Source organism: Triticum aestivum, chromosome 2A, assembly GCF_018294505.1.
Source record: "Triticum aestivum cultivar Chinese Spring chromosome 2A, IWGSC CS RefSeq v2.1, whole genome shotgun sequence".
NCBI lineage: Eukaryota > Viridiplantae > Streptophyta > Magnoliopsida > Poales > Poaceae > Triticum > Triticum aestivum.
The window spans coordinates 694,633,614-694,694,561 of NC_057797.1; the positions used below are offsets into that span (position 1 = coordinate 694,633,614).

Consider the following 60,948-nt stretch of genomic DNA (forward strand, 5'->3'; position numbering starts at 1 on the left):
AGGCACTCGAGTCGACTACGCATCGGTCGCCCATCCCCAGTCGAATGGACAAGCTGAAAGAGCAAATGGTTTGATTCTCAAAGGACTAAAGCCTCGACTGATGCGTGATCTCAAGCACGCGGCAGGTGCTTGGGTCGACGAGCTTTCGTCAGTTTTGTGGGGATTGAGGACCACTCCTAACCGGTCGACTGGAAGAACTCCATTCTTTCTGGTTTATGGAGCCGAAGCAGTTCTGCCAAGTGATCTTCTTCACAACGCGCCCCGAGTCGAGCTTTACACCGAAGATGAAGCAGAACAGGCCCGGCAAGACGCAGTCGACCTCCTAGAAGAAGAGAGGGAGATGGCCATGATCAGATCGACCATTTATCAGCAAGACTTGCGTCGATTCCACGCCCGGAATGTGAAGAGTCGAGCCTTCCAAGAAGGAGATTTGGTCCTCCGAGTGGATCAACAGAAACCACACAAGCTTGCTCCTACTTGGCAAGGCCCCTTCATCGTCACCAAAGTCCTCCACAATGGAGCGTATCACCTCTATAATGTTGATCGCCATATCGATGAGCCACGAGCTTGGAATGCGGAACTACTCCGCCCCTTTTACACTTGAGTTCTCCCTTGGACGAGATGTAATAAGAAAAATTTCTGCAGTTTATTTTTATCAAAGACAAGAGTGTTCCAATAATTGCTGTCACTTCTGTTTGCTTACGAAATCCCCCAGTGGGTGACTTAGCTGCGAATCCGTTTCGCCTAAGTTCGAAAAATCCTACCGAGTGGAGAGCTAGACTCCCACTCGGAGGCTTAGCTGCAGCCCAGCGCTCGCCTAAGTTTGAAAAAATCCTACCGAGTGGAGAGCAAACCTCCCACTCGGGGGTTTAGCTGCAGCCCAGTGCTTGCCTAAGTGTTGAAAAATCCTACCGAGTGGAGAGCAAACCTCCCACTCGGAGGCTTAGCTGCAGTCCAGTACTCGCCTAAGTTCTCCCACTAAGAGACTTAGCTGCAGTCGGCACTCGCCTAAGTTTGAAAAAATCCTACTGAGTGGAGAGCAAACCTCCCACTCGGGGGCTGAGCTGCAGGCCACTGCTTGCCTAAGTGTTCAAAAATCCTACCGAGTGGAGAGCAAACCTCCCACTCGGAGGCTTAGCTGCAGTCCAGTACTCGCCTAAGTTCTCCCACTAAGAGACTTAGCTGCAGTCAGCACTCGCCTAAGTTTGAAAAAATCCTACCGAGTGGAGAGCATACCTCCCACTCGGGGGCATAGTTGCAGCCCAGTGCTTGCCTAAGTGTTCAAAAATCCTACCGAGTGGAGAGCAAACCTCCCACTCAAAGGCTTAGCTGCAATCCAGTACTCGCCTAAGTTCTCCCACTAAGAGACTTAGCTGCAGTCAGCACTCGCCTAAGTTTGAAAATATCCTACCGAGTGGAGAGCAAACCTCCCACTCGGAGGCTTAGCTGCAGTCCAGTACTCGCCTAAGTTCTCCCACTAAGAGACTTAGCTGCAGTCAGCACTCGCCTAAGTTTGAAAAAAAAATCCTACCGAGTGGAGAGCGAACCTCCCACTCGGGGGCTTAGCCGCAGTCCAGCACTCGCCTAAGTTCTCCCACTAAGAGACTTAGCTGCAGTCAGACGCTCGCCTAAGTTTGAAAAAATCCTACCGAGTGGAGAGCAAACCTCCCACTCGGGGGCTTAGCCGCAGCCCAGTGCTTGCCTAAGTGTTCAAAAATCCTACCGAGTGGAGAGCAAACCTCCCACTCGGAGGCTTAGCTGCAGTCTAGCACTCACCTAAGTTCTCCCACTAAGAGACTTAGCTGCAGTCAGACACTTGCCTAAGTTTGAAAAAATCCTACCGAGTGGAGAGCGAACCTCCCACTCGGGGGCTTAGCTGCAGCCCAGCGCTCGCCTAAGTGTTTAAAAATCCTACCGAGTGGAGAGCAAACCTCCCACTCGGAGGCTTAGCTGCAGCCCAGTGATCGCCTAAGTACAAGACACAACCCAATCCGCGAGTCGACTGCTACCTTCCCCTTCGGAGCTGCGCCGCAAATACTAGGTTATTCCGAGTGAAGATCAAGATCCACTCGACGAATCAAACCATGAAGATATTCAAACGATAAATCAAGATCAGATAAAGCCTAAAAGGTCCCAGACCTCAGATCAAAGTACTCAAGCCCTCGGCTCGGCGGAGTTTAACGGTTACAAATCCACTCGGCATTCCGAGGCAAATTTAAATTGAAGCATAAAAGTTTTTCATTCCTCAGGAGGAGGACTGGAAGGGGCGACGAACTCGTCCAAGTCGATCCCGTCTGCAATACGAGTGGCAGCAGCAATAAAAGTCTCCATGAAGTCCTGAAAGTTGTGCTTCCTGGTATTGGCAACTTGGATGTCGGCCAGCTTTTCTTCTCGCGCCTCCTTGCAATGGACGCGGACCAGAGACAGAGCGACATCAGCACCACATCTAGCAGAAGATATCTTCCATTCCGCCACTCGACCCGGGACTTCATTCAGTCGGACCATCAGGGACTCGAGGTCATTCTGAAGTGTCGTTCTGGGCCAGAGTGATGTGTCGATCCGCGACATCGCAACCTTCAGTCGAGCAAGATAATCAACAACGCTGGTAACACGAGACTCCAGTCGGAGCACGTTCATAGCAGCCTCATCCTTCACGAGAGAATTGGCGGGATCCAAGCCTGGCTCCACTCGACTAGTTTCCTCTTCGAAGCTCTGGCAGAATTGTGCAAACACGATTCAAGAATAAGACAGTGGCCGTACGCGGGCTCGGCAACTACAAGACAGCCGGGTTGGAATAATTACCTTCGAGCATGACGAACAGCTTCTTGGCGAGTCTACCGAGATAAGCCTCTAGATCTTTTACCTTCCCCGCCAGCTCACCCGCCTTGTTGTGCAGAGCCATCTTTTCTTTCTTCAGTCGACTGGCATCTCGATTAGCTGTCTCGAGAGCAGTTTTCAGTCTGGAGTTCTCCTGTTCAAGAGTTCCGACCGAAGCCAGCTTCTCTTCTACGAGCTTCGTTTTGCTCGAGGCCTCCTTCTGTGCCTCTGCAAGGTCTTGATCCTTCTTCTTCAGAGCTTCCTCCAGTTTATCTGCGGCGCGTCGAGTGGAACCAACATCAAGAATGGACAAGAAAGAAAAGCCACCCGTTAAGAATGGAGAACCTCACCAGCCATACCTTTTGCTTCTTCTTGCGCCTTCTTCAAATTCTACTGAGCAAGCTTCAAGTTAAGGTTGAGCTAGATCTGCTGATTCTCCAACTCAGTATAGCGAGCTACAAGTTCGCAAGATTTCTGTAAAAAGAAAAATCAGTCGACAGACGTCCAAGATAAGTTGCTTCCGAGTAACTAAGAGACAATGATGACGTTTCTAAGACCACAGCCGAATCAAAAACATTCGACAGTAGTCTCGGGGACTACACTCAGTGGGTGCACTCAGCGTGCCCCCACTGGTTCGACCAAAAAAACAAAGAGAAAGAGAGAAAAAGTCAACTGCCCGCAGTCGACCGGATACAGTTCCACTCGACCTGGCCCGACCAAACCGAGTGAAGAAATACAGCTACAGGAACACAATGTAAAGACTACAGTCGACTGCCAGCAGTCCACCGTAGTCTCGGGGACTACACCCAGTGGGTGCACTTAGCGTGCCCCCACTCGTCCAAGGATTGGCAGACACACCCAGTGGGTGTACAGATACAGATACAAAAGATCTTCGGAAAAGAGACTCTTCAAACAGCATATCATAACAGACCAAGTGTTGAGTCGACTGACCTGGACGTTGCTCTAAAGAGCCGAACTCGCGTCATAGGCTGCTTGGCTGGCCTCCCGAGCCATCTTCACTTGCTCCATCATGATCCCCGCATGGCGTATGGCCTCCTTTGTAGCAGCCGCTTGGTCCTCAGGGACGGGGTACGCAGCAAAAAGCGAAGGTGGATCCACAGTCGATGCCGAAGGCCGCACGCTCGTCAGAGGAATGGCGAAAGTCACAGAAGCCCGAGTGATATCACCACCATCCTGAGCCATGGCCTTAGACGCCAGAGCAGGTTGGGGGTCTTGTCAGCCGACGATCTCTTGTTCCTCCTCATTCTCAGCGGTTTGTTGTCGTCGTCATCCGGAAGGTCGATAACATGAGGAGGGGCTGCAAGAGAAACATTCAATCGACCAGAGTTGCAATAAATGATCAGTCGACTCAAAGCAGAACGTCAGTAATCGTACCAGGGTTGGAGGTAACAGCATCCTCCATCTCTTGGTCGTCGTCCTTGGCGGAGACCTCAGAAGTAGCAGCGCTGCAAATCTCGAAAGTCAGTCAGTTTGCTCAATGAATCGACCAAGGATCTGTCCATAGTCGACGAAGGAAAGCAAGTTTTATTATTACCCGGAAATGGTAGGGACAACTATCTTCATATTGGGCAGAGCCTTGGGCGGCTTGGACAGCGTCATGCATGGGTGCTTGGGAACCTTCCCAGTCGGCGTAGGAGAAGAGGTCCGAGGGCGTTTCGACAACTGCCCAACAGAAGCAGTCGCCTTGCCACATTCCCGCGCCGGGTCGTGTGTGTGCTTGGACCGCCCCTCTGGGCGAGGGGGTTCTACCTCCTCCTCCTCCTCTTTGCTGGAGTCGATGTTGTCGTCTCCCTCTCCTTCACCGTCGGACTCCCACTCGCCTTGGTCGTCCCCACTCTCACCTCCGCTCGCCTCCCCTTCCTCAGTTGGCTCCTGAGCCCCGTTGGGCGTCGAGTACATATCGGTGGTCGCCTAGAAAGCAATAGACAAGACGAAAGTCAATCGACCAACTCAAAGAAGACCAATGCAGAAAACAAGATTTCAGTCGGGAGCATAAAGACATACCTGGTCCACTTCATACGAGTTGTCGAGTGGAGTTACCCTCCTAGCTCCTCGGGGGTTGTCTTTGTTCCCCGTGATGCTCGACAGCCACCCCTCCAGCATCTCGTCGGTGACCTCCTCCGGGTGGATCCGAGTGGTGTCATCGAGACCCGAGTACAACCACATCGGGTGGTCACGGGCCTAGAGCGGTTGGATGCGCCTCTGGAGGAAGACCTCCAGCGGGTCCATCCCAGTCACACCCTCACGGACAAGCTCGACCACTCGACCGGCCAACACTTTGACTTGGGCCATTTCCTCCGGCGTCACTTTCAGAGAAGCGGGTTTTTCAGCTCGGTCAAGGGAGAAAGGAGGAAGACCAGTCGACTGTCCTGGGGTCGCCTGGTCCTGACAGTAGAACCAGGTCGCCTGCCAACCACGGACCGACTCCGGGAAAGTAATGGATGGAAAACAGCTCTTCCCCCTCGTCTGGATCGCCAAGCCCCTGCACAACTGGATCACCTGCGTCCTCTCATCACTCGACTTGGCCTTCTTGACCGATTGAGAACGGCAGGTAAAGATGTGCTTGAAAAGTCCCCAATGGGGGCGGCAACCCAAGAAAGCCTCACACATGGAAATGAAAGCGGCAAGATATACAATGGAGTTGGGAGTAAAGTGGTGGAGCTGCGCTCCGAAGAAGTTCAAGAAGCTCCGGAAAAAAGGATGGGGCGGCAGAGAAAACCCTCGGTCGATGTGGGTGGCTAGGAGCACGCACTCACCGTCGCGGGGTTGAGGTTCGATCTCTCCCCCCGGAAGACGCGCGGCTTCATGGGGAATGACTCCCCCCTCGACCATGTCGTCGAGATCCTCTTGCCGGAGCACCGACGGCATCCAGTCTCCCTGGATCCAACCTTTGGGCAGAGCGGTCCTAGAGAAGATCCGCCCCGAGCAGACCTCTTCCCTTTCCCCGCCGCCGCCGCCTTCTTCGCGCGCTCCAGAGCAGTCGTCTTGCCCTTCACCATCGTCGCCGGCGAAATCTCAAACGGGCTTGCGGCGCTAGGGTGAGAACGGAGGTGGCGGAAGGACTTGCGAAGGGAGAGAGGAAGAAGAAAGCAGAAGGGAGCGCACTGTTTGGAAACCCCGAGCCGGCAACTTATAAGGGGCCGCTTCCGAGTGGCTGACTGGTAGGCCCAGGCTATCCAGTCAAATCTCGCAGCAGACGCGCGCGCAGTACGTGGCGAAAAAGGCGACGCAGGGATCGAGGAGCTTCCGCTTTATCGCTTCCGATTACTACGGCCGCTCCCGTCCCGCACGCTTCCCAAAATCCGAATCCTGCGACATCCACGGGCCACAGAACAACTTGTCAAATCAGGAGACCCCGATCGCGCTGGGGCTCAGTATGTCACAAGTAAAGAAATTCACTCGGCGATAGGCCTGGAATGGATCAAGCCGACTGAAAGAGGTTGATAACGTCATCCGCGACGATTGGCCCAAAACGAGGCACTCGTGTAGCCCAAAGAACCAGTCGGGAAGATCCCCAACTCTTTCCCACTCTAACCTCGATCCATTCGGGGGCTAATGATGAAACTATGTACCTAGGGTAGGGGCACGGACCCGTCCAAAGAGCCCTACCCAAGGACATCCCTAGAAGAAGTCACCTTTCCATCGACTTGAAGGTATCTCACTCGACGGGTTCAAGACACTCGACCATGAAGCTACCACTCGACCATGAAGCTAGCCACTCGACCGCCAGGAGATCTGAAGTCACTCCGCAGGCAAACGGTCGGCTATTAAGTAGTCTCTATGGTCATTGTAGCACTCTATTAGGGGCGTTACCAGTAACGCCCAACCTTAAATGTACCTTAAACCCTGCATTACTGAGGGCAGGAGAGGGCCGGCAAACTCTATATAAGCCACCCTCCTCCTCAGTATGAAGGGTTCGCACCCCTGTTATTCACACGCCAGTAATCTAGTCGACCGCCTCCGGGCACCGAGACGTAGGGCTGTTACTTCCTCCGCGAAGGGCCTGAACTCGTACATCTTGGTGTGTTTACAACTTCCCAATAGCTGAGATCTAGTCTCTCCATACATACCCCCCTACATCACTGTCAGAGTTAGAACCACGACAACGAGTCCGGCGCGCAAATTGTCTTCGGCATTGCAAGGCGGGTTCTCCTTCAAATTCCGTGTACCTGTTGAATAATGTCCGGTTTCTTGTAAATGTAGCGCTACTTGGATTCTATGCCCAATAATGGCCGTCTTCCACGTGTCAAACGAATACGAAAAGTCAAGGTGTTTTTATATTTACACCCCTAGCCGCGTGAATGAGCCGCCTATTTAAGGGGACGAGGATTCAGATCCAAACCACACCTTCTCCCATCCGCGAGTATTCATCAGAGCGTATCTGACAGAGGTCCATTCTATCATGGCCGACCGCCGCAGCTCCTCCTCTCGCCCTTCTAGCCCTCAGCCTGGAGATTGGGAGAGATGCTCCATCCTGCATAGCGAGCTAGTGACGCTACAGACCAAGGGATTTCTCCCCCCGGCCTATATGGTCCCGGTTCGAGCCGGACTTGCCACCTATAATGGCGGAGACCAAGCGGAGAGCGCCCCCAATCCCTCCAAAGGAGAGCGGGTATGCCTTGTCCCTTACTTAATAAGAGGGCTCGGATTTCCAATTCATCCGTTTCTCCGGGGGCTCCTGGAGTTCTATGGCCTCCAGCTGCACAACCTCACGCCTGCCTCCATATTGCATATTGTGGGCTTCGTAGCCCTTTGTGAGCTGTTTTTGGGCTGCGAGGATCATTTCGCGCTGTGGAAAAGGCTATTCTGCCTTGTGCCCCGTTCTCAGAAGGGGTCAATATATCAAGTGGGCGGAGCCGAAGTGTGGCGCATCGCCGGGACCAGATATCTATCCGGAACCCCAAAGAATGCGTCCGAGGACTGGCCTTCGGAATGGTTTTATATAGAGGACGTCCCGCTGCCGGATCCTGTCCGAATCAGCCTCCCTGAGTTCGACAGTGCTCCCCTAAAGAAGCACCTAAGCTGGCGTCCACGGAGCCCTTAGAGGGAAAGCGACAAGGACGTTTTTTACCTGATGGGCCGGATAAGATTGTTAGCTCATTTCGGACTGACCATGATCGGGGTCATGGTCGCATGCATCATGTGAGGGGTACAGCCGCTTCAGTATAGAGGCCACCCCATGTGGGACTTCAACGGGGAGGACGATGTCCCCTGCCATAGCCATAAGGGGCCGGATTCGGCTGCCGCTCTAATAAAGATCTTGTCCGCTTTGTACAAGGGAGAAGAGGAGGAATTTCTCCGCGTCAACCCACAGGGTGGATTTTCTATGTACAATCCCCCAAGTTGGGTAAGTGGACACTTTTACTTGCCCATCCGTTTTATATTCCCATCGTTAAATATTCAGTCTAACGACTTCAACGCAGGAACTGCGCCAGGCTGTTAAAGAAATAAACAGCCCTCCTCCACAACTCGAGGATCCGGGACGGTCCCTCGACCCGGCCTCTCAAGAGGATCCGGACTTATCTGTGGAGCTGATTGATGGGGTGTTTCATCAATTGAGCAAGGACAACGCCTTGGTGGCCATTACGGCCGATTACCCAGGGCTACTCCCAGCCTCACAGGTAACTGAGACCGAAGTCCCAGCATTTTGAAAAGGGATCTATCCTCGCGTGTTTTCGATTGCCGTATGACGATCGTGTTTTGCAGGGGAGGTCCTTGAGACGGGAGGCCGAGCCTGCGGTGACTACCCAACGAGGGGCGGCAAGGCCCCGCGGGCTGAAAAGAAGTGCGGTCCGGACTGAGACGCTGGCGCAAAGGTATAGCGCGCCATCTTATTCCCAGGTGTTATTCCTTCAAGGCATATTAACGCTCGTGCTCTCTTCAGGACGAAGAGACCTCGCCGGACTATATCCGGAGAGGTTGCCAATCGCGCCTCCACCAGCCAGGCTCCAAAGCCTGGTCCGGAAGCAGAGGCGAACACAAGGTGCGCACTGGACGCTCCTCCGACAGAGGATGCGGACAGGCTGTCTGCCACCAATTCCGAGGTGGAGAGTGCCATGAACCACAGGCGTCACCGGACAGTTCTTCGCAACGCTTGTTTCTCCCAAGAGGCATTAGATGCCTTCAATTCGGGAGATGCATACCTCCGTGCCGCTCAAAATGGTCTAGCCAGAGCCATGGAGCAATATGTAAAAGACATACGGGTAAGAAATTTTTGGTAATTATATATATACCAGTAGCGCTCGAGACTTGAAACAGTTAGAATAATTGATTTAAGGATCATTTGTTATGCAGGTTCTTACAGAAAAGAATACCCTACTGTCCCAGGAGCTGGAAGAGTGCAAAGCCCAACTTGAGGCCGCACTAGCCGCGGCAGGGGGGCCCAAGGAGACCCCCTCTGGTAATATACGCTTCGAAAGATAAGTATTGCGAAGTGCGGAGTGGGTGCAAATCTGACAAATGAAATTGTAGATGGTGCCGGATTAAATCCGGAAAAGCAACAACTCCTACGCCAGCTGAAAGCTGGTGAGAGTGTGCTGACAAAGGTGAGGCGGGAGAAGAACGATCTCCAAGATGCCAACACCAAGCTGGGCGTTGAACTGAAGGATGTTCGTGCCCAGCTGTTGGACTTCGTTAAGGAGAATCAGCGACTTCGACGCGGCATATCTAGTAAGTGCTTAAACGAACTTTGAATAAAGAGTTCGGAGAGGAAGTCGACTAACAGAGTAATGTCTGTAGGTATGCTAACAGGTCGTCCTGTAGAGGAAATGCCCGGTTCTACGGGTGACCTTATTCCTGAGCTCTCACAACTGCACGAGCGAGTTCGGCAGGTGATGCAAGGCGTCGCCCAGGCCTTGTGGCCATCCGTCTCCATGCCCGAAGGCCTTGGAGAGCTTGTAGAGAAGCTGAAGGGAGCACGGTGGCGCTTCCGATTGTGGAAGATGTCGGCCTGCCGTCAAGGCGCTAGGGAGGCCTGGGCCATGGTGAAGACGTGGTACATGAAGGCTGACCCAAACCACATGGCCGAGGTCGGACCCGTGGGGCCCGATGGGAAGGAGATCCCTGTGAGCTTAGTATACGGCCAAGTAGAATTGGCCGCAAAGTATTCCCAACAGGACTGTAAGCTAGACAGCCTGTTAGATGGTATTGAAGAGGAATACAATCAGTCAGATTGACTATGTAATTTTAATTGACATGTGTAATGCCTTCTAGCCGGATTGTAGATCGTTTGTCATGGCCGACCTTTTCGCTTCAACCTCGGGACCTGACGGTCCGGAGTGTGTCCGAATACCCTCGCAGTTATATAAGAACCGGGTATGCATGGAGACCAGGCGTAGGGGTCATTAGTGCTTGAACAGACAAGTGCCCAACTAGTTATGTTATATTACATGGTTAGTAAGAAACATCTTCCAGGGAGAATAGTTCCGTTAGGGGTTCCTTTCCCTGGGAGGCATGCCCTAAAGTGCATGTCCATTCTGCAAAAAGAGACACAGGAAAAACATCTGGGGGCGTATAGATAAATAAGTGAAAAAAAAGATCATCTTTAGTTCGCCGACCGAATATTCCCTTAAGAACGCTAGCTTTCGGCTTCACCCAATCTGAGGTACACTTCCGGCTGACCCGACAGTAACAATCGTAGAGGTGCTCCCTTTACCACCTAGCCGAACAATCGGGAACGTAGGGGTAAGCACAGGAGCCAGGCAACCCAGCTTGGCCAAAACTTAAGTCATATCGATGCATATAATGGTGGATACAAGGTACATGCGGAAGTGTGACACATGTGTTGGGCATGATGCCCGTATAAATAAGCTTCTGTTTAAAGAAGCCCCCGGGTTTAATGAGCGCGGATAGCGCGTCACTTTATGAGCCTTTAAGGGCTATAAGTGTGACGCCCGGATAATCAAGCTACAGTAACCTCTGCTAATGATGCCTCATCACCACTCTTACTGTTGTAAACCTCGCGATGATTCAACCCCGTTCGAATTCAAATTTCAAAATCAAAGCAAACTATAAAAGTTTTTCAAAATTTAAAACAAAAGTGTTCGGGAGATGCCATATTTTACATAAGTCAATATGGTGTAATAAACACAATTTTATAAACTACCTAAGTATTTTAAAATAAATAAAAACAGAAAAGGAAAATAAATAAAAGAAAGAAACTAACAAAAAAAAGAGGGAACCCCCTCCCACGGCCTACTGGCCTTGTTGGCCGGCCCATTCGGGCGCAGGCCCAACCGGCCACCCCCCTCCCCTTATCCATTCCCCCCCCCGAAACCCTAACCACCCCGTCACCCACTTCCCCTCCCCACGACGCCACTCCCTCTCCCCCCTCTCCTCTCGATCCCATCTGGATCGGGGAGAGGCCTGACCCCGTCGCCCGTCCCCGCACGCCTCCTCCCCCCCCCCACCCCGCGCGCCCCCCTCCTCTCTCCCGATCTGGATCGGGATCCAGGGGAGGCCACCGCCGCCTAGAAACCCCGACTCCACCGCCCGACGCTCGCCACGCCAATCGCCGCCCACGCCACCTCGCCGGCCGCCTCGACCGCACCTCCCTCGCCGCACGCCTGGCGCCGCCCGAAGCTCCACGGATCTCGCCAGAACGCTCCCCCGCCGAACTGCCACCCGCTCCGCCGGATCTCCCTCGTCGGCCCTCCCCGACCTCCATCACGGCCACTGCCCCGTTCCCTGCAGGCACCTGGTGAGGCCCCGGCCCCCTCTCTCTCCCTCGCCTCGATGTGCGTCCCGTGCACGCACTCACGTGGCCCCGTGCTTCGCGGTCACCGCCCCGACCTCACCCCCGTTCGCCACCGCCCGCGGTCACCGCGCCCCGGCCCGCGCTCGCCGTGGCCACCAGCCTCCCCTGCCTTGGCGACCTGCCGAGTTCGCCACGCCCACCAACACCCCCTGCGCGTGCCCGCGCTGGAGCCCCTGGCCTCGGCTCCGACCGCGCTCCCACTCGCCCTGGCCTCGCCCGCAGCCCCCTTCCGTGCTGCTCCCGCGCCCGCAGCCGGCCATGGCCTCACCCCGATGTGCCTTGCCGGGCGGGCTGGTGCCCGTCGCCCAGCGACCGCTCGGGTGCGCCCAGCGCCAGCGCCCGCGCCCATTCGGGTGGCGCCTGCACCCAGTACCCGGCGCCCGCTAAGGCCCCTGGGGCCTATGACAGATGGGCCCCATGCCCATAACGTTTTTTAAAATAAAGGAATTAAAAATAAAGATAATAAATAAAAAAATGATTTAATAAAATTAATTATTAATTAATTAATTATCTAATGAATTAATTAAGTTAATTAATCCGGTTTAATTAATTTAATTAACTAGTTAGGTTAATTAAATAGTAATTAAATTAACTAATCTATAATTATCCTAAACAGAGAATGGCAGGTGGGTCCCACTGGACCCACATGACAGGTTGACCAAGTCAACTCTGTTGACTGCTGACGTCAGCATGACATCATGCTGACGTCATAAATCCATTTTTCGAATTAATTAAATAATTAATTAAATTCCAGAAATTAATAAAATCTTTAGAAAATCATATCTTTTAATCCGTAACTCGGATTAAAATATTTTCAACATGAAAGTTGCTCAGAACGACGGGACGAATCCGGATACGCAGTCTGTTCGTTCGCCGCACACCCCTAACCTATCGAACCCGCAACTTTCCCCCTCCGGCTCCTCTACCCGAAAACACGAAACATCGGGGATATTTTCCCGGATGTTTCCCCCCTTAACCGGCATCACCTCATACCACGTTAGGGCCCGCCTAGCATCGTTACTTGTCTTGTCATGCATCGATATGCATCTGTTTACATGGTATTCATTGTTTCTTCCCCCCCCCCTTTTCTCTCCGGTAGACTACGAGACCGACGCTGCTGCTGCCCAGTTCGACTACGGAGTTGACGACCCCTCCTTCTTGCCAGAGCAACCAGGCAAGCCCCCCCTTTGATCACCAGATATCGCCTACTCTTCTCTATACTGCTTGCATTAGAGTAGTGTAGCATGTTACTGCTTTCAATTAATCCTATACTGCTGCATAGCATGTCCTTGCTACTACTGTTGTTACCTTTACCTGCTATCCTACTGCTTAGTATAGGATGCTAGTGTTCCATCAGTGGCCCTACACTCTTGTCCGTCTGCCATGCTATACTACTGGGCTGTGATCACTTCGGGAGGTGATCACGGGTATATACTATATACTTTACACTATTACATTACCTGTGGTACTGTTCGGAGATGGGGGCTGAAAGGACAGGTGGCTCCATCCCAGTAGAGGTGGGCCTGGGTTCCCGACGGCCCCCAACTGTTACTTTGTGGCAGAGCGACAGGGCAGGTTGAGACCGCCTAGGAGAGAGGTGGGCCTGGCCCTGTTCGGCGTTCACGGATACTTAACACGCTTAACGAGATCTTGGTATTTGATCTAAGTTGGCTACGAGCTTATACGCACTAACCATCTATGTGGGAGTAGTTATGGGTATCCCGGCGTCGTGGTATCAGCCGAAGCCTTCTTGACGCCAGCGACTGAGTGGCGCGCGCCGGGTTGGACTGCGTTAACGCAACTTCCTTTGTAATGGAGGTTGCTAGGTCTGCTCACCGGCCGCGTACGCAACGTGCAGGTGTGCTAAGGGCGATGGGCCCAGACCCCTATGCGCTTAGGTTTAGACCGGCGTGCTGACCTCTCTGTTGTGCCTAGGTGGGGCTGCGACGTGTTGATCTTCCGCGGCCGGGCATGACCCAGGAAAGTGTGTCCGGCCAAATGGGATCAAGCGTGCTGGGTAAGTTGGTGCACCCCTGTAGGGAAGTTAATCTATTCGAATAGCCGTGATCTTCGGTAACAGGACGACTTGGAGTTGTACCTTGACCTTATGACAACTAGAACTGGATACTTAATAAAACACACCCTTCCAAGTTCCACAGACAACCCGGTGATCACTTTTCCACAGGGCGACGAGGGGAGGATCGCCGGGTAGGATTATGCTATGCGATGCTACTGGAGATGCTACTGGAGATGCTACTGGAGATGCTACTTGGAGATGCTACTTGGAGATGCTACTTGGAGGACTTCAATCTACTCTCTTCTACATGCTACAAGACGGAGGCTGCCAGAAGCGTAGTCTTCGGCAGGATTAGCTATCCCCCTTTTATTCTGGCATTCTGCAGTTCAGTCCACCGATATGGCCTTTTACACATATACCCATGCATATGTAGTGTGGCTCCTTGCTTGCGAGTACTTTGGATGAGTACTCACGGTTTCTTTTCTCCCTCTTTTCCCCTTTCCCTTCTACCTGGTTGTCGCAACCAGATGCTGGAGCCCTGGAGCCAGACGCCACCGTCGACGATGATTCCTACTACACTGGAGGTGCCTACTACTACGTGCAGGCCGCTGACGACGATCAAGAGTAGTTAGGAGGATCCCAGGCAGGAGGCCTGCGCCTCTTTCGATCTGTATCCCAGTTTGTGCTAGCCTTGTTAAGGCAAACTTGTTTAACTTATGTCTGTACTCAGATATTGTTGCTTCCGCTGACTCGTCTATGATCGAGCACTTGTATTCGAGCCCTCGAGGCCCCTGGCTTGTATTATGATGCTTGTATGACTTATTTTATTTGTAGAGTTGTGTTGTGATATCTTCCCGTGAGTCCCTCATCTTGATCGTACACATTTGCGTGCATGATTAGTGTACGATTAAATCGGGGGCGTCACAATAAGAGAGACATAGGGGGGAGAAGGAGAGAAATGTAAGACAGAAAGTATATAAAAAATGGATAGAGGAAGGAGACGAACACAGAGTCCGGCGCTAGGCATAGAATCTTCGGAGACGGGCTGCATTCCATGGGTTCGGCTCGAGTCGGTTATTCGATGCATCTCGCCGGCGGTACGCTGCACCAGTCAGGACTTGGTCAATTATGAATGGACCTTCCCACTTGGGCTTGAGTTTGTTCTTTTTCTTGTCCGGCAGGCGTAGAACTAATTCGCCAACATTGTAATTTTTGGCCCGTACTTCTTTGCTTTGGTATCTTCGAGCCTGCTGTTGATAGAATGTGGAATGGGCTTTTGCCATGTCACGCTCTTTCTCCAAGGCATCCAAACTGTCCTGCCGATCGAGCTCGGCTTCTCTTTCTTCGTACATGCGCACTCGAGGTGAGTCATGAATTATGTCGCAGGGCAAAACTGCCTCTGCGCCATACACCATGAAGAATGGTGTGTATCCGGTGGTGCGATTTGGCGTGGTCCGCAGCCCCCAGAGTACAGAGTCGAGCTCCTCTACCCAGTGCGTATTAGATTCCTTAAGGGACCGCACTAATCTGGGTTTGATGCTGCTCATGATAAGACCATTTGCACGTTCGAACTGGCCATTAGTTTGTGGGTGATAGACGGAAGCATAATCGAGCTTAATGCCCATGTTTTTGCACCAGAGTTTTACCTCGTCGGCCGTAAAGTTCGTGCCGTTATCAGTGATGATGCTGTGGGGGATGCCGTAACGGTGTACAACCCCGGATATAAAGTCTATCACCGGTCCGGATTCGGCCGTTTTAACAGGCTTGGCTTCTATCCATTTGGTGAACTTATCCACCATGACCAGTAAGTATTTTTTTCTTGTGGGTTCCGCCTTTAAGGGGTCCAACCATGTCAAGCCCCCAGACCGCAAAGGGCCAAGTCATGGGGATAGTTTGGAGGGCGGTGGGTGGCATATGGCTTTGGTTTGCAAAAAGCTGGCAACCGACGCATCGTTGGACTAAGTCCTGGGCGTCTGCCCGGGCCGTCGGCCAATAAAAGCTTGTACGGAAGGCCTTGCTTACAAGAGACTGAGCTGCAGCATGATGACCACCGAGTCCGACATGAATTTCAGCCAGGAGGTTTCGCCCTTCCTCTTCGGAGATGCACCTTTGAAGGACTCCGGTAGTGCTTTTCTTATAAAGCTCTCCCCCATGGACTTTATAGGCTTTAGATCGCCGCACTATGCAGCGTGCCTCATTTTGGTCCTCGGGGAGTTCCTGCCTAGTAAGGTAGGCGAGGAATGGTTCTGTCCACGGGGCGATGACGACCATTATTACGTGGGCTGAAGGTGTTATTTCATTGGTAAAGCCTCCAATTATGTCAGAGTGTTCGGTGGCGAGCAATGCGGTTGGGTCCGGGCTGTTATTGTCGGGTTCCCCTTCCCATACTACGGATGGCTTGAATAGCCTTTCCACGAAGATGTTGGGGGGACTACATCGCGTTTTGCGCTGATGCGTGCAAGGACATCTGCCGCCTAATTATTTTCCCGGGCTATATGGTGAAATTCGAGCCCTTCGAACCGAGCTGACATTTTTAGGACGGCGTTGCGATAAGATGCCATTTTTGGATCCTTGGCATCAAAGTCTCCATTTATTTGGGATATTGCGAGGTTCGAGTCCCCGCGCACCTCTAGGCATTGAATGCCTATGGATACTGCCATCCGGAGACCATGTAAAAGGGCCTCATATTCGGTTGCATTGTTGGAGTCTGTGTACATTATCTGGAGTACGTATTGAACTGTGTCTCCTGTGGGGGACGTCAAAACAACGCCAGCCCCTAGACCGGCCAACATTTTGGAGCCGTCGAAGTGCATGACCCAGTTTGAATATGTGCCGTACTCTTTAGGGAGTTCGGCCTCCGTCCATTCTGTGACGAAGTCGGCCAAAACTTGCGACTTGATAGCTCACCGTGGATTGTAAGTTATGTCAAACGGGAGGAGCTAAATGGCCCATTTTACAATCCGGCCAGTCGCGTCGCTGTTGTTTATAATATCGTTAAGTGGCACTTCCGAGGCTACTATTATTGAACACTCTTGAAAGTAGTGTCGCAGCTTCCGGGATGCCATAAATACTGCGTACGCAATCTTTTGATAATGCGGGTACCGTGACTTGCACGGAGTAAGGACAGTGGACACATAGTAGACTGGCTTTTGAAGGGGGAATTTGTGTCCGTCCGTTTCTCGTTCGACGACGAGCACTGCGCTTACGACCTGATGGGTTGCTGCAATGTATAATAGCATTGGTTCGCCAATGTTTGGCACGGCCAGGACTGGGTTTGTTGCCAAGATGGCTTTTATTTCGTCGAGTCTGGCCGTGGCTGCATCCGTCCACTCGAAGTGTTCGGTGCGCCGAAGGAGGCGGTAAAGGGGTAGGGCCTTTTCTCCCAAGCGGGAGATAAAGCGGCTTAGAGCTGCCACACATCCGGTTAATTTTTTTATTTGTTTGAGGTCCTTCGGGATATCCAATTGTGATAGAGCTCGGATCTTGGCTGGATTTGCTTCAATTCCTCTACCGGATACAATGAAGCCCAAGAGCTTTCCGGCTGGAACGCCGAAAACGCATTTTTCCGGGTTGAGCTTGATGTCGTATGTTCGGAGGTTATCGAATGTTAGCCTCAAGTTGTCTACTAGAGATTCGACATGTCTTTTTTTAACGACCACATCATCTACGTATGCCTCCACTGTTTTGCCGATCTGGTTTGTCAGACATGTCTGAATCATGCGCTGATATGTTGCGCCGGCGTTTTTGAGCCCGAAGGGCATTGCGTTGAAGCAGAATGGGTCGTATGGTGTGATGAATGCCATTGCGGCTTGGTCTGACTCTGCCATCTTTATTTGATGGTAGCCGGAGTATGCGTCGAGGAAACACAACGAACCGTGTCCTGCGGTAGCGTCGATAATTTGATCGATGCAGGGGAGAGGGAAGGGATCCTTTGGGCAAGCCTTGTTAAGGTCTTTAAAATCAACGCACAGGCGCCAGGATTTCTCCTTCTTTGATACCATCACCAGGTTTGCTAGCCAGTCCGGGTGTTTTATATCTTTGATGAATCCGGCCTCCAATAGCTTGGCTAGTTCCTCTCCCATGGCTTGTCTCTTAGGTTCGGAAAAACGCCGAATAGCCTGTTTGACTGGCTTGAATCCTTTTAGGATATTTAAGCTGTGTTCGGCCAGCCTGCGTGGGATTCCTGGCATGTCTGAATGGTGGCAGGCGAAAATGTCCCAGTTCTCTCATAGGAACTCTTGTAGTGTAGCGTCTACATCAGGGTTTAACTATGCCCCGATGGAAGCTGTTTTATTGGGGTCCGTTGGATGGACCTGGAATTTGACTATTTCGTCCGTCGGTTTAAAGGAGGTGGACTTGGATCTTTTCTCGAGTATCACATCGTCCCTATTCACCGTGGAGCGCAGCGCAGTCAGTTCCTCAGCCTCTAGGGCTTCGGATAGCGCCTCAAGGGCCAGTGCGGCTGTCTTGTTTTCGGCGCGAAGTGCTATGTCCGGATCACTAGCGAGAGTGATGATTCCGTTAGGCCCGGGCATCTTAAGCTTCATGTACCCGTAATGGGGTATTGCTTGGAAGATTGTAAACGCTTCCCGCCCTAGCAGAGCTGATATCCGCTACTGAACGGGGCCACTTGGAATGTGACCTCTTCGGACCTGTAATTATCCGGCATGCCGAACACCACATCTAGTGTGATTTTTCCTGTACAGCGCGCTTCTCGACTGGAGATTATTCCTCTAAAGGTTGTGCTGCTTCGCTCAATGCGGTTCCAGTCTATTTCCATTTTTTGAAGGGTTTCCTCATAAATGAGGTTCAATCCGCTGCCGCCATCCATGAGTACCTTGGTAAGACGAAAGCCGTATACTATTGGACTGAGGACCAATGCGGCTGGTGCTCGGGCTGTTCGGAATTTAGGTTCATCACTGGTGTTAAAAGTAATAGCCGTGTCACTCCAGGGGTTTATTGTTGCTACTTGGTAGACTTCGGCAAGGCTGCAGAGTGTTCTTTTTCGCATATTATTTGATGCGAAAGTCTCGAAGACTATTAATACCATACTGGTGTCTCTGGGTTGGCTTTCTGTGGCTTCTGAAATTAGAAGATCTTCGCCAATTTTTGCCACATGCCAGAGTATCCAACATGCTCTAAAGCTGTGAGTTGGTGTGGCGCCCTCTGCACTGTGAATTTTACAGGGTCCATTAAGCCATCCTTCTAGTACGGTTCCGTGCCCTGTAGAGGGCTTTTGCTTTTTGGTATTGAACCCGGGTGTCTGGCGATGATGCACCCTTTTATTTCGGACTGGGTTTGTATTCAGGGCCGGATTGTCCCAAAATTTTATTTCGGTTTTCCAGGCGCTTTCCATCGCACAGTACTTTCGTACTATAGACGCCAAGTCAGTGAAGCGTGTAATATCACGACGACTTATGGCGTTGAGGATTCCCTTGTCCGTGCAATTATTGCAGAAGAATGAAATTGCGTCTTCCTCGTGGTAGTCCTTTATCCTGTTCATAACCAGGAGGAATCTGGCCCAGTAATGATGTATTGTTTCTTCATGCTCTTGCCTATTTGGGATAGATCGCTTATGTACGGGTAGGTGGGTGTAATCAAATCCGAAACCTTACCCAATCTGAGACCCAGAGGCCAAGGAGTTTTCGAACTCGGAAGTTTGGATTCTTGGATGTTGTCCAATGAATCTAGCCCGTCACCTGACTTTAAGTTCAGGTCTTGAGTAATGTCCTCCGCTCCGCGGGTATCCGGCTTGGAGGGATCGGGAATCCGGACATAGCTAGTCCTTAAGATAGATGAAGGGTCGCCGCACTGTCCCTCTACCACGGCAACGTGATGGGTGACCTGGGAAGAGTTAATCTCTCTCAGATTGGGTTTAGGCCCAATCTGGTCGTAATCCGTAGCGACTCCCAGGGCGGCGATGCAATCCAAGAGCTCATTTAGGGAAGAGAGCTCCATTGGATCTAGCTGCTCGGCGAATTCCGAGCTAACATGAAGATTGCTTTCGATGACCCGAGAGGTCAACGTCGGCGCAGCAGCCGAACAGGCGGTCATAAGGATACCACCTAGCCGGAGAGTTTGGCCGACAGCCAAAGCTCCCTTAGCAACGGTACCGTCTTTAAATATGGGATGAGGCATCCTTCCTGATGGTGACGGCACAAAGGAACTCTCAATGAAAGCACCAATGTCGGTGTCAAAACCGGCGGATCTCGGGTAGGGGGTCTCGAACTGTGCGTCTAGGCGGATGGTAACAGGAGACCGGGGACACGATGTTTTTACCCAGGTTCGGGCCCTCTCGATGGAGGTAAAACCCTACGTCCTGCTTGATTAATATTGATGATATGAGTAGTACAAGAGTAGATCTACCATGAGATCAAGGAGGTAAACCCTAGAAGCTAGCCTATGGTATGATTGTTGTCCCTACGGACTAAAACCCTCCAGTTTATATAGACACCAGAGAGGGCTAGGGTTACCCAGAGTCGGTTACAATGGTAGGAGATCTACATATCCGTATCGCCAAGCTTGCCTTCCACACCAAGGAAAGTCCCTTCCGGACACGGGACGAAGTCTTCAATCTTGTATCTTCATAGTCCAGGAGTCCGGCCGAAGGTATAGTCCGGCTATCCGGACACCCCCTAATCCAGGACTCCCTCAGGATCCATGTATGAGAACAAAGTGTGGACTTTGGTTGACTTGCCCGATGATCGGCAGGCCATAGAGAATAAATGGATCTTATGAAGAAGACTGACGCTGACGGTAATGTTACTGTCTACAAACCTCGACTTGTTGAAAAAGGTTTTAGACAAGTTAAAGGAGTTGACTATGATTAGACCTTCTCACCCGTAGTGATGCTTAAGTCCGTCCAAATCATGTTAGCAATTTCCGCACTTTATGATTATGAAATTTGGCAAATATATGTCAAAATGGCATTCCTTAATGGATATCTTAAAGAAGAGTTGTATATGATGCAACCAGAAGGTTTTGTCGATCCAAAAGGTGCTAACAAAGTATGCTAGCTCTAGCGATCCATTTATAGACTGGTGCAGGCCTCTCGGAGTTTGAATATATGCTTTGATAGTGTGATCAAAGTATATGGTTTTATACAGACTTTTGGAGAAGCCTGTATTTACAAGAAAGTGAGTGGGAGCTCTGTAGCATTTATGATATTATATGTAGATGACATATTGTTAATCGGAAATGATACTGAATTTCTGAATAGCATAAAAGGATACTTGAATAAGATTTTTTTTAATGAAAGACCTCGGTGAAGCTGCTTATATATTGAGCATCAAGATCTATAGAGATAGATCAAGACGCTTAATTGGACTTTCACAAAGCACATACCTTGATAAAGTTTTGAAGAAGTTCAAAATGGATCAAGCAAAGAAAGGGTTCTTGCAGGTGTTACAAGGTGTGAAGTTGAGTCAGACTCAATGCCCTCACTGCAGAAGATAGAGAGAAAATGAAAGTCATTCCCTACGCTGTAGCCATAGGTTCGATCATGTATGCAATGTTGTGTACCAGACCTGATGTGTGCCTTGCTATTAGTTTAGCAGGGAGGTACCAAAGTAATCCAGGAGCGGATCACTGGACAACAGTCAAGAACATCCTGAAATACCTGAAAAGGACTAAGGATATGTTTCTCGTTTATGGAGGTGACAAAGAGCTCATCGTAAACGATTACGTCGATGCAAGATTTGACACTGATCCAGATGACTCTAAGTCACAAACCGGATACATAATTTTATTAAATGGTGGAGCTGTCAGTTGGTGCAGTTCCAAGCAGAGCGTCGTGGCGGGATCTACATGTGAAGTAGAGTACATAGCTGCTTCAGAAGTAGCAAATGAAGGATTCTGGATGAAGGAGTTCATATCTGATCTAGGTGTCATACCTAGTGCATCGGGTCCAATGAAAATCTTTTGTGATAGTACTGGTGTAATTGCCTTGGCAAAGGAATCCAGATTTCACAAGAGAACCAAGCACATCAAGAGATGCTCCAATTCCATCTGCAATCAAGTCAAGCAGGGAGACATAGAGATTTGCAAGATACATACGGATCTGAATGTTGCAGACCCATTGACTAAGCCTCTCTCACGAGCAAAACATGATCAGCACCAAGACTCCATGGGTGTTAGAATCATTACAATGTAATCTAGATTATTGACTCTAGTGCAAGTGGGAGACTAAAGGAAATATGCCCTAGAGGCAATAATAAAGTTGTTATTTATATTTCCTTATATCATGATAAATGTTTATTATTCATGCTAGAATTGTATTAACCAGAAACTTACTACATGTGTGAATACATAGACAAACAGAGTGTCACTAGTATGCCTCTACTTGACTAGCTCTTGAATCAATGATGGTTATGTTTCCTGACCATGGACATCAGTTGTCATTTGATTAACGGGATCACATCATTAGAGAATGATGTGATTGACTTGACCCATCCGTTAGCTTAGCACGATGATCGTTTAGTTTGTTGCTATTGCTTTCTCCATAACTTATACATGTTCCTATGACTATGAGATCATGCAATTCCCGAATACTGGAGGAACACTTAGTGTGCTATCAAACATCACAACATAAATGGGTGACTATAAAGATGCTCTACAGGTGTTTCCGATGGTGTTTGTTGAGTTGGCATAGAATCAAGATTAGGATTTGTCACTCCGAATATCGGAGAGGTATCTCTGGGCCCTCTCGGTAATGCACATCACTATAAGCCTTGCAAGCAATGTAACTACTGATTTAGTTGTGGGATGATGCATTGCGGAACAAGTAAAGAGACTAGTCGGTAACGAGATTGAACTAGGTATTGAGATACCGACGATCGAATCTCGGGCAAGTAACATATCAATGACAAAGGGAACAACTTATGTTGTTGTGCGGTTTGACCGATAAAGATCTTCGTAGAATATGTAGGAACCCATATGAGCATCCAGGTTTAGCTGTTGGTTATCGAGCGGAGATGAGTCTCGGTCATGTCTACATAGTTCTCGAACCCATAGGGTCCGCATGCTTAACGTTTGGTGACGATCGGTATTATGAGTTTATGTGTTTTGATGTACCGAAGGTAGTTCGGAGTCCCGGATATGATCACGGACATGACGAGGAGTCTCAAAATGGTCGAGACATAAAGATCGATATATTGGAAGCCTATGTTTGGACATCGCAATGGTTCTGGATAAGTTCAGGCATTTTCCGGAGTACTGGGAGGTTACCGGAACCCCCCGGGGAGTATATGGGCCGTATTGGGCCTTAGTGGAATAGAGGAGAGGAAGGGAAAAGGTGGGAGGCGCGCCCCTCTAGCCCAATCCAAATTGGGTGCCCCCCTTTCCTTCCCTCTCTCCTTCCCTTCCTTCTCTCCTACTCCTACTACTTGGAAGGGGGGGATCCTACTCCCGGTGGGAGTAGGACTCCCCTAGGGCACGCCATAGAGGGCCGGCCCTCCCCCCTCCTCCACTCCTTTATATACAGGGGAAGGGGGCACTCTATAGTCACACAAGTTGATCATTGTCTTAACCGTGTGCGGTGCCCCCCTCCACCATAATCCACCTCGGTCATATCGTAGTGGTGCTTTGGCGAAGCCCTGTTCCGGTAGCTTCATCATCATCGTCATCACGCCGTCGAGCTGACGAAACTCTCCCTAGACACTCAGATGGATCTAGAGTTTGTGGGACATCATCGAGCTGAACGTGTGCAGATCGCGGAGGTGACGTACCTTCGGTGCTAGGATCAGTCGGATCGTGGAAACGTTCGACTACATCAACCGTGTTGTCATAACGCTTCCGCTTACGGTCTATGTGGGTACGTGGACAACACTCTTCCCCTCTCGTTGCTATGTATCACCTAGATAGATCTTGCGTGTGCGTAGGAATTTTTTTGAAATTACTGTGTTCCCCAACACCTAAGTCTAGCTCGAGTAAGGATGCCAATCCTGAGGTCACATCGCCCAAGAAAAAGAATGCATATGGCAACAATAAGAGGAAGGGTGGACCTCCCAAGAAAGTGTATGAAAGGTTATAATGGCCGTCGCGACACCAGAGGATCAGGAAATTCCCCAGGCTAATGCGATCATTCAATACGATCCCACGTTGGCAAGCGGAGTAGATGAAACCGATGAGGGGGAAGGAGAGCGTGCACCTAAGAAGAAGAGGGACACGCCAACAACATCAGAGAATTCGGCAGGAGCTGCGGAGCAACCCTGCCAGTCGCAATGAGTTGCATAAGTTGGAACTGCCGGGGGCTTGGGAACCCCGAGGCAGTTCGCGAGCTTCGCAATGTAGTGAAGCAAGAAGGGCATGTGCTGGTTTTTGTCATGGAGACGAATATCAGAGGAAAGCGAGTCGAGGATCTGCAGCATACTCTAGGGTTTGCGGGCAGTTTTGCAGTGGACAGTTCTGGTCTAAAGACATTAATGTTGAGCTTAAAAACTTCAACAGCAGTCATATTGATGTGGTGGTAAGTGAAGATATTGTGGGTTGGAATGCATGTAGGTTTACAGGTTTCTATGGAGTGCCAAGAGCAGCCGATCGTCATCACAGCTGGTGTTTTCTTAGAACACTCCATAGCATTCCTCATGGTGCATGGATGTGCGTGGGTGACTTCAACGAAACTCTGTACCCCAATGAACATTTCAGCAAATCAGCTCGGCCCGAGCGATGGATGAGGGAGTTTCGAGAGGTTACGGACGAGTGTGCTCTTCAAGATCTAGGTTGGTCAGGTGTGGCTTATACATGGGACAACCGTCAGTCTGGAGATGCTAATGTCAAAGCACGGGTCGATAGGGCCTTTGTTAACGAGGAGTTCCGACAGAGGTTTGAACATACAAGGGTAAGGCATGTGTGTGCTGTGGAGTCTGACCATTGTTTTGTCATAACTGAATTCAAAACTAGAGGGCAGTTGCAGCGGCGACTAGAGCCCTGGGGAGCTCGCGAGTTTGGCAGCTTGGCAAGGACAGTTCGGAACTTGCAAAAACGTCTGGACAAGCTGCGCCAAAGATTGGTCGGGCGAGGCCCAACGGACGAGGAGAAGAATGTCATGCAGAAACTCCATGAGGCGATGCGTCTCGAAGAAATATGGATGAGGTAGCATTCCCGAGTCCCATGCTTGCGTGAAGGAGATCGCAACACAGCATACTTTCAAGCACAAGCCAGGCAGCGTAAGCGTTCTAACAGAATTGTAGGACTCAAGTGAGCAGATGGCTCCGTTTGTGCTTCTGAGACGGAGGATAAAGCTGAAATTCAAGCTTTCTATTAGTGAGATATTGTATGCTGATTTATTTAACGAGACAGTTCTCTATACGCTATAGCGTGCTATTAGCGACGCGGACGCAGCTTCGGTGCCTTAAAGGCACCTGCCTTTAGGTCACTGACATGTGGGCCATCCATCTGTTGCAAAGGCAGGTGCCTTAAGACACCGAAGCATCGTCCTAGCAACGCTATAGCGCGTTATTTTTTCCGATGGTTTTGTGACGCCAGTTCATTGGCTATGACTTGATTATCCATCTCAAGCACTACCTGAACATTAAATAATCCAGCCATGGCCTGAATCCCCACAAGAGCAGCGCGGGCTTCGGCTTCCTCAACACTGTGGCAGATGTTAGGAGTAATCGTGACTTGGAGTTTGTTTGTCGGTCAGTTGTGTGCGTCGCGTGAGTTAGCTAGCTACTTAGTCGGGCGTGCATGCATGTGTGGGTCGCCATGGTGTGTAACGTGCATGCATGTAGACAGTTAGCAGCAGTACGCCCCGGGCGCGTTGTGCGCGTCGTGCACGTGACCGGGCAAATCGTGCGCGCTAGCTGCTGTGGGGAGGTGGGATGCGGTGTATGCGTGCACACGCGCAGGTATAATAACCCCTAAACCTGAGTTTGTTGAATGCGTGTGTGCGCCTCCAGGTTGTAGCCTGACATGCTACCACTTGGATAATAGAAAACGGCATCTGTGCGCCGAGGCGTTTGAGCGTCGGAAAAATCCACTGTTGTCTCCTTTTTCTTCTACCTTCGTTCGTGCGCGAGAGAGAGAGCTAGGCTCTGGCGCAAAAAGCAAGCTAGGGCTCGGCGACTTTTTGCAGATTGCTCCGTTGCTTGTCTTTTTTGCAGTCAAGTGATTGGGCGGCGACTCCGTGATGTGAGTGTTGGCTTCCCCTCCCTCTCCGTTGTGGCGCCAACAACTTTCCCATCGGCGGCATAGAGGCTGGGTCTTGGTGTGCTTGTAGGGGAGGCTCTCTGGATTTGCACGAAGATTCGACGGCGACGGTTGTCCCTTTGGTGTGCTTGTCATGCGTATCCGAAGCCGGAGACTTCCCGACCATCATGGATGTCAACACAATGGTGCTTGCTCCGGGAGGAGTGGCAGCGGCGGCGGCGCACCCTCAAGTCACTCTGCGAGCGTGGCCTTCATTGGGTGGTCTGAGGACCTTGTTGTAATTGCTTCTTTTATTTACTTTCAGGGTGCTTTTGTATCACATCTGAATCTTCCATATAATCTGGAGGTCCTTTTCGCAAAAGGAAGTGATGGGGGAGCTTGGAACATCATATGCAAGAGCGCGTGATTGATGTGAGAAAAATATGTTATCGGGCAGCTAGTTCACTGAAGGAACGATGCTGACAAGAATACAAGAATGCGAAATTTCTCACGTGGTGCTCATCATGGTAGTATTGAAATGCATCAAAGCACCCATCAAATGGTTGTTGTGGCGTGTTCATATTTAAGTGTGTGAAGAGAGATGAAACAATAGTAATTCATAAAGAGGCCTCCACCCGACCAATGAGTAGCGCTTAGTTCGTGGCTACGTTCATTTTGTTACATATTCAGCGTACACAAGCTCTACACTTAGTTGAAATTGCCTTTCCAATTCGTTGAAACCCACATGCATCTTAGGATTGGGAACCATAAGGACTTTTGTGACACACACAACATTGCCAAGGTGGTCAGATGGGGATGGACATCTTCGGGAGTTTTCCTTCCTTCCTAGCGCACTTCGTTACTACTACGTAGGCACGACTCTAGAGGTTGACTGTTGTCTCGATGAATTAGACCATGGAGCATTGACTCGTTTCCATATTCAAGCATTCACGTGAGAATTGAACAAATAATACTAAACTTATTTTAGAACTTCTACGGATGCCAACGCGGACATGACTGCATTTCCTTTTTTTTTCTGTAAGGTGCCTTTCCAACATCAACGCTTGATTCCATGTGTTGTGTGAAAGTAAACCTATACTACTGAATTCCTATTTGGTGCCTCTTTGGTTATCACGAATTCCAAACTTGCATAAGTAGGAAAACGGTACAATTAGGATGTTTATTTGGTTCATTGTTTTAAATAGCAGGCTATGTCAAATAGTGATGATTCTCTAAATCAGCTATGACGGGGCTATAGTCCAGAACCTTTTCAAACAATTATACATAAATCCTATAGTTGATTAGTTAGCGACACCCTGCTCAAACTGCTATAGCGGGCCGACTATTTAAACTTTTATCTGGTTACACCAACGAAAAAATAAAGAACTTTAAAGGACTAGGTCCATTGCATAGTTGTCAGAGAAAAGGAAATTTCCCATGAGATTAGAATTAATGGTTTTTCCTTTGAAATTAGATACAAAGTAGACCATAAGGAAAAAACATATCTATACCTACTATTAAACGAAGGTGATATTTTTGGTTTGGTCCCGCTTTGTTTGGTCTCGCTTTAATTAATTCCACATATGCTATTTGGTTTCGTTACTTGTCACCCGTTTTGACCCAACGGAGGAAGCCCACCTGACGACGCACGGTGGCCCACGTCCGGAGAGCTGGCAAAAAATAGAATAGCCGATGGCAGGGTTCGACCTCATAACCCGCCAATCGGCCACACACAGTTTATCCAACTGACCCAACTAGAGATATGAGAGGATGTTTTTTCTTCCGTTGCAACGCACAAGCCTTCTTGCTAGTGGTTATCAATCCTACAAACCCCAAACAAGTTCTATAGGGAAAATTCTGAAGCTATGGAATCCTCCAAAAAAATTGTGAAGTTCTTTTCAACCATAGAGCCCCTTAGAAGTAGTTTCCTTTATAGTTTGTGATTTTGTATCTATATATACGAAGTAGAAGTATTGTAGAAATTTATGGTCAATATTTACCTTAATAAAAACATGCACGTCTCATATTATCCAACGGACTGCTACAACATTTCTCAGGCTTCTAGACAGGTTTCTGAAGAAAACAACGTATAAACTTATAAATGACTTCAATTCGTTCAAAAATCTTTAAAACAAAACACTTGGCTTGTATATGGTCATGGTCGTGCTGGGCGGCGAGTCAACGGCGGGCTTGGAGCTGATCTGAAGTTGGCGGCTTCACCAGCGCTTGTCCTCCTCTGCCAGCCAGTCTGTGGGCTTTCTCTGGCGTCCTGCTCGGCTGGTTGGCGGAGCAATGGAGGTGCGAGCTCTGGGTCGGGGGAAACCCTTGACCGGCGGTGCCGGTATGATGTTGGTGACGCGCACGGGGCCGTTCTCCCTCTGGTGGGCGACATCGAGACCCTGTCCCCGCCCTCCACCCCTTGGTCTTGGGCGAAAGCCTAAAATCTCCTGATTGGGCGGCGGCGGTGCGTCGGCGTTGTTTTCTTCTTGAAGACGCTGCCTTGGTGTCCAGGATGGTCAGTGGCTCGGCGCGGTGCTGATTTGCCTATTCTTCTATCGTGTCCTTGCTTGGAAATGGCAGTGGGCTTCTTGTTCTTGGCCGGTGACCGTCGTGATGTATGGGTTCTTGTGAGATGTGAGGTGGCCAGGTCTCGTCCTTGCCCCGGCAACATGTTGGCCAGTCCATCCGTGCTTGAGGGTGAGCTGTTCTGCCTCCTGACGGGTCAGCGTCCTTCGATCCAGGACGAGAGGGCAGGGGTACCCTCTTTGGAGGTAGTGGCGGAAGGTGGGACAACAGGGTTGGCCCTTGGGAGTTGATGGAGTGTGGCCTTCCTTCGGTGATGAATTGCTCCCTTGTCACGGTTGCGTCGATGGCATGATCAGAGGCTGTTGTTTGTTTTTTTCGAAACGGAGGCAAAAGATTTGCCTCATCCATTAATTAAGCAGAAGAGAATTGCCTGGTTAATTAACGGAGAACCGGGCGAAAACTGTCACAAACCGCTGAGCGGCACACACAAACGTCCCACACACACCTTTACAAAGAGTGCCTCGCCGAGCTAGCACACAGGCGTCATCGTCATCACTTCTCCCCTAGTAGGCGTCATCTCCATCCCTAATCACCGAGCAAGCGACTCCGACTTCGCTGTGGACGAACACCGACCCAACTCTCACCGCATAGGTTGTGCAAAAACACATGAAGATCCATGCCAGAACCCAGCCACCCGCGTCGAGGGCAGCGCAACTCTGACTCTGAAGGAGAGATCCAAAGAAGACTAAGCCAGGCTGGTGTTGGGGAACGTAGCAGAAATTCAAAATTTTCCTACGTGTCACCAAGATCTATCTATGGAGAAACCAGCTACGAGTAGAAGGAGAATGCATCTACATACCCTTGTAGATCGCTAAGCGGAAGCGTTCAAGTGAACGGGGTTGATGGAGTCGTACTCGTCGTGATTCAGATCACCGATGATCCTAGTGCCGAACGGACGGCACCTCCGCGTTCAACACACGTACAGCCCGGTGACGTCTCCCACGCCTTGATCCAGCAAGGAGAGAGGGAGAGGTTGAGGAAGACTCCATCCAACAGCAGCACAACGGCGTGGTGGTGGTGGAGGAGCGTGGCAATCCCGCAGGGCTTCGCCAAGCACCATGGGAGAAGAGGAGGAGGGAGAGGGGCAGGGCTGCACCAACGAGAGATCAAATCGCGTGTTATGGGCAGCCCTATGCCTCACTATTTATAGGGGGGGAGGGGGCTGCGCCCCCCTCTAGGGTTTCCCACCCCCAAGGGGTGCGGCCAGCCCTAGATGGCAAAGGGACGGCGGCCAGGAGGGGAAGAGAGGGGAGGCGCCCACTAGGTGGGCCTTAAGGCCCATCTGGACTAGGGTTTGCCCCCTCCCACTCTCCCTTGCGCCTTGGCCCCTTGTGGGGGGGTGCACCAGCCCACCTAGGGGCTGATCCCCTCCCACACATGGCCCACGCAGCCTTCTGGAGCAGGTGGCCCCACTTGGTGGACCCCCGGGACCCTCCCGGTGGTCCCGGTACAATACCGATATCGCCCGAAACCTTTCCGGTGACCAAAACAGGACTTCCCATATATAAATCTTTACCTCCGGACCATTCCGGAACTCCTCGTGACGTCCGGGATCTCATCCGGGACTCCGAACAACATTAGGTAACCACATACAAGCTTCCTTTATAACCCTAGCGTCATCGAACCATAAGTGTGTAGACCCTACGGGTTCGGGAGACATGCAGACATGACCGAGACGTTCTCCGGTCAATAACCAACAGCGGGATCTGGATACCCATGTTGGCTCCCACATGTTCCACGATGATCTCATCGGATGAACCACGATGTCAAGGACTTAATCGATCCTGTATACAATTCCCTTTGTCTCGCGGTATTTTACTTGCCCGAGATTCGATCGTCGGTATACCGATACCTTGTTCAATCTCGTTACCGGCAAGTCTCTTTACTCGTTCCGTAACACATCATCCCGTGATCAACCCCTTGGTCACATTGTGCACATTATGATGATGTCCTACCGAGTGGGCCCAGAGATACCTCTCCGTTTACACGGAGTGACAAATCCCAGTCTCGATCCGCATAAAACAATAGATACTTTCGGAGATACCTGTAGTGCACCTTTATAGTCACCCAGTTACGTTGTGACGTTTGATACACCCAAAGCACTCCTACGGTATCCAGGAGTTACACGCTCTCATGGTCGAAGGAAGAGATACTTGACATTGGCAAAACTCTAGCAAACGAACTACACGATCTTTGTGCTAGGCTTAGGATTGGGTCTTGTCCATCACATCATTCTCCTAATGATGTGATCCCGTTATCAATGACATCCAATGTCCATAGCCAGGAAACCATGACTATCTGTTGATCACAACGAGCTAGTCAACTAGAGGCCCACTAGGGACATATTGTGGTCTATGTATTCACACGTGTATTACGATTTCCGGATAATACAGTTATAGCATGAATAAAAGACTATTATCATGAACAAAGAAATATAATAATAACACTTTTATTATTGCCTCTAGGGCATATTTCCAACAGTCTCCCACTTGCACTAGAGTCAATAATCTAGTTCACATCACCATGTGATTAACACTGACAGGTCACATCACCATGTGATCAACATCCAAAGAGTTTACTAGTGTCACTAAACTAGTTCACATCATCATGTGATCAAGACTCAATGAGATCTGGGGTTTGGTCATGTTCTGCTTGTGAGAGAGGTTTTAGTCAACGGGTCTGAACCTTTCAGATCCGTGTGTGCTTTACAAATCTCTATGTCATCTCCTAGATGTAGCTACCACGCTCTATTTGGAGCTAATCCAAATAACTGTTCTACTTGGAGCTATTCTAAATTGTTGCTCCATTATATGTATCCGGTATCTCTACTCAGAGCTATCCGGATAGGTGTCAAGCTTGCATCGACGTAACCCTTTACGACGAACTCTTTTACCACCTCCATAATCGAGAAAAATTCCTTAGTCCACTAGTTACTAAGGATAACTTTGACCGCTGTCTGTGATCCATTCTTGGATCACTCTTGTACCCCTTGACTAACTCATGGAAAGGCACACTTCAGGTGCGGTACACAGCATAGCATACTGTAGAGCCTATGTATTAAGCATAGGAGACGACCTTCGTCCTTTCTCTCTATTCTGCCATGGTCGAGCTTTAAGTCTTAACTTCGTACCTTACAACTCAGGCAAGAACTTCTTCTTTGACTGATCCATCTTGAACCCCTTCAAGATCATGTCAAGGTATGTGCTCATTTGAAAGTACCATTAAGCGTTTTGATCTATCCTTATAGATCTTGATGCTCAATGCTCAAGCAGCTTAATCCAGGCTTTCCATTGAAAAACACTTTCAAAACAACCCTATATGCTTTCCAGAAATTCTACGTCATTTCTGATCAACAATATGTCAACAACATATACTCATCAGAAATTCTATAGTGCTCCCACTCACTTCTTTGGAAATACAAGTTTCTCATAAACTTTGTACAAACCCAAAATCTTTGATCATCATCAAAGCATACATTCCAACTCCGAGATGCTCACTCCAATCCTTAGAAGGATTGCTGGAGCTTTGCATACTTATTAGCATCTTTCGGGATTGACAAAACCTTCCGGTTGTATCACATACAACCTTTCCTCATTAAAATCGTCGAGGAAACAATGTTTTGACATCCTATCTGCAAGATTTCATAAATAATGCAGTAATCGCTAATATAATTCCAACAGACTCTTAGCATCGCTACGAGTGAGAAAATCTCATCGTAGTCAACTCCTTGAACTTGTCGGAAAACATCTTAACGACAAGTCGAGCTTTCTTAATGGTGACATTTACCATCATTGTCCGTCTCCCTTTTGAAATCCATCTGTACTTATTAGCCTTACGACCATCGAGCCGTTCTGCCAAAGTCTACACTTTGTTTTCATACATGGATCCTCTCTCGGATTTTATGGCCTCAAGCCATTTATCGGAATCCGGGCCCACCATCGCTTCTCCATAGCTCGTAGGTTCATTATTGTCTAGCAACATGACTTCCAAGACAGGATTACCGTACCACTCTGAAGTAGTACGTATCCTTGTCACCCTACGAGGTACGGCAGTGATTTGATCCGAAACTTCATGATCAATATCATATACTTCCACTTCAATTGGTGTAGGTGCCACGGGAACAACTTCCTGTGCCCTGCTACACACTGGTTGAAGTGATGGTTCAATAACCTCATCAAGTCTCCACCATCCTCCCACTCAACTCTTTCGAGAGAAACCTTTCCTCGAGAAAGGACCCAATTCTAGAAACAATTCATATTGCTTTCGGATCTGAATTAGGAGGTATACCCAACTGTTTTGGGTGTCCTATGAAGATGTATTTTATCCGCTTTGGGTTCGAGCTTATCAATCCTGAAACTTTTTCACATAAGCGTCACAGCCCCAAACTTTTAAGAAACGACAACTTAGGTTTCTCTAAACCATAATTCACACGGTGTCATCTCAACGGAATTACGTGGTGCCCTATTTAAAGTGAATGTGGTTGTCTCTAATGCCTAACCCATGGAAAATAGTGGTAATTCGATAAGAGACATCATGGTACGCACCATATTCAATAGGGTGCAACTATGATGTTCGGACACACCATCACACTATGGTGTTCCAGGCGGTATTAATTGTGAAACAATTTCCACAATGTCTTAATTGTGTGCCAAAACTCGTAACTCAGATATTCATCTCTATGATCATATCATAGACATTTTATCCTCTTGTCACAATGATCTTCTACTTCACTCTGAAATTATTTGAACCATTCAATATTTCAGACATGTGTTTCATCAAGTAAATATTCTCAACATCTACTCGAATCATCTGTGAAGTAAGAACGCAATGATATTCACTGCATGCCTCAGCACTCATTGGACTGCACACATCAAAATGTGTTGCTTCCAACAAGTTGCTATCTTGTTCCATTTTACTGAAACCGAGGCTTTTCAGTCATTTTGCCCATGTGGTATGATTTGCATATCTCAAGTGATTCAAAATCAAGTGAGTTCAAACGGTCCATTTGCATGGAGTTTCTTCATGCATATATACCAATAGACATGGTTTGCATGTCTCAAACTTTTCAAAAATGAGTGAGTCCAAAGATCCATCAACATGGAGCTTCTTCATGCGTTTTGTACCATTATGACTAACATGGCAGTGCCACAAGTAAGTGGTACTATCATTATATCTTTTGGCATGAAAATGTGTATCACTACGACCGAGATTCAATAAACCATTCATTTTAGGTGCAAGAGCACTCATTCAGGTTTAATACTAATCTTGATGGTAGAGGGAGCGTGCGATGTTAGATCACATCAAACTTGGAAACACTTCCAACACATATCGTCAGCTCACCTTTAGCTAGTCTCCGTTTTATTCCGTAGCTTTTATTTCGAGTTACTAACACTTAGCAACCGAATCGGTATCTAATACCCTGGTGCTACTAGGAGTACTAGTAAAGTACACATTAACATAATATATATCCAATATACTTCTATCGACCTTGCCAGCCTTCTCATCTACCAAGTATCTAGGGTAATCCTGCTCCAGTGGTTGTTCCCCTTATTACAGAAGCACTTAGTCTCGGGTTTGGGTTCAACCTTGGGTTTCTTCACTAGAGCAGCAGCTGATTTGCCGTTTCATGAAGTATCCCTTCTTGCCCTTGCCCTTCTTGAAACTAGTGGTTTTACTAACCATCAACGATTGATGCTCCCTTTTGATTTCTACTTTCGCGGAGTCAAACATCGCGAATATCTCAAGGATCATCATATATGTCCCTGATATATTATAGTTCATCACGAAGCTCTAGCAGCTTGGTGGTAATGACTTTGGAGGAACTATCACCATTTCATCTGGAAGATCAACTCCCACTTGATTCAAGTGATTGTTGCACTCAGACAATCTGAGCACAAGCTCAACAATTGAGCTTCTCTCCTTAGTTTGCAGGCTAAGAGAATCGTCGGAGGTCTCATACCTCTTGACGTGGGCACAAGCCTGAAATCCCAATTTCAGCCCTCAAAACATCTCATATATTTCGTGATGTTTCAAAAACATCTTTGGTGCCTCAACTCTAAACCGTTTAACTGAACTATCACGTAGTTATCAAAACGTGTATGTTCGATGTTCGAAACATCCACAGACATCGTTCGAGGTTCAACACACCGAGCGGTGCATTAAGGACATAAGCTATCTACTGTCCGCATAATCGCTACTTTCAACTTTCAACTATATTTTCTCTAGGAACATATCTAAAACAGTAGAACTAAAGCGCGAGCTACGACATAATTTGCAAAAAGGTCTTTTCGACTATGTTCAAGATAATTAAGTTCATCTTATGAACTCCCACACAGATAGACATCCCTCTGGTCATCTAAGTGATTACATGATCCGAGTCAGCTAGGCCGTGTCCGATCATCACGTGAGACGGACTAGTCATCATCGGTGAACATCTTCATGTTGATCGTATCTACTATACGACTCATGCTCGACCTTTCGGTCTCCGTGTTCCGAGGCCATGTCTGCACATGCTAGGCTCGTCAAGTTAACCCTAAGTGTTTTCGCTGTGTAAAACTGTCTTACACCCGTTGTATGTGAACGTAAGAATCCATCACACCCGATCATCATGTGGTGCTTAAAAGCGACGAACTGTAGCAACGGTGCACAGTTAGGGGAGAACACTTCTTGAAATTTTGTAAGGGATCATCTTATTTACTACCGTCGTCCTAAGTAAACAAGATGCATAAACATAATAAACATCACATGCAATTATATAGTTGTGACATGATATGGCCAATATCATATAGCTCCATTGATCTCCATCTTCGGGGCTCCATGATCATCTTGTCACCGGCATGACACCATGATCTCCATCATCATGATCTCCATCATCGTGTCTTCATGAAGTTGTCACGCCAACGACTACTTCTACTTCTATGGCTAACGCGTTTAGCAATAAAGTAAAGTAAGTTGCATGGCGTTCTTCAATGACACGCAGGTCATGCAAAAAATAAAGACAACTCCTATGGCTCCTGCCGGTTGTCATACTCATCGACATGCAAGTCGTGATTCCTATTACAAGAACATGATCAATCTCATACATCACATATCATTCATCACATTCTTCTTGGCCATATCACATCACATAGCATACCCTGCAAAAACAAGTTAGACGTCCTCTAATTGTTGTTTGCATGTTTTACGTGGCTGCTATGGGTTTCTAGCAAGAACGTTTCTTACCTACGCAAAACCACAACGTGATATGCCAATTGCTATTTACCCTTCATAAGGACCCTTTTCATCGAATCCGTTCCGACTAAAGTGGGAGAGACTGACACCCGCTAGCCACCTTATGCACCAAGTGCATGTCAATCGGTGGAACCTGTCTCACGTAAGAGTACGTGTAAGGTCGGTCCGGGCCGCTTCATCCCACAATACCGTCGAAACAAGATTGGACTAGTAACGGTAAGCATATTGAACAACATCAACGCCCACAACTACTTTGTGTTCTACTCGTGCAAAGAATCTACGCAATAAACCTAGCTCATGATGCCACTGTTGGGGAACGTAGCAGAAATTCAAAATTTTCCTACGTGTCACCAAGATCTATCTATGGAGAAACCAGCTACGAGTAGAAGGAGAGTGCATCTACATACCCTTGTAGATCGCTAAGCGGAAGCGTTCAAGTGAACGGGGTTGATGGAGTCGTACTCGTCGTGATTCAGATCACCGATGATCCTAGTGCCGAACGGACGGCACCTCCGCGTTCAACACACGTACAGCCCGGTGACGTCTCCCATGCCTTGATCCAGCAAGGAGAGAGGGAGAGGTTGAGGAAGACTCCATCCAACAGCAGCACAATGGCGTGGTGGTGGTGGAGGAGCGTGGCAATCCCGCAGGGCTTCGCCAAGCACCATGGGAGAAGAGGAGGAGGGAGAGGGGCAGGGCTGCACCAACGAGAGATCAAATCGCGTGTTATGGGCAGCCCTATGCCTCACTATTTATAGGGGGAGAGGGGGCTGCGCCCCCCTCTAGGGTTTCCCACCCCCAAGGGGTGCGGCCAGCCCTAGATGGCAAAGGGGCGGCGGCCAGGAGGGGAAGAGAGGGGAGGCGCCCACTAGGTGGGCCTTAAGGGCCATCTGGACTAGGGTTTGCCCCCTCCCACTCTCCCTTGCGCCTTGGCCCCTTGTGGGGCGCGTACCAGCCCACCTAGGGGCTGGTCCCCTCCCACACATGGCCCACGCAGCCTTCTGGAGCAGGTGGCCCCACTTGGTGGACCCCCGGGACCCTCCCGGTGGTCCCGGTACAATACCGATATCGCCCAAAACCTTTCCGGTGACCAAAACAGGACTTCCCATATATAAATCTTTACCTCCGGACCATTCCGGAACTCCTCGTGACGTCCGGGATCTCATCCGGGACTCCGAACAACATTCGGTAACCACATACAAGCTTCCTTTATAACCTAGCGTCATCGAACCTTAAGTGTGTAGACCCTACGGGTTCGGGAGACATGCAGACATGACCGAGACGTTCTCCGGTCAATAACCAACAGCGGGATCTGGATACCCATGTTGGCTCCCACATGTTCCACGATGATCTCATCGGATGAACCACGATGTCAAGGACTCAATCGATCCCGTATACAATTCCCTTTGTCTTGCGGTATTTTACTTGCCAGAGATTCGATCGTCGGTATACCGATACCTTGTTCAATCTCGTTACCGGCAAGTCTCTTTACTCGTTCCGTAACACATCATCCCGTGATCAACCCCTTGGTCACATTGTGCACATTATGATGATGTCCTACCGAGTGGGCCCAGAGATACCTCTCCGTTTACACGGAGTGACAAATCCCAGTCTCGATCCGCATAAAACAATAGATACTTTCGGAGATACCTGTATGCACCTTTATAGTCACCCAGTTACGTTGTGACGTTTGATACACCCAAAGCACTCCTACGGTATCCAGGAGTTACACGCTCTCATGGTCGAAGGAAGAGATACTTGACATTGGCAAAACTCTAGCAAACGAACTACACGATCTTTGTGCTAGGCTTAGGATTGGGTCTTGTCCATCACATCATTCTCCTAATGATGTGATCCCGTTATCAATGACATCCAATGTCCATAGCCAGGAAACCATGACTATCTGTTGATCACAACGAGCTAGTCAACTAGAGGCCCACTAGGGACATATTGTGGTCTATGTATTCACACGTGTATTACGATTTCCGGATAATACAGTTATAGCATGAATAAAAGACTATTATCATGAACAAAGAAATATAATAATAACACTTTTATTATTGCCTCTAGGGCATATTTCCAACAGCTGGCGCCGTGGAAGACCACCGAACGGACCACCTACTGCCTGTCATCGTTGCCACAGGGCCCTGCCGCCGCAGCTCCGACTTCACCGCAACAAACAAACCGAGGTAATCCCACAGACACGTCGAAGAAGAGCCGACTACCGCAACCACCGCAATGCCTCCGACTTCACTTGCCCCATCATCGTCGCCACGGAAGCCTCGACGCCACATCAATGCCTTCCACCACCCAACCTCCCAACACACCCACTGGTCCCTCTAACCGGATTAACCTCCAAAATTGATGCCCTCAAGAGGGGAACGACGTCAACACGCCGCCAACGACCGACCCGATGGTTTGGAGTTTCCCCCGGAGTTGTACCTTGCAGAGGAAGAGAGGGCATCCCGTCGACGCCTTCAGGAAGGTTACGGCATCCACAGACGCCGCCGTCACAGGCTCCAGCCATGGCCAGAAACGGGTTTTCACCCAGCCCTCGAAATCCTCTGGTCGACGGCCAATCCGTCAGCCCACCTTCCCTCGCTGCACCTCCACGCATCAACATCCCCGGCAGACAAATCTTGCATCCCCATCACCGCAGCAGGATGGGATGCCTCGTCGGGCGCTGCCTAGAGCCGCCACCACGCCGGACCTTGATGCAGAGAGGCCGAGGGAGACCGCCCCTAGCCTCCGGTCCAAGCAGCGTGCCCAGCTAGGCCCCCGCTCGACGCCAGAACTGCGGCGCCCAAGCCCCTTGTGCAGTCGTGCGCCCAGCACAGGAAAACTGCGCTGTCCGGCCCTCTCTGTGCTGCTGCCCCTTGCTGCCACACGACCGGAGAAGACCAACGGCCTCGCCGGCCCCCTCAACACAGCCGCGTGCCCGAGCCGCCCCTTGCCGCCAGTAGCCACAGGCCGAGCACCTTCACCGCGCTCACCCAGCGACGCTCCAAGCTGACCCGCACCTCCGCCGCGCACCAGCCTCCCGCACGGGGCCCCCACGGCCGCTCGCCCACCACCGCACCAGATCCGGGCGAGAGGGCCCCGGATCCGCCGCCCTACTGGAGAAGAGGACCTCCCGGCCGCCGGCGCCGCTCGCGCGACGAACCACGCGCTGGCTCCCGCACGAACCAGCCACGGGTGCGCCCACGCCGTGGAGAAGACGAAGCCCCGCCGCCGCAGCTGCCACACGGCCTTTGACCGGCGGCGCACCCCGGCGGCGGCGAGGGGGAGGACGGCGGGGAAGTGGCTGTCGGTGGCTGCTAGATTCGCCGCCCGTGTCGCCCGTGCGGAGCGACGCGGGGGCCTGACCGGGGTTGGGGTTTTGGTTCAATTTTCAGGAGTGTTTGTATCCTGGTTGATTTTCTTTTGTCTTCTTTTCTTTTCTTTTTTTGTTGTGGCAGTGGTTGTAATGTGTGGTTGCTTTATATATAAAATGGGGCGGAAGCCTTTTTCGGTATATGGTCATATGGCATTTCAATTCGTTCAGATTTTTTAGGCTGATGCATGTAAGCATCCTAACATGAGCCAGTAAATGGACATGTGCTGGAATGCTTGCAGGATAGGCGGGACTCCCGATTTGCATAATAAAACACAACATCCACCGTACTTCTTGCTAGGTGGTTTTGATTTGGAGGTCTGACGGGAGAGCCTCTACAGTTGCTCCCATTGCACGATCTCCCCTCTCTAAGATGTACTCCAGTTTCCCCACTTTCTCAGCTTCTCAGCTTTCACATGAATTTGCCAAGCTAGGCAGCTTATCGGAAGTATGCCCAACACAACTAGAGTTCGAGGTACATAGAGTGGGGATCAAAATTAGTAGTTTGCTTATACCCCTAGTTGAAAGTTGTTTCTAGAACAATAACACTTGGTGTCGATTACTTCATCCCATTGCTCTGAATGACTTCGCTGCTACTGCTGCGAAGAGTGCTACACCAGCTCAATTCATGCTCTTATCCCTTGTGATAGAGATTATTCTTGATCTCTTAGTACTTGCGATCGAGATAAATATGCTAGGCTTCTCTCTACATGTGATGGTATACCTAGATTGTTCAGTACTGCAACCTGACCATCTGGGTTAAGTTCCAAGAATCGACGGGTGATGCATAAGGGTTTTTTTTTCTCATTTTATTTCCTTGACGACCAAGCTTGATACACGATGAGACCACTCATCAAGATAAAATCTTGGTACTCACACTAAATAAAAAGTTTTGGAGGACCAGGCTTGGTGTGTGGTGAGACTACACATCAATATAAATATCATGATACTCATACCAAAATGGTTGTTTGCATCCCTAGTTCATGCAAAGGCCGGGAGAAGTGAAATTATCTCCCTAATTTTAAGATGCAAAAGTCCCTGAGGACCCGTGTCGCTCTCCCTGGGCAACACGGGCGGTGCATCCATCTTCCACCGCAGGTTCACCTCCTGCCCGTTTCTCTAACCGTTCGTCATCGACCTGAGTCGCCAACAAAGCCCCATCTGGCTGCTAGCGGCGGCGGGGTCCTCTTCCGCCTAACACCTTCCTTCCCCATTAAGAAAACCATGGGGCTCCTCCCCAGTAGGTCTATTTTTATAAAAATGAGCCAACAGTACTAAACAATCCAGAGAGAAAACTAGCATATCTAACTTCAAAGACAAGTAATTTTTTTAACAAATGGTGGATTTTATTGGCTTAAAATGAAGTATCAAGAGGATACAAATACAATGACCTTTGCATAAGGTAGGATGCACATAGTCAACATCAACATAGGCACACAAAAAACACGCCAGCAAATAACAAAATAATATAAGACCAAAGTTATATCTAGACGAGGAAAAAGAAACAAACATCAAAACTATCAGATCTACGATTGGCCCACCTAGCCTAGTTGGCTCATTTAGCCTCTTAGAATATTTGTCATGTTTTATGTGCTTTATTTCAGGATTATGTGAATTTGCTTCAATATCAAATATTTCTTCGTTCACTATTATAAAATGTTCCATTTTTTAATCAAATTTAGATGTATATAGATGCATTTTAGTGTGTTTATTCACTCATTTTAGTTCGTAGTAGTCTATGTTAAAATATCGCAAACATCTTATATTTATGAACGGAGGGAGTAGTTTAAAGAAATGAATATGCTTACTTCACTTCTAAAGTTAAAAAGCATGTTTGTGTCTTGTGCAGGACCGCTGGTCGCGGGTGAAGATGGTTTGCGGCGGTGGCTGTCTCGCGCAGGACCGCTGGCCTAGAGCTTAGTGATGGTTGGCAGCAAAACATTGTCATAGACAATAGACGCTTTTTATTTAATCTGGAGTGCCGGTCGACGTCCCGCCAAACATCCACGCCATGGGATGTTATCATGCTATAAGCGACTAAGCGAGACCTGGCTGAGCTCGCCTTCCACCCCCGCCGTAATCAGTCGTGCGTTGTGGCTACCTAGCTATTCGCCTAACATCATTACAGTACTGAATTAAGTCGACAAAAGCTAGCACCCAGTTTCTCTATGGTCTGAAGAAAATATCTTAGGCTACAGTCGGTGCATGCACCCAGTTGCAAACTTTCAGTGTGTAGTGCTTCATTCAAGCTAGCGAGCGTCCTTGTCTAGCTAATTGACCAGGAGCAGGCGCTTTTTGTTTAATTTTCCAAGTGGGGAACACGAAATGTACTGTCTCAGTAATAGGTGCATATGCATTACTTCTAAGGATTTCGAAACTAAAAATCCAAAACATATAATGGTACTCTCTTCGTTTTTATTTGCTTCACATATTAACTTTGTCTCAAGTCAAACTTTGTGAACTTTGACCAAGTTTATACGAAAAGGTATTAACGTCCACAAGTCCAAATCAATACCATTAGAATCACGATTGAATATATTTTCACATCATATATATTTGTTATTCTAAAAGTCTAGATTGTTTTCTATAATCTTGGTCAAATTTTATAGAGTTTGACACAGGTCAAAACTAATATGCGGAGTAAATAAAAACGGAGGGAGTATATCAGAGAGGCATAGGCCAAGATTGTTGTTTCTTTGTTATAGGCCATCTTTTTCCATTGACTAACAACATATATCAACCTCTTTTCGAAAACAAAATAAATGTGAACACTGACAAAACACTTGCTAGTGGTTAGCGCTAGTGAAGTCACTCGTCTAATTCGGCACCGCAGCATATCCCATAGAGATTTCGGTGCTTGCCTTAATCATCGGTCAGTTAAACAATTCAATTTTTAAATGTTATCACAAGCCGTTTCTCTTTTGTAAAAAATAAATAAAAAGGCACGCAAAAAGCTTGTGGGTGAGCAAATCGAAGGATCACTTTCTATCGTTGTGAAGAATTGGTCTTAATTTGCAGCATACTCTTGATGTGGAAATCGGTAGTTTTGCTTCATTACATATCTTTTTGCCAAGTATGGTAGTCATTATCGTTCAACATTGGGTTCAAGTGCAGATTCTTTTTGCATGATAAGAAAATGGTGCTTCTACATGTGAGCAGCACTTGAGCGCCTAAGTTCTTTCCTGATGCAAAGTGCATACTTCATGAACACATAGGCCTGCCCCATATAAATAGAGCCATACACCAAACATTCATCTCACGTATTTCCAAAGCAAAACCTAGCCAGGACCAAAATCTCCTCTAGCAATCCGCTAGATAACATAATAACAGTACCAACCATGGCTAAGGCACATGCATTGGCTGCAGCATTGTTGCTTGTCATGTCGGTGTCCCTCTCCGCACTAGGGGGTGTTCATGGCGTTTGCGGCATGTCAAATGATGAATTCAAGCTTTGCCAGCCCGCGGCGGCAGTGAATAACCCGACAGACAGTCCGTCGGCTGATTGTTGTGCTGCGCTTGGGAAGGCCAACCTATCATGCATCTGTCGGTACAAAGGCAACGCCGGCATATGGCTGAGAAAGTACCACATCGACGCAAAGCGCGCCTTGGCCCTGCCCGGCAAGTGCGGTCTCACCGTGCCCAACAACTGCTCGTGACGATCGGATGTACTACCCATATAAGCATCTAGGAGTCGGTTGCTCTACATCTTCATCGACACATATATATGACTAAATAAGTGGTGGAGCACTTGGAAAAGCATTGTGCTACTCGGTCTTATTGTTATTTTGTGATTTCACAGTGGGATTATCTCATTAAGCTCTTGATAAAATAGTATATGCATGTTATACTAGAAGTGCAAGGATGGCAAACGTGCCTTGTATGTTATTCCCATGAATTTAATATCTTATAGTGATGTCGTTCGTGTCAAAAAGTTGCATGTTTTCTAGTGAACAAGTAAATGTCGATCACAATTTTTCCCTATTGGTCACTCTTAAATAAATCTATAATCAACTATCAAGAAGATTGTCCGTTTGTGCAGCTAGCTTTCTATATAGAGTTTGTGATTTTGCATCTATGTATGACAAAAGAAAATGCAGCCAATGTTTATCTTTAGAAATCATGAACGTCTTATAGTATCCAATGGACTTCAACAAAAACTCTCCGGCTTCTAGAGAAATCTTCAAAATTTAACTATGTACTTATTAGCAAACATATAGCATCATAGTTCATTCAGAATTTCTAGGTGATCCCAGGAAGCATCCTATACCAGGAACTAGTAAACGGACATGTGCTTGAATATTAGCAGGAAAGGAAGGACTCCTGATTTGCATAATCAAACATACGCGCTAGCACAACTCACTACTTGCTAGGTGGTTTCAGTTTGAAGGTCCGATAATCCTAATTGGTGAGGTTCTTCACTGAGGACACTCACAACAATAGCTGCTCATCTATACGAAAATGCCCATGCCATGTGCTCACATGGCAGTATTGAATTGCGTGAAAGCATCCATCACATAGTTGTTGGGTCACGCAATGTTCCTATTTAAGTGTGGGAAGAGAGATGGAGCAATGACTCTGAGAAACCATCATTTGTCGGCCATGGGGTAGAGCTTAGTTGTTGCTAGGTTCATTTCAGCATGCCACATATTCAATGTAGACAACTTTTGCACTTAGTTAGAATTTCTTTTTCAGTGTCGTTAAAATCCACATACATCCTGCGACTGAGAAGCATCAGGATTTGCGACTGCACGGACTTCTCTTGAATTTCTACGAGAAGTAACCTTCCTTGGATGACCATGTACAGATGGACTCCTTTAGGAATTTTCCATCCTAGTGCATTTTGCTAACTAGACATGTATCTAGAGTTGAATCTATGTCTCAAAGCAAAGAATGCTGAAGTGTTGCACTAATTAAAGCTCCTGTGTCTTAGAGCGAGTCAGTCTGTTTCAGTGTGTTGTGTTGTGCAGATTGCCATTATCGTGTTTGAAGCACAAGAATGTGGTATCCCATTTCATGGAAATTTACTATAAACTGGTGTGTTTCGAACACTACTGTCGCCGCATTCACGTGGGAATTAAACTGATTCTTCCAGTGTATTCGACATTCTACCATTGATTTTCTCCTCGCCTTTTACAACGTCAACCTGGACAAGACTGCAACTCTTTTTCTTTTTTAGGGTGCAAGATTAGCACTTGATTTCACACATTATGTGAAAGAAAATTGACACTGCTAAATTCTATTAAGGGCCTCCTTATTTCCAACAATTCTAGAAATGCCGAAATAGGAAGCTGGTAGAATTGTGATGTATTGTTTGGTTGCATTGTAGAAAAAATATACATTCCAAAAGGACTAGGTGCATTTCATAGTTGTCATAAAAATAGGGAAGAATTACCACGAGGTTAGTGTAATTTTTTATTTGAAATTACATGCGAACTAGACCATAAAAAATCATATACAATTCAATCTTACATACCAACAAGCTCTAGCCGAAAAAATCCTATGGAATAAAATCTTCCGAAATTCCTACAAAATTCTTCTAAATCATTGAGGCCCTTACATATATTTTTGTTTATAGTTGATTTTGTATCTATGATGAATTAGGAGCATTATAGAATTAAATTACAGTTAATGTCCATCTTTAGAAAATACACACATCATTAGTGTTATCCTAGACTGACACAACACTTCTCATGCTTTTAAAATAGCATTTCAGTTTGTTCAATTCAGGAAGCATCCTACCAGGAAATTGAAACTAGTAAATGACCGGTGCTAGAACGCTGGCAGGAAAGGCAGGACTCCTGATTTGCATCATCGAACACAACATCTACGCCACCACAGATCACTACTTGCTAGGCGGTTTCGATTTGGAGGTCTGATGATCCCCGGTGAGTTGCATGCTCTGGACAACCTCTATAATTTTGCTCCCACCGCACGATCTCCCCTCTCTAAGACGGGCCCCAGTTATTCCACCTTCCTGAACAGCTGCTCAGCTTCCATATACGCGCATCTCAGTAGCTTATCGGAAGTGATGGTGGGCAACAAACATGTCTTATTGGCATGAACAATAGACTCTTTTCATTTAATTTGGAGTGTCGGTCGACGTCCCCGCCAAATATCTATGCCATGGAATGTTATCATGCTCGACAAGCCCTGGCTGAGCTCGTCTTCCACTCCCGCCGCAATACGTTATGTGTTGTCTCTACCTGTTCATAACACTAGTGGATTAAGTCGGCAAAAGCTAGCACCAGCCCAAGATCAAGCCGATTTCTCTATGGTCTGAAGAAAATACCACAAGCTACGGTTGGTGCATGCATGCATCTAGTTGCAGGGTTTAATGCTTCAAGCTAGCTAGCGGATGTCCTTGTCTAATTAATTGACCAGGAGCAGGTGCTTTTTGTTTACTTTTCCACGGGGAGGAAATGCGATGTACTATTATCTCGGTAATATGTGCATATACATGAGTTCTAAGGATTTTTCAAATTAAAAATCCAGAACATATAATACATGGCCATTGGCCAAGATTGGTGTTTCTTTTTTCTAGGTCATCTCGTTTCATTAACTATATATAAGCACATCAACCTCATTTCGAACACAAAATATTTGTGAACACATGATACGGGGCAAAACACTTGCTTAGTGCTAATGAAGTCATTCCTATAATTCGGCAGCGGAACATATACCATAGATATTTCAGTGGCTGTCTTAATCGATCGGTCAGTTAAACAATTCAATTCTCAACTGTTATCATGAGCCGTATTTCTTTTGCAAAAAGCTTACTTTTTTTAAAGGATGGAAAAAGCTTGTGGTCGGGCACATCGAACAATCACTTTCTATGATAGTTTTGCGGCATACTGATGTTGCATTATAGAGATTTTTGCACAAATCTTTCAAAAGAAATCAGTAGTTTGTGTCGTTACATTTCTCTGTGCCCTACTATGGTAGTCGTTATCGTTCACAGTGGGTTCAAGTGCAGATTTTTTTTTTCATGATAAGAAGATAGTGCTTCTACATGTGGGCAGCACTTGGCGCGCTTAAGCTCTTGCTTGATGCATAATACACACTGCATGAACAAAGAGACTGCCCCTATAAATAGAGCCATACACCAAACATTCATCTCACACATTCCCAAAGTAAAGCCTAGCTAAGACCAAAATATTCACTAGCAATCCACTAGATACAAAATAATAGTACAAACAGCCATGGCTAAGTCACATGCATTGGCTGCAACCCTGTTGCTTTTCATCGTGGTGTCCCTCGCCGCACTAGAGGGTGTTCATGGCGTCTGCGGCATGTCGAATGATGAATTCAAGCTTTGCTAGCCTGCGGCGGCAGTGGATAACCTGACAGAGAATCCGTCGGCTGAGTGTTGTGCTGCACTTAGGATGGCCAATTTATCATGCATTTGCCGCTACAAAGGCATCGCCAGCATATGGCTGAGAATGTACTACATCGACGCAAAGCGCGCCTTGGCCCTGCCCGGCAAGTGCGGTCTCACCATGCCCAACAACTGCTCGTGATGATCGGATGTACTACCCATATAAGCATCTAGGAGTCGGTTGCTCTACATCGGCATCGACACTTATATATGGCTAAATAAGTGGAGGAGCACTTGAAAAGGCATTGTGCTACTCGGTTTTATTGTTGTTGTGTAATTTGAAAGTGTGATTATCTCATTAAGCTCTTGATAAAATAGTATATGCATGTTATACTGGAAGTGTAAGGATGGCAAACGTGCCTTGCATGTTGTCCCATGAAATTAATATCTTATATTGGTGTCGTTCGTGTCAAAAAGTTGCATATTTTCTATCAAATCAAAAGGTTGCATGTTTTCTATCGAACAAGCAAATGTCGATCACAACTTCTTTTCCCATTGGCCACACCTAAATAATTCTGTAATCAATTATCAAGACGACTGTCCATTTGTGCAGCTAGTTTTCTACATTGAGTTTGTGATTTTTGCATCTATGTGCACTAAAATAAACTGCAATTAATGTTTATATTGTAAAAACATCCACGTCCTATGGTATCCAACGGACTGCGCAACACCTCTCTGGCTTCTACAGAATCTCTAAAACGTAACTATGTATGTAAGCAAGCATATAGCACAATAGTTCGTTCCAAATTTGGAGGTGATCCCGGAAACCATCTTATACCAGGAACTAGTAAAATGACATGTGCTAGAATACAAGCAGAAAAGGCAGGACTCCTGATTTGGGTAATCAAACATAATGTCTACGCCAGCACAACTCATTACTTGCTAGGTGGTTTCAATTTGGAGGTCTGATAATCCTTGGTGAGGTGTGTGTACTCTAGGGTCACTCTACATTTGCCCCCACCAAATGCAAGGACTTTCTCAAATGTGGTCATCAAGAGGAACCACAATATGAACGTTGATTGATACAGGCAAAACATATAATAGGGGAGTTACTTCACTGAAGGAGGGCACTCACAACAGTACACATATCCATGCTCTGGAGAACCTCTATAATTGCTCCCACCACGCGATCTCCCCTCTCTAAGACATGCTCCAGTTTCTCCACCTTCTCAAGCAGCTGCTCAGCTTTCACATTTGCGCAGCTCAGCAGCTTATCTGAAGTCTTCAACACCCTGTATAACTAGAGTTTGAGGTACAGAGAGTGGGGAGCAAAAACGTTACTAGTTTGCATCGAGGTACGCAATGTAGTACATAAACCACGAGGCACAGACATGGTAAACAAGAAGGAAGGAAGCACACCATCAGCATCAGGGAAGGCCGCGGAGGATCATTTTCCCGTAGCGACTTCATCAAATTGTCATAGTCTTCCTGATTGATGGTGAATGCACAAATGAATTACATTTTTTAATTCATCCCAGATAGCTCATAACTAAGAGTACCACGCCGCTTTAAATTGATGAACAATCAGCCTTTTCTGGCATCTTGGTGGACTCTGTCATTATTATTGAACACTGAATTAATTCGAAGATGTAGCAAACACAAACATCAACAACTGAGCTGTTAAGCTGGTCACGATGTGTGAAGTAACCTACCACAAGATATGAATTACAAACTTAAGTTAGATGAGAGCATCTCAATTCTTTTTATTTTATTTTATTGAAAAGGAGGATATACCCCGGCCTCTGCATCTGCAAGAGCATCTCAATTAATCCCAATATCCAAGGTTGTACACATATTTTTTTGTACCCTATATGAATTTATGGCAGCAAGATCTTTTATGTAGAACGCAGTTGAGTAGTCGCTGGTAATTCATGGAAACAGAACAGCTGGTCGACGCATGATTCATACAATAAGTTCGAAGGAGCAAGAAACGATATGACGGGTGAATCAATTTGATGCTGAAAAAAATCAGTAGTCAAAAGGGACGAAGCGAGCCGTCACCGTGTTGACCTGTGGACGAAATCAAATCACAGAATAAACTGCCCGTGAAACTATTTCACGCGGCTGACCTTTTTGTGTGACGCCTGACATGAAGGCGCCACACTACACTATGCAACGCCTTATAGATAGGCGCTACACGCTTGGCCAGCGTTGCATCCCAGACTGCCTAAAAATTGCTAAGTCATTGTGCAGAGCCTAAGAGTTAGGCGCTGCACTGTATAGTGTGGCGCCTAGCTCTCAGGCGCAGCACTAGTGGTTGCACTAGTGTAGCGCCTAACTATCAGGCGCTGCACATTGACTTAGTAATTTTCGGATCACACGGATGCGACGCTGGCCAGGCGTGTAGCGCCTATCTGTGAGGCGTTGTACAGTGTAGTGTGGCGCCTTCGTGTCGGGCGTCACACAAAAAGGTCAATTGCCTGAAATAGTTTCACGGGCAGTTCATTCTGTGATTTGATTTCGTTCATAGGTCAAATTTGTTAATTTTGCCTCATCGCGAAGAGCCGTTCGAGCTCGGAGGGGGCAGCTTTGTCTACCTGCTGCGCTGCCAAGGGGGAGGAGGGAACAGATACGTCGCTTTCCGCCGTCGAGGAGCAGTGGGCTTACAACTCTCCGCATCTTGTGGTCTCCTCCCGAAGCTGGCGGCTTGGTCGGAGGGAGAAGGGTGACATCGCTGGTCCGGCGGGCTGAGGAGTGGCGGCACTCGCCCGGGAGGAGGATGGTGGCGGACCGAGGAGTGGCGGCGACCGGTGCTCGGCTCGACAAGAGGGGCAAGTCTTGGGAAAAGTGAGGACCTGCTCGCTTCCTGCAGTAATGGTCGAGCTGCCGGCGTGCCACCCTAGTTCGACCACCACAGACTAACGCCATGCCCCCAAACCCATGTTGAGCTCGCCTTCCACCCCCGCCGCAATCTGTAATGCGTTGTGTCTACGTATTCGCCTGACAGCATAACTGGATTAAATCGGCAAAATATAGCACCACACCAAGATATATCAATCTGATTACTCTGTGGTCTGAAGAAAATATCTCAAGCTACATTTGGTGCATGCATCCAGTTAGTTGGAGTGTTCAATGCTTCATTCAAGCTAGCTAGCGAACGTCCTTGTCTAGTGATTAACCAGAATCACTTTTTATCATTGTGAAGAACTGGTCTTTGCGGCGTACTCCTCATGTTGCTTTATGGAGATCTTTGCACCAATCTTTCAAAAGAATCATTAGTTTTGCTTCATTGCATTTCTTTGTTGCCAACTATAGTATAGTCGTTATCGTTTAACAGTGAGTTCAAGTGTAGATTATTTACATGATATGAGGCGATAGTGCTTCTACAAGTGGGTAGCACTTAGTGCGCCTAAGTTCTTCCTTCATGCAAAATACACACTTCATGAACATAGAGGCTTGCCTCTATAAATAGAGCCATACACCAAACATTCATCGCACACATTCGAGTGAATTGCAAAAAAAAACATCACATTGACGCATAGGTTTGCAGAAAACACTGGTTTACGAATTTGTGTCAGAAACTACTGATTCTTGACCTAATCTTTTGCAGAAAACACTGACTGATGACTTAGACCATTTTAATGACAATTATGACATGTGGGTCCCACATTTAATGACTGGTCTTTTTTTTAAAAGACTCCCTCCCAGAAACAACTCTCCCTCCCCACCCCGATCCAGAGAGAATAGAAGGTGCGCCCTTGACGTCGGCGAGGTCCAACCGCCGCCGCAAGTCCTCGCCCTCATGGTCGTCGGGATCCAGGGCCTGCACCAGAGCAAGCAGCGGTGGCGGCCCACAGCACGGACATGTGCGGCGGCGCGGAGCACCGGATCAAGCAGCGGTATGGCGGCGCGCGAGCAGCAGCAGCGGAGCAAGCAGCAACGGCGCGGCAGCCCGGAAGTAGCAGCAGTAATGTGGCGGTGCGCAAGCAGCAGGAGTAGCGGCGGCAGAGCGGCGACGCAGAAGCAGCAGCGGCACACGGGAGCAGCAGTGTCGGCGTAGCGACGCGGAAGCAGCAGCAGCGGACCAGCAACAGCCGCACGCGCAAGCAGCAGCAGTGTCAGATTGCGTTCGATATGGAGCATGACAAGCAGTGGAGCAGCACAAGCAGCAGTGGAGCCGTGCGGCGGCGCGCAAGCAGCAGCAGCCGCGCGCTGACCCAGCTAACGCCGGCATGATGCGGACGCAGCGGCGCGCAAGCAGGAGCTGATTGCGTTTTTTTTCCAAGGGTGCCTATGTAAAAATACCAAGGACCAACCATTATGCCATGTCAGTTTTTGCGGGACCCATATGTCATAATCATGGTTAAAATGCTCACAGAGAGTGATCAGTGTTTTCTGCAAAAGATTAGGCCAATAATCAGTGGTTTCTAGCACAAATTCGTAAACCAGTGTTTTCTGCAAATCTATGCGTCAATGTGGTGGTTTTTTGTAATTCACTCCACACATTCCCAAAGTAAGACCTAGCTAAGACCAAAATCTTCACTAGCAATCCACCAGAAACAATAAACAATACTAGCATCCATGACTAAGTAACAGGCATTGGCTGCAATATTGTTGCTTGTCATGGTGTTGTCCCTAGCCGCACTAGAGGGTGTTCATGGCGTCCGTGGCATGTCGAATGATGAATTCAAACTTTGCCAACCCACAGCGGCAGTGAATAACCCGACGGACAGCCCATCGGCTGAGTGTTGTGCCGCGCTTGGGAAGGCCAACCTATCATACATTTGTCGCTACAAAGGCATCGCCGGTATATGGCTGAGAATGTACCACATCGACGCAAACCACGCCATGGTGCTGCTTAGCAAGTGTGGTCTCATCTTGCCCAACAACTGCTCGTGATGATCAGATGTACTACCTATAAGTATCTAGGCGTCGGTTGCTCTACATCTGCATGAGCACTTATATGCATGGCTAAATAAGTGGAGGAGCACTTGAAAAGACATTGTGCTCTCGGTCTTAATGTTGTGTGATTGGAAGTGTGATTATCTCATAAGATCTTGGTAAAATAGTATGCATGTTATAATGGAAGTGTAAGGATGGCAAGTACTTGGCATGTTGTCCCATGAATTTAATATCTTAATTATAGTGGTGTTCTTTGTGTCCACAAGTTGCATGTTTTTAGTGAAAAAGTAGATGTGGATCGTGGCATATTTTTCTTATTGGTCATTGTTAGTTGTATCCAGTTAGTGCTATCTAACATGTGTTGTAATGTCTAGCATTATGGCTTAGTGCTAGAATGTACAAGGTCTACAGACTTCACTCTTCATTATCCACCATCTCTTGATGTGTAACTAAACCTGGACGAGCTGTATATAACCAGATCAATACTAGTGAGAACCATCACAGCAAATAACCTTTGTGACTATCACTCCTAGGTAATTCTGTAATCAACTATCAAGACACCCGTGTATTTGTGCGGCTAGTTTTCTTTATAGAGTTGTGATTTCACATCTATCTACGATTAAAGAAACTACAGTCAATGGTAATCTTTAGAAAACATGCACACCTCATAGTATCCAACGGAGTGCCACAACACTTCTCTGCCTTCTAGAGAAATCTCCAAAATGTAACTATGTATAAGAAAGCATGCATATAGCACCGCAGTCCGTTCAGAATTTCAAGGTGATCCCGGGAATCATCCTGCGAAGAACAAGTAAATAGACATGCGCTAGAATACTAGCAAGAAAGGCAGGGCTCTATATTTGCATAATAGAACTATGCCACTAAAGCTCACTACTTGCTAGGTAGTTTCGATTTGGAGGTCTGATGATCCTTGGCAAGGTGCATGCTCTGGTGACCCTCTATGTGCTCACTGAGAGGAACCACACTGTGAACGTTAGTTGATACAGGCAAAATTTATAACGGGGGAGCTACTGCTGAAAGAGGGACACCAAGTCACCAACAAACAATAAAAATGCCCATGTGCTCATATGGCAGTATTGAATTGCATGAAAGCATCCATCACATGGATGTTGCACCACACAATATTCCTATTTAAGTGCGAGAACAGAGATGGAGTAACTATTCATAAACTAACCATCGTGTGTCGACTAAGGAGTAGAGCTTAGTTGTTGCTAGGTTCATTTTAGCATGCCACAATGTACTCAAGTTTTGCGCTTAGTTAGAATTGCTTTTTTAGCGTCGTTGAAATCCACATACACCCTAGCTAGGACTGGGAACCACCAGGATTTATGACTACACGTGATTGGCTTGATATGCAAAGTAACCTTGCCAAGATGGCCAGGTGGAGATGGACTCCTTTAGGAATTTGCCATTCTAGTACATTTTGTTAACTAGGCACGTATCTAGAATTGAATTGCTGTCTTGAAGCGATGGAGGGTGAAGTGCCACACTGCTTAACGATCCTGCTGCGTGCGTCTTGGTGCGAGTCAGAATATGTGTGCTGTGATGTGCACATTGCAATTATCATGTTTGAAGCACTATATCGTTTCGAACACTACTGTCACTGCATTCGTCATGAGATTTAAATTGATTCTACCCTTAACTTTCTCTCAGAATTACGAACGTCAACCGGACAAGACTGCAACTCCTTTTCTTTTGGGGGTTGCAAGATTAACACTTGATTTCATACATTGTGTGAAAAAACCAGACACTGCTGAATTTATATTGAGGGCTTCCATGTTTCTTATGATTCTAAAAAAGCAGATATAGGAAACCGGTAGAATTGTGATATAAATTGCTTGGTTACATTGTAGAAAAATATACATTAATTCCTAAAGGACTAGGCTTACGGCATAGTTGTCACAAAAATAGAGTGGAATTTCAGTGAGACTAGTATTTTTTATCTTTCAAATACATGCAGATACCATAAAAAAATCATATCTAGATCCTACAAACCAACAATCTCTAGCAGAAAAAATCATACAAAATTTGATGAAATTCTTCTAAACCATTGAGGCCCTTAGAAATATTTTTCTTTATAGTTTGTGATTTTGTATCTATGTATAAATTAGGAGTATTGTAAGAGTAATTTACATTCAACCTCTATCTTTTGAAAACACACATGTCTTTAGCATTATCCAATGTACTGACACAACACTTCTCGGGCTTTTAAAGTAGCATTTCAGTTTGTTCAATTGAAGAAGCATCCTGCCAGGCTCAAATGCTGGCAGGAAAGGCTCGAGTCATCACTGGCACCTACTGGCTAGGCAACGGGACCAGGTGTGCCTGGGGCAGATGCTGGAGGCACTACAGGCCTCGGCGCGTCGACTAACTTCTCCAGGACCCCCTTGATGTGATGACCACTTGATGGTCTTTTTTATGCTTTTCTCCTATGTTTGTTTGGGCTTCCTTGTGTTGTGGCTCCAAGAGACTATTTATATCAGTATGTTGCTACTTGGTGCGCGGACTGGTTGGTTGTTTTATTTATAAAGCAAGGCGGAAGCCTATTTCGAGAGAGAGAAAGGCATGAGTCATGATTTGCATAATCAAACACAACATCTACGCCGCCACAGCTCACTAATTGCTAGGTGGTTTTGGTTTGGAGGTCTAATGATCCTCGGCGAGGTGCATGCTCTGGAGACCCTCTACAATTGCTCCTACCGCATGATCTCCCCTCTCTAAGATGTGTTCCAGTTTCTTTACCTTCTCTAGCAGCTGCTCAACTTTCACATTCGCGCAGCTCAGCTACTTATCCAAAGTCTTCAACGCCATGTACAACTAGAGTTTGAGGTACAGAGAGTGGGGAGCAAAAACGTTAGTTGCATATATATAATCAAACTGTTAGTAGTAATCTTGAGATGAAAGTTTGTTAGTTAGTTGAGATATGGCTGAGTGAATCGGTCATATTAGTTAGTACGCGCACGTAGCTGATGGAGGTTGCATGCAGCCTCCGTTAGTGAAGTAGTTGGCCACGTCCTGGATCAGGGTGGATGGCTTGGCCGTGCGTCGGGTGAGCGCCCGCGTATAAAGACTCCAGCCCTGTGTATTGATCAGCACGGTGTGGTACGTGCCACCAAGCGCCGGTATGTCCCAAACCCAGTGAATAAAGGTTGCAAAGATACAGGCCGGTTCACGGCCGCGGCGTTCGTCGCCATTGCTTTGAGTTCGTGCTCGAGTTGGGTTATCTTGTGCGTATAGTTTCCGGATTTGCGCCAACAATTGGAATCATGAGCTTGGTTATCTCGGGTGTCGTTCTCCTAGCCGGAGGCGTGCCGGCGGTGCGGAGTTCGCCGGCGGCTACGCGATGTTCCGGGCCGTGTGTCGGTCTATGGAGGTGCGTAACACGGCGAGGAGGCCGCGGTGGCTGCGGCGGCACGGTGAGGAAGCCGCGGAGGACCTGCGTGGTGGCGGCTTCAACGACACACAACGGCATGACGACATGGAGGTGCTGCGCTGCGGTTGAGGCCGCAGCGGTGCAGGGCAATAATCAGCCAATGGACTTCAACGAAAACTTTCTGGCTTCCAGACAAATCTCCAAAATTTAACTATGTACTTATTAGCAAACATATAACATCACAATTCATTCGGAATTTCTAGGTGATCCCGGGAATCATCCTACCAGGAACTAGTAAACGGACATGTGCTCGAATACTAGGAGGAATAGCAGGACTTCTGATTTGCATAATCAAACATACGCGCTAGCACAACTCACTACTTGCTAGGTGGTTTCAGTTTGAAGGTCCGATAATCCTAATTGGTGAGGTACTTCACTGAGGACACTCACAACAATAACTGCTCATCTATACGAAAATGTCCATGCCATGTGCTCACATGGCAGTATTGAATGGCGTGAAAGCATCTATCACATAGTTGTTGGATCACACAATGTTCCTATTTAAGTGTGGGAAGAGAGAGATGGAGCAATGACTCTGAGATGGAGCACTTAGTAGAATTTCTTTTTCAGTGTCGTTGAAATCCACATACATCCTACAACTGAGAAGCATCGGGATTTGCGACTGCACGGACTTCCCTTGGATTTCTATGAGAAGTAACCTTCCTTGGATGACCATGTGGAGATGGACTCCTTTAGGAATTTTCCATCCTAATGCATTTTGCTAACTAGACATGTATCTAGAGTTCAATCGATGTCTCAAAGCAAAGAATGCTGAAGTGTTGCACTAATTAAAGCTCCTGTGTCTTAGAGCGAGTCAGTCTGTTTCAGTGTGCTGTGTTGTGCAGATTGCCATTATCGTGTTTGAAGCACAAGAATGTGTGGTATCCTATTTCATGGAAAATTACTATAAATTGTTGTGTTTCGAACACTACTGTTGCCGCATTCACGTGGGATTTAAACCGATTCTTCTAGTGTATTCGACATTCTATCATTGATTTTCTCCTAGCCTTTTACAACGTCAACCTGGACAAGACTGCAACTCTTTTTCTTTTTTTAGGGTGCAAGATTAGTGATAACCCACAAGTATAGGGGATCGCAACAGCTTTCGAGGGTAGAGTATTCAACCCAAATTTATTGATTCGACACAAGGGGAGCCAAAGAATATTCTCAAGTATTAGCAGTTGCGTTGTCAATTCAACCACACCTGGAAACTTAATATCTGCAGCAAAGTGTTTAGTAGCAAAGTAATATGATAGTGGTGGTAGCGGCAACAAAAGTAAAGACAGCAAAAGTAATGTTTTTGGTATTTTCTAGTGATTGTAACAGTAGCAGCGGGAAAAGTAAATAAGCGTAAGCCAGTATATGGAAAACTCGTAGGCACCGGATCAGTGATGGATAATTATGCCGGATGCGGTTCATCATGTAACAGTCATAACATAGGGTGACACAGAACCAGCTCCAATTCATCAATATAATGTAGGCATGTATTTCGTATATAGTCATACGTGCTTATGGAAAAGAACTTGCATGACATCTTTTGTTCTACCCTCCCGTGGCAGTGGGATCCTATCGGAAACTAAGGGATATTAAGGCCTCCTTTTAATAGAGAACCGAACAAAGCATTAGCACATAGTGAATACATGAACTCCTCAAACTATGGTCATCATCGGGAGTGGTCTCAATTATTGTCACTTCAGGGTTGCCGGATCATAACACATAGTAGGTGACTATAGACTTGCAAGATAGGATCAAGAACTCACATATATTCATGAAAACATAATATGTTCAGATCTGAAATCATGGCACTCGGGCCCTAGTGACAAGCATTAAGCATAGCAAAGTCATATCAACATCAATCTCAGAACATAATGGATACTAGGGATCAAACCCTAACAAAACTAACTCGATTACATGATAAATCTCATCCAACTCATCACCGTCCAGCAAGCCTACGATGGAATTACTCACGCACGGCGGTGAGCATCATGAAATTGGTGATGGAGGATGGTTGATGATGATGACGGCGATGAATCCCCCTCTCCGGAGCCCCGAACGGACTCCAGATCAGCTCTCCCGGGAGGTTTTAGGGCTTGGCGGCGGCTCCGTATCGTAAAACGCGATGATTTCTTCTTCCTGGTTTTTTCTCTCCGGAAGCAAATATATAGAGTTGGAGTTGGCGTCGGAGGGCATCCAGGGGGGCCATGAGGTAGGGGGCGCGCCCTAGAGGGGGGCGCCCCCCACCCTCGTGGACAGGGTGTGGGCCCCCTGGTCTTCATCTTTGGCGAGGATTTTTTATTATTTTTTCTGAGATGTTCCATGGAGTTTCAGGTCATTCTGAGAATATTTGTTTTCTGCACATAAAACAACACCATGGCAATTCTGCTGAAAACAGCTTCAGTCCGGGTTAGTTTCATTCAAATCATAAAACTTAGAGTCCAAAACAAGGGCAAAAGTGTTTGGAAAAGTTGATACGTCGGAGACGTATCAACTCCCCCAAGCTTAAACCCTTGGTTGTCCTCAAGCAATTCAGTTGACAAACTGAAAGAAAGAAAGAAAAACTTTTACAAACTCTGTTTGCTCTTGTTGTTGTAACTATGTCAAGCCAGCATTCAAGTTTTCGGCATAAATCATAACTAACCACATTTGCAATAATTCTCAGGTCTCATAATTACTCATATCAATAGCATAATCAACTAGCAAGTCATAATAATAAATCTCGGATGACAACACTTTCTCAAAACAATCATAATATGATATAACAAGATGGTATCTTGCTAGCCCCTTCTAAGACCGCAAAACATAAATGCAGAGCACCTTTAAAGATCAAGGGCTGACTAGACATTGCAATTCATGGTAAAAGAGATCCAATCATAGTCACACCCAATATAAATTAATAGTGATGAATGCAAATGACAGATGTGCTCTTCAGCTAGTGCTTTTTAATAAGAGGGTGATGACTCAACATAAAAGTAAATGAATAGGCCCTTCGTAGAGGGAAGCAGGGATTTGTAGAGGTGTCAGAGCTCGGTTTTGAAATAGAGATAAATTGCATTTTGAGCGGTATACTTTCATTGTCAACGTAACAACTAAGAGATGGCGATATCTTCCATGCTAAACACATTATAGACGGTATCCAAACAGAATGGTAAAGTTTATACTCCCCCTTCACCAACAAGCATCAATCCATGACTTGCTCGAAACAACGAGTGTCTCCAACATACATCAGGTCCAGGGGGAGTTTTGTTTGCAATTAATTTTTATTTGGTTTGCATAAAGCATGGGACTGGGCATCCCGGTGACCAGCTATTTTCTCATGAGTGAGGAGCGGAGTCCACTCCTCTTGAGAATAACCCGCCTAACACGGAAGATAAGGACAGGTTTGGTTGATACATGAGCTATTCGAGCATACAAAACAGAATGTTTATTTGAAAATTTAGAGTTTGGCACATATAAATTTACTTGGAACGGCAGGTAGATACCGCATATAGGAAGGTATGATGGACTCATCTGGAATAACTTTGGGGTTTAAGGGATTGGATGCACAAGCAGTATTCCCGCTTAGTACAAGTGAAGGCTAGCAAAAGACTGTGAAGCGACCAACTAGAAAGCGACAACAGCCATGTACATGCATTAAAATTAATAAACATTGGATGCAAGCATGAGTAGGATATAATCCACCATGAACATAAATATCATGAAGGCTATGTTGATTTGTTTCAACTACATGCGTGGACATGTGCCAAGTCAAGTCACTTAAATCATTCGAAGGAGGATACCACCCCATCATATGACATCATAATCATCTCAATAGCATGTTGGCACACAAGGTAAACCATTATAACTCATAGCTAATCAAGCATGGCACAAGCAACTACGATCTCTAATTGTCATTGCAAACATGTTTATTCATAATAAGCTGAATCAAGAACGAGGGGCTCATCATATTTACAAAAACAAAAGAGGTCGAGTTCATAACAGTTTTTCTCATCTCAGTCAGTCCATCATATATCATCATAATTGCCTTTCACTTGCACGATCGAATGGTGTGAATAATAATAAGAGTGTACGTGCATTGGACTAAGCTGGAATCTGCGAGCATTCCATAAACAGGAGAAGACAAGGCAATATGGGCTCTGGGTTAAATCAACAATAATGCATATAAGAGCCACTTCAACAATTTAATCATGGTCTTCTCCTGCTGACCCCCAAAGAAAAGAGAAAAAATAAAAACTATTTACACGAGAAAGCTCCCAACAAGCAAAAGAAGAACGGGAAATATTTTTGGGTTTTCTTTTTTTTATTACTACTACTACAGCAGAAAAGTAAACTACAACTATTTTTTTTTGTTTTTCTTAACGTTTAACAAACACACAAGAAGAAAGCAGGAAAAAGAAAATAAACTAGCATGGATATTACAGTGAAAGAGTATGAGCACCGACATCTAGCAATGAGTGTGTCAACATAAATGTAATGTCGGTGAGAAATACGTACTCTCCCAAGTTTAGGCTTTTGGCCTAAGTTGGTCTATTGCCAGGGATAGCCTGGCGGGTACCCGTAGCTGTAGCTAGGGTCGTAGGAAGCTTACAGTATGCACAAGTATGCACTCGCCCTGACTTAGCTTTTATCACCAGGGTACTCGGTGGATATCAAGAGAATCCAGGCATGGAGCACTGGAAGATGGTAAAGAAAGCATTGTGTTATGCACAAGGCACGAAGGACTACATGCTAATATACAGGAGAAGTGATTCCCTAGAGATAAAAGGGTATTCAGATGCAGATTTTGCGGGGGACGGTGATGATAGAAAATCCATGTCAGGATACGTCTTCACTCTCGCTGGGGGAGCTATTTCGTGGAAAAGCTCCAAACAGTCAATAGTTGCATCATTCACGATGTATGCAGAATTCATAGCATGCTTCGAAGCCATGGGGCAGGCGATATGGCTAAAGAAATTTGTACCCGACTTGAAAGTGGTAGATTGTATTCAAAAACCACTAAATATGTACTGCGACAACCAACCCGCAGTATTCTATGCTCACAACAACAAGTCGAGTAATGCTGCCAAAACAATAGAGATAAGGTATTATGTTGTGAAAGATAAAATCCAGGATCAAACTATAAGTCTCGAGCATATAAAGACAAAGGATATGCTTGCAGATCCGCTAACGAAAGGTTTACCACCAAATGTGTTCAAGGAACACTTAGACGGCATGGGTTTAAGGGAAAGCCTTATGATTTCTGGATAGGCCCAAAAGGAACAGAATTTGCTTCTGAACATAATGTATGTTGTAGGTGTATGATTCTAACGGCAATTAAGTTGTGATGATGAAACAAGCTCTATGTACCAATATGTGATGAAACGAATAAACTAGAAAGTATAAAGTTAAAAGTAAAGTTGACATCAAGGGGGAGAATGTTAGGTTGATCTCTCTCCCGTTCGAACCCAACGGGTCGAACGGGCCCCTGACTCGCGCCCTGATCGGGGGCGCCCAACCAAACCATGGTTGGTGGGCCCCTGTGACCCGCGCTATATAAACAGAGGTGGGGGCCGGGGCATGACTCACGAGGTTAATCGCTGACACAATCCCCACCGACACTTCCTTCCGATCTAGGGTTAGCACGGCGCTCACCGGAAGCTCCATCACTGCCGCCATCTCTCTGCCATCACCTACTTCACCATGGCCGGCGCTGGATCGAGTTCGTCTGCACCAGCAGAAGGTAGGTGTATCGGATCTAATCTAGCCTAGTGATCCAAGAGTTTATCACTGCATCGACACTTATATATGACTAAATAAGTGGTGGAGCACTTGGAAAAGCATTGTGCTACTCGGTCTTATTGTTATTTTGTGATTTCAAAGTGGGATTATCTCATTAAGCTCTTGATAAAATAGTATATGCATGTTATACTAGAAGTGCAAGGATGGCAAACGTGCCTTGTATGTTATTCCCATGAATTTAATATCTTATAGTGATGTCGTTCGTGTCAAAAAGTTGCATGTTTTCTAGTGAACAAGTAAGTGTCGATCACAATTTTTCCCTATTGGTCACTCTTAAATAAATCTATAATCAACTATCAAGAAGATTGTCCGTTTGTGCAGCTAGCTTTCTATATAGAGTTTGTGATTTTGCATCTATGTATGACAAAAGAAAATGCAGCCAATGTTTATCTTTAGAAAACATGAACGTCTTATAGTATCCAATGGACTTCAACAAAAACTCTCTGGCTTCTAGAGAAATCTTCAAAATTTAACTATGTACTTATTAGCAAACATATAGCATCATAGTTCATTCAGAATTTCTAGGTGATCCCAGGAAGCATCCTATACCAGGAACTAGTAAACGGATATGTGC

General features: G+C 47.2%; 1 protein-coding gene across 1 annotated transcript; it reads left to right on the forward strand.

The window, feature by feature from the left end:
• Nucleotides 1-42,204: 42,204 nt before the first annotated feature.
• On the forward strand, nucleotides 42,205-42,841 carry LOC123185997 (putative lipid-transfer protein DIR1). The gene has a single exon (XM_044597799.1). The coding sequence runs from the start codon at nucleotides 42,267-42,269 to the stop codon at nucleotides 42,582-42,584; it is 318 nt and encodes a 105-aa protein (XP_044453734.1). The 5' UTR covers nucleotides 42,205-42,266; the 3' UTR covers nucleotides 42,585-42,841.
• Nucleotides 42,842-60,948: the final 18,107 nt, after the last annotated feature.

What these genes read in the sequence shown, in the direction of transcription:
- LOC123185997 (XM_044597799.1), top strand. Translation starts at nt 42,267, where the DNA reads ATGGCTAAGGCACATGCATTGGCTGCAGCATTGTTGCTTGTCATGTCG.